General features: G+C 52.6%; 2 protein-coding genes across 2 annotated transcripts; one reads left to right on the top strand and one right to left on the bottom strand.

Annotated features, from left to right (window-relative positions):
- Nucleotides 1–532: 532 nt before the first annotated feature.
- LOC309602664 (V-type proton ATPase subunit B, brain isoform) lies at nucleotides 533–10232 on the top strand. The gene is made up of 14 exons (XM_082336427.1): nucleotides 533–654; nucleotides 3350–3405; nucleotides 4156–4254; nucleotides 4900–4993; nucleotides 5094–5171; nucleotides 5682–5821; nucleotides 5960–6061; nucleotides 6451–6548; nucleotides 6801–6924; nucleotides 7363–7513; nucleotides 7893–7975; nucleotides 8067–8171; nucleotides 8399–8528; nucleotides 8651–10232. Exons 1-14 carry the CDS (start codon nucleotides 546–548, stop codon nucleotides 8791–8793), a joined length of 1512 nt encoding a protein of 503 aa, XP_082192553.1. The 5' UTR covers nucleotides 533–545; the 3' UTR covers nucleotides 8794–10232.
- Nucleotides 10233–17923: 7691 nt separating this feature from the next.
- Nucleotides 17924–21456, bottom strand: LOC309602125 (leucine zipper putative tumor suppressor 1-like; the record flags this gene model as incomplete). The annotated part of the gene is made up of 3 exons (XM_082335451.1): nucleotides 17924–18589; nucleotides 19933–20754; nucleotides 21106–21456. The coding sequence occupies 3 exons, from the start codon at nucleotides 21454–21456 to the stop codon at nucleotides 17924–17926; spliced, it is 1839 nt and encodes a 612-aa protein (XP_082191577.1).
- Nucleotides 21457–60948: the final 39492 nt, after the last annotated feature.

Below are 60948 nucleotides of genomic sequence, written 5' to 3'. Positions count from 1 at the left end.
CTCTTCTTCCCTTTTCCTTCTCCTTCTCCTTCTCCTTCTCCTTTTTTCCTTTTCCTTTTCCTTTTCCTTTTCCCTTTCCGTTTCCTTTTCTCCCTTATTTCCTTTCCCTTCTTCCTTTTCCCTTTTCTCTTCCCTTTTCCCTTTTCCCCTTTTCCCCTTTTCCCCTTGTCCCCTTGTCCCCTTCTTCCTCTTCTTCCCTTTTCCTTCTCCTTCTCCTTCTCCTTCTCCTTCTCCTTCTCCTTCTCCTTTTATCCTTTTCCTTTTCCTTTTCCGTTTCCTTTTCTCCCTTATTTCCTTTTCCTTCTTCCTTTTCCCTTTTCCTTCCCCTTTTCCCTTTCTTTTCCCCTTTTCCTTCCCCTTTCCCCTTTCCCCCTTTCCCCCTCCCTGCCCCGTGCCCCCGGCCCGCCGCCCCCCCCAGCACCGCGGCCAGCTCCCGGCGCCCCCCCGCCCCTCCCCGGGGCGCTGCCGGCGGGCGGGGCCGGCGCGGCGGCGCGCTCTATATCAGCGCATGCGCGGCGGGGCGCGGGGCCGCGGCGGCGGAGAAGATGGCGGCGGTGCGGGCGGTGCGCGGGCTGGTGAACGGCGCCGGGCCCGGCGGGCCGCGGGAGCAGGTGGCGGCCCTCACCCGCGACTACATCTCCCAGCCGCGCCTCAGTGAGTGCGGGGCCCGGCGGGGCGGCGGGCGGGCTCCCCGGGAGGCGCTGCGGGGGCTGGGCCCGGCTCGGGCTGGGCCGCACGCAGGCCGGGCCGTCCCGGAGCCGGGCGGGCCGCAGCTCGGGGCGGCGAGGCCGGCAGCCTGGGCCGCTCCTGGCGGCAGAGCCGGCCGAGTCCCGGCGCTCCGGGCACAGGCCCGGGGGTGCGCGGGGGTGTCTGGGGGGGCTGCGGGCCGGCGTCCCCCTCGGGCCGGGGTTTTGACTGCACCGGGTGCCGCAGGGGCGCTCGTCAGGGCCCGGTCCTGCCCGGGCACTGAAATCGGCCACCCGCTGGAACCACGAGCCTCTTCCCCGCCGGGTAACGTAGGCCAGCGCCCTGTGTGAAAAACTTGGGTTTAGCAGGAACTGAAAATTACTGCAAAATTTGGGGGGTGGTGCGGCTTTTGTTCCTTTAAAATGAAGTTGAGAAATCTGATGGAAAAGGGGAAATACAGTAGCCTTGTAGAAAACCCTTTGCTGCAGTGTAGTAGGAGGAAGCCAAAGTTGTTTGAAGGTGCACTTTTTCTGGCCTTATTTTTGATCTAGGTAGTAATTACACGAGTGACTCTACCTGCACACCTAAATAGCGTGAGTACTTACGAGGGGGTGGCCAGGGAGCTTCTCTGTGATGGTTTGTTTGCAAATGTCAGTCTGGTTTGAAAGCCAGATCGATCCCTGCCATTCCTGCTCCCCCAAGCCTATGGCTCTGCTTTACTCTGGAGGGGAGGCTTCTGTCAAGGTTGGAGCCAAGGTGACTCTGTAGTCAATTCATGGTTTTTCTATGTAGGTTTTGGCTTTTGCCCAAACTGACATTGCTTGCAAGCTGGATATGAAAAACATGGCAGTTGCTTTTGGCTTGTCATAGGACTGGTTGTTCTTATTGGAAACGGGAGTTTTGAGTCAGTGGCGAGCTGCTTTCAAGGGGAATTGATGCTGATTGATGTCAAGGAAATATTTTCTTGTGGACAAAGCAAGGAGTGTAAGCCCTGTCCCGTTGACTGAGGAGGAAGTGCGCATGAGACAGTCATGAGATGAAATGCTTTGCTCAAGATAACATTTTCCATTTCTTGCAGGCTGCAGGCACTTGCAGGCTAAGCAGAGTCCTCTTCCTAGCATAATATTGGTGGTGTTCTTGCTCAGGTGAAAGGAGCCGGCCACTCTGTGCTTCTGATTAGGACTGATCCAGGGACACATGTTGTGTCTTAGGGTGCTTAGCAGGATTTTGACAGGAGTAAAACTGACAAATGGGAGCTCCAGCTGTAGACCATCTTACACACCCAGTGACCCTCAAACCTTATCTAGTGCAGTTTTGATTCTTGCTGTTTAAGCGATTACATTGCAACAGTTTAAACTGTTTGCTTAAGTGTAAATACCGCATTGTTGACAGTTTAGACACCACCCGTAAGTGTGCCAATCCTGGGCAGACTGAAGTGTCTAAGCCAGATGATTCCTTGTGGCCTGGTGCTGGTGGAATTTGTGATCTTTCCGAGTACCATGAGTGCCTGTTTCCTCTGCTGTTTCCTTGTAGCGTGACCAAGAACGGGTGCTGGCGTCTCCCCTGTTCGGCAAATGGCTCCATTTGCTCATTTTTCCCTCCCAGGGATAAGTGATTAACAGTCACTCTCTTGGTCACTGCTCCTTGTGACCCTGATAAAGCTTTGACTCAATGTTGTTTTTATCTGTGGATCAAATGATGCTGGGATATCAGTGTGTCCTCAGACCAATGCAGGAGGACCATTTACTACATTTTCACAGCTTTTCCACTGGGCTGATCGCAGAGTGATGAATTCTGGGCACACGGTACCTTGGCAAGTTGTATGTAGTGCTAATACTTGAGCTGCTGATGTTTAAGACATGAGCCTTCTGATGAGCTGGCTAGCTGGGGCCTTCTATCAGGTGTCAGTCCTTAAGTTAAACCAGGATAGCCCAGGAGTAGGAGGAGTTTGGCTAAAGTGAAATTCAGCCTTTTACAGTATAGTGCATTGACCTTTTCTCAGGAGACAGGAAAGGAATTATAAGGTTTCTTCTGAGCAGTGTGCCAAAAACCACAACTTACTGTAGAAGCTCTGCTGATCAGCTTTTGAGCACGGGATCTGCTTGCTTTGCTAAGTCCAGGCTTTCACGTGGGCTGTTTCAGTGTCACGGGGCAGGACACTTCTGTGGTTAAAAAAAAAAAAGCCAAGAAGTTGAGTATTGATATTAAGGTCTTCTCACCATTTGTTGGACATAAATTGCAGTGGCACCTTCTTTAACATCAATTACAGATGTTGTTATCCCTGCTTTTAAAGATCTTGCAACTGTATATTTTTCTTCACTTAAAATGTCAACTCTACGTTGTATTGGTGTTTCTGGTGGCGTTCAGATTATCCCCGGATATAGATGTGCAGTGAATTTCTGTGATGGACAAGAAAATGGCAGTGTCGTATAATCTCAATGTTACCTCGGGTAACTTTGCAAGTAGCAGCAAAAAATGCTGGCCGCACAATTCAGTACCTAATCCTTCTTGGAGAGTTCATAATAAACATAGAAGTGGTACAGAGCGGGGCCCAAAAGCTGCAAGCCTGAGACCGGCGATAGGAATGAAACTTTGAAAACTGTATGTAGGATATTTCTGATGTTCTGAGGAAGTACCTGACTTGTGGCTTGCTTTCTTTCAGCTTATAAAACTGTATCGGGTGTGAATGGTCCCCTGGTCATCTTGGATCAAGTTAAGGTAAAGTTTCAGATTCTTAATGAATGAAGCTTTTTGAGGGAGAGTTTACAAGAAAAGCTGTGACAGGTTAAATCCAGATTGTTGTGAAATTCATGAGCGATTTTAATACAAGATATGTTATATGAGATAATGAGAATACACAAATTGCTGTAAAGCTAAGGAGAGTTGTCTGTGTCCTGGAAGAAAGGGAGAGTTGTTGAGTGTTGGGGGAAAGAAAGGAAACAGTGTTTCAGTTTTACCAAAATCCCCCAAATGTTGTCTAAACTTGAATGCAGAAACATACCTATTCACTTTGTTCTTGACCTTTTTGTTACCAAAGCATAAGTGCTCTGTAAAAGGGGACTGTAAACAGTTTTGGCTTGGTTTCACATTACTGCCAAGTTACTGCTGAAGGCAAGCAACTGATGCTATGTACAGGCAAAAGCTAGGTTTTTTTTTTCTTGTTATTGTCAGACACTGCATCGTGGCTTTCTGTTAGTATGTCAGGGCTACTAGGGGTTTTAGAATGGGTTCTGTCAGGTCTCTCTGCAGCCTGCAACTCTGAGCAGGTGTTGTACGGTCCCTGTAAAAATGGCTTTAGCCTGAGAAATTTTAATTGTCTTAGAATGAGATTTGTTCTGATGATAAAATTCTTTTTAAAAATAATTGAGTAGTTGCTAAGCTTAAGCTTGCTTGAAACTCGTAACGTTAGTTTCACGACCGTTCTTCTGGATTTTAATGCTTTCGACCATCTTTCTTGCTCATCTTCAGTTTCCTAGGTACGCAGAGATTGTCCACTTGACTCTTCCCGATGGCACGAGAAGAAGCGGGCAGGTTCTGGAAGTCAGTGGCTCCAAAGCTGTGGTTCAGGTATGACTAGGGACAGGAGTGTTTCTTGTTGCAACAGAAAAATATTTTATTAATCAGCATGTGTCTGAGCCAGGTCAAATCTATCTTGTGATACGTTGTTTTGGTACTGTAAATTAAAAAACAAAACTACTTATTCTGAGAGCAAGTAGCGTGAATAATTTTAGAAGACTGAAAACTGGAGTACAGTGACTTTTTTTATTTGCATTCCCCCCCTAGATTTCTTTGCTGCTAGATTAAAGGAATCATACTGTAATTGTACAGTATTAGATTCAAGATCAATTCCTGTCCTATGTGGATGCAGGTATTTCTTCTAAGCAGCTGTTTTCTTGTTAATATTAATTCTTCTTATCTGAAGAACTTTACCCTGTTGGCAAAGAGAAAGACTTGAGATCAAAGGAATGGCACTGGGTTTGTTGGTTGCTGCTGATACACTTCATGAATTTTGTTTAAAGCAGGTTTTTATGTGATGTTTTGTATTAGTGAGCTGCTCTTGAAATCCTTTGCTTGCAGAGGGCTGCCTTGCCTTTCTGCCCTGTGGCTGATCAAGTTCTCAAGCTGTGAAGCGGTATTCTAGTGTGTTATTTTGTAAAGCACCATGCTTACTCCTTGTTCCTGTGTTTTTTTTTTCTTCTGGTATATTTACAGGTATTTGAAGGAACTTCAGGTATTGATGCTAAGAAAACATCTTGTGAGTTTACCGGGGATATTCTTCGAACCCCTGTCTCTGAGGATATGCTTGGTAAGTACTTGCATGTTGCTTTGCAGAATGAACAGACTTATCACACGCTAACTTATTTTCACAGTAACTTGCATTTTGATTTCATTGCTGGTTTTTGTAGGCAGAGTATTTAATGGATCAGGAAAACCTATAGACAGAGGCCCCATTGTTTTGGCTGAAGATTTCCTTGACATAATGGGTATGTTCTTTATCTGTTTCTGGTATGGAGTTAAAGACAAATCTGGTGTTTCTGACTTCAGAATGTTGCCATAGGTTTGGTTTTGGATATAGGATCTACCTGTTAGGGGGAGTTTAATCTTAAGTATGTGTGTGGCATCAAACTCAAATTTACGCAAGTGCAGGATGATGAGGTAGCAGAAAATAACTGTTTCCCATAATGCTTGGAAGCTGTTCTTTGAAGTGTTTGTAGACTATCTTAATTTTACAGCCTCCAAAGATAAAAAGCTAATAACCTGACAGGCTTTTCATGAAGGCAGTCTTACCCTTTACATGACTACAGAATGACGGAGTCTTGGGATCTACAAAAGGCTCAGCTTTGACCAGGCATATCTAAAGATTTGTAGGCCTAGCAGTGGGGTTTGCACCTTTTGATGTGAGCCTTAGATCAGCGCTCAAGGTCAGTGGTAGTTTGATCAAGCTTCAGACATGTACATGGAATAACATGTGTTCTCTTAAAAAACCATAACAGGTCAGCCAATCAATCCCCAGTGTCGTATCTATCCAGAAGAAATGATTCAGACTGGCATTTCTGCTATAGATGGTATGAACAGTATTGCCAGGGGGCAGAAAATCCCCATATTCTCAGCTGCTGGCTTGCCCCACAATGAGGTGAGTACTCAAAGCTGCTCTCTAAACAGTTAGTGGCTTGCATTTCACTGGGGTTAAAAAGTAAACTAAGTTAAATTCTGGTCTGTGTAATAGCATCAAATGTACAGATGGACTGAAACATTTTTTTTTTCCCCCTAGATTGCAGCTCAGATATGTCGCCAAGCTGGCTTGGTGAAGAAATCCAAAGATGTGATGGACTACAGTGAAGAAAACTTTGCCATCGTGTTTGCTGCTATGGGTGTAAGTCAATATTATTGGAGGAAAATGATGCTTGAGTAATAAGCAAGCTGATGCTGAGAGTAGCTGAACATTACTTTTTTTGAAAGTATTCTAAGTAGATCTTAAGTATATAACTAAACAGTGCTAAATTGGCTGGATGAATGGCTGAAAATCCTAAATGGCCAGGAGTACTGTAACAAAGTGTGTCTGATCGGGATAAAGTATTGTAAACTCAAATCTCTAGCCTGGAATTCTAGAAATAACTCATTCTGTTGGGAACGTAGGGGAGTCTTCATGATACAGAGAGCTTTGCTTATGGATTATTAATGGGGTGTTTAGACCTTAATATGATGCAAAATGTAGTAACCTAAAATCTGGTCTGGAACTGATGGCTTAATATTGTGATTTAGGTGAACATGGAAACTGCTCGGTTCTTCAAATCAGACTTTGAGGAAAATGGGTCCATGGACAATGTGTGTCTGTTCCTGAATTTGGCCAATGATCCAACGTAAGTAGTTTAACTATGTTGGTTGGGAAAGGGCTGAGACGAACAAGTAAACTGGAAGCTGAAGCCTCACTGGTGTCCTGCCAGATGTCACTGACGTTGACGTTTCGCAGCAAAGTTGAATATGAAAGGCTGGTACTTCAGTTGGTGCGTGTACCAGATTTTCAGAGAGCTTTAAAGTATTTTTAACTTCAAACTGTTACCTTGCGGCCTGAAAGCACTTGTCATAAATAATGCCATACTGTTCTATTTCAGCATTGAACGCATTATCACACCTCGTCTAGCTCTAACAACAGCAGAGTTCTTGGCATATCAGTGTGAGAAGCATGTGTTGGTCATTCTGACGGATATGAGCTCCTATGCTGAAGCTCTGCGAGAGGTACGCGTTTATTAACTCGCATGCTGGGCGTTGGCAGAAAGGGTTCATAGTATAAAGTGAGAATATAAACTTCTGCTCAAGCTGTTACAATTAGTCTTCATTACAATGTTCTCAAATAGCTAGTGTGGCTTTTAGTTATTCATTGATTGTCTGGGATTATGTTCAGCAGTCAAACAGCTATTGCTTCTGTGATAGCTGAACTTATTTGACTAGTGGCAATCAGCAGTTTGATATTATAGCTTCCGATTTGCCTTGGCATCTTGTCTCATCATACATGGTTGTGGTGACTTATTTCTCTTGAGAGAGGTTTGTGGGGCTGTATTTTGGTATCACCTGCAGGAAGAGGTACTTTAAGTCACGGTGTAGCTTAATTAGGGGAGACAGCAGGTCTGTGTGAGTGATCTGATTTCTTGGAAACGTTTTTCTGGCTTGCCTCAGGTTTCGGCAGCTAGAGAGGAAGTGCCTGGCCGCCGTGGTTTCCCGGGTTACATGTACACCGACTTGGCTACTATATATGAGCGTGCTGGGCGTGTGGAAGGCAGAAATGGTTCCATTACTCAGATTCCCATTCTTACCATGCCCAATGATGGTGAGTTGTTTTCAAGTGTAATTAATAAATAGCACTTTAAAGGACTCCTTTAGAGCAGCCTGCCTTGTTTTGGACACACGGCAAGGTAGGAGGTCCTGTGGCCTTTAGTTTTCCATTTGAATATTGCAGTTCTTGGCTGCCTTCTCTGTCTGTATTGCTAATAGAAACGCTTTGCCCGCTTCAGACTTCAGGACCATTCTCCAGCCCACTATCAGGAGTGCTTAAGCTCTAATTGTTGCGTAAGAGCACTTAGTGATATGTGGGGATACTAATTGATGGCATTTTACTTTAGAAGTCATTTAACTGCAAAGAGCTGCTGCATCAGTGCTAGAATGGATATAAAAGGTCTGAAAACTGTCAAACCGTTTTTTTTCCACAGATATTACTCATCCTATCCCTGACTTGACTGGATACATCACTGAGGGACAAATCTATGTGGATAGGCAGCTGCATAACAGACAGGTGTGTAGCACACCGGTTAGAACATATTTAAGATTACTCTGTACTTTCTGAAGTATTAATGTCAAAATTCTTGGATGTCTCTTTCCTCCAGATTTACCCACCTATTAATGTCTTGCCCTCCTTGTCTCGACTGATGAAGTCAGCTATTGGAGAGGGTATGACCAGGAAGGATCACGCAGATGTATCCAACCAACTGGTGCGTAAAAACCTCTGCAGAGGAGCAGAGGCATATTTCCAATACACCTCTCGCTAACAGCCTGTAAAGGGCGTGCCAAACGGTTGCAATCCAGAACACTCCTGAGGTGGATTTAAAAGCATTGACTGAGCGCTCAGTGTAGTCAAGTGAGACGACCCTTTGGGTTTGAACAGAAATCGGTACATGGATGATCGAGGTAAAAGCGCTTCTGTTTCTGTCCCTTCTAGTATGCCTGCTATGCTATCGGAAAGGATGTACAGGCTATGAAGGCTGTAGTTGGTGAGGAAGCTCTTACCTCAGATGATCTTCTTTATCTGGAGTTTCTGCAGAAGTTTGAGAAGAACTTCATTGCTCAGGGTAAGTGTCTGTTTCAAGAACATCACAGCATGCATTAACACCTAGGAGGTCTTGTTCTCAGATCTCCCTGGTGGTGAGACACTTTCCTGCCCCGTATTTCAGTCTGTGGCTGCTTTCTGCAGGTCCTTATGAAAATCGCACTGTTTACGAGACCTTGGACATTGGATGGCAGCTTTTGCGAATCTTCCCCAAGGAGATGTTGAAGAGAATTCCTCAGACAACACTGGCCGAATTCTATCCTCGAGATTCGACTGCAAAACACTAGCCACAGCTTCATCTCTTAACTCCTTGCTCTGTGAAATGCTGTTTGTTTTCTTTTTTCATGTGTTGGTGTTTACTTGTCGCCCTTACAATTAAAACCAAGACTAGGTGACATTTGTGCCAGTGTTCCAATGTACACTGATACCAGTTTTTAAAATATCCCTTCTTCCAAAGCCTGGATCTTCAGGAAAATATTTAGGCCAGCTCTTACAAATGTGCAATAGCGATCACGAAGCTTGTTTTTTTTTTTTTGAACTGGACCTTTTGTAGACATTTCAAGGGAATGTCTGAGGATTACCAGAAATTGCAAATCCTTATTTTCAAACCAGGAGCACATGGTTTAGAAAACACGAAAGAGCAAATGTGACTTCTTTTGTCCAAAGCATCTGCTCAATCTGATCCTACGCAGTTGCCATGCTGCTGGTAGAACAGATGGCGCTCTGCTGTCCTGCTGCTGTGCCTGAAGACCAGGCTAATGTGTGGAAAGCGTGGTGCATGACAACATACCTTTCTGAAAAATGCAAGTCACTGATTTTTCCACTATGGCTTAAGATTCTTAAAGGTATGCATGAACCGTGAGGGCACTGTAGGCACGCTAGGTGCTTTTCCACTAGGAAAGGATCTTTTCAGAGGTCACGGGCCAGTGGGTTGCTACCTGAAGGTAGCATGATAAGGCTTAGTTACTGAATTAAAGGCTTTAAATTGAAGTTTGCAGAGTAAGTTTCCTACTTACCCTTTTTTTTTTTCTTTGGATTCTGGAAATGCCAGAGACACAAAACAGCAGCTAAAGCATTCCGAGATCAGTAGTGTCCCAGTGGGCAAAACTGTAGGTAATTCAAGGTTTTGTGCTGCTACTGAAGGGGATTATGCGAGATGTGAAAAAACTCTTATACCTGACACAGTTGTACTGGTGGGAGGTCAGCTTTTCAAGTATGTCTTATACTAAAGGATGCCACAGGAGAAAGCAACTTAATGTGTGAATGGATATTTTGAATTCTGTTATAAAGCATGCTCTAGGTGGCACTGGGTCCTGAGTCGTGTTTGAAACTGTTGTGGTTTGCACTCCAGGCACAGATTTGGCTAGCCAGGAGAGCTCAGCATTCCCAAATACTGCAAACTTGGCTAGTCAATTCAGTGTTGTTTTTTTAAATTGGTTCAGATGAGGCTCTGAGCCCAGTGCTGGCAGGCTTTCTTGCTTTTTTCCAGGCTTAATGTAGTCTAAGCTCTGGTCTAGCTAACCAAAGCATGTTGCACCTCTCTAAACGCCTTCGGTGCTTGTCTAGGAAGGTGCTAACATGACTGGAATGATAGCGTGCTAATTCCAGCTTTCCCTGACGTCTCCTCTGTGCAGTTCTTTCTATAGTTTGTTCAGTGTTCTCTGTAACTTGGACGCAATAGCAACTTTATTCCGGTGCATTCCACCTTAAAGCTGTGTCAAGTCTATTTTTCTTGAGGTAGGGATGGGAGGTTGGAAGTGTTGGCATGAGAATACTTTAATGTAGAGAATATCTAAATAAATTAAATATGGAAGGTGTTGAACAAAATGGAAGCTTTTGTGATTCTGTGGTTGAAAACAACTTCAGGTCTTTCAGCAGCGGCTAAGCTGTCCTTTGCCGCTGGGGATCCTGTTTACGTGAACGAAACTACTTCATCATGTGCTGAAAACGCTTTTTACTTCCCTTTCTGTGTGCACGGCGAGGGCCACTTGAGCCACCCCCGCGTGATTACTAGAGCTGGTTGCTTTTGTTGATCAGGATTTGGCCTTCACCTTCAGGACGAAGGCTTTGTGCCGGTGGAGCGGGTGGGTGGTGGAGTCACGGGTAAAGGCTTTGCCAGGAATGTTGGAGGGTAAGGCGATACCGCTGTTTCCACATGCGTCTCAAGGGGTAGTTAGCACTAGAGGAGGCTAGGAATCCTTAAAAGGCTTCTTGAAAATGAGCTTAGGCATATATTGACCTTTAAATTTTCTGTGTGAACGGTACTACTAAGGGTGAGGGGGGCCTGGGTAGGTTTATTCAGGTATTCTGTGCAGGCGGCCTGGGGCATGGCTCCGCTTACATCCCCGGTGTCAGTCCGTGAATTAACTGCGAGGTTTCCCTGCTGGGGGCTGCAGCAGGGCTGGTGAAGGTGAGAGGCCGGGAACTGTGAAACGGGGGGACCTGGGCTTCTTCCTGATGCCCTCCAGAGAGCGGAGGTAAACCCAAACAAACCTTCCCTTGCTGAACAATGTGCGCATCAAAACCAGTCACTTAATGAGGGAAGAAAGCAGCTTTCTTTTCTGCTGATTTTGCTATTCACCTTTAAAGAGTTGTGCCCCGATGTGCCGAGCTGCGCTGACAGTGTCTCTGTAAACCAGGGTTTGTTCCGACTGATAAAAGCCTGAGGCTGTCTCAGCTCTTCCCCTGTTAAATGTTGTACTATGCCATAATTCGAGCTGTTTCTTGTACAGAAGTACAAGTCCTTGAGGCAGATAAAGGCATTAGCTCATTTTTTTTGAAACCTCATTTAAATGTCCAAGTGGGTTCCTGCAGTATGGTTTTTCACCAGGAGAGATGCTAAGTTACAAATCCCATACCCTCAGTATCAATAATGGCTTTGATTGTCCCACAGAGCTTGAAAGGCTGTTCATTTAATGCGGAGGATCTAGTATGCTAAAAACATGTCTGATGGCTTTAAAAGTGTTTGGTCCACCTTTTTTTTTTTTGACTTTTTCCACCCATTTACCCCCTCGGTTACAGTCACTTTGTCTTGAGGGAGAGCCTGTGGCTAGGGCACGAGAATAACCTCAGGAAGAGATGGCAGCCGTTGGTGCTCAGTAACGCAGGTTTTGAAAACACGAGTAAGAGAAGAAATTCCAAAGTCCGGTGAATTCCTGAAATCCTTCAGCAGGTGACAGGTTTTGGGGACGAAGGTTGAACAAGCATTCGCCGGGGTGGGTGCGTGCTGCGGAGCGAGGCAGCTGCCTCTCACGAGATACCTGCCAGCGTCTGCACGTGGATAAGGTGGCTCCTGATATGTTACAGAGCAAAGCAAAGGGAATTCTGCAATTATAAGAATATTCATGGCAATTAAGCTCTACCAATTTGCAGCTGATGGGAGCAAAGGGGAAAGAAAGAGAGGTATTCTGTGGCTCGGGGCAGGTTGGTGAGCGGCTCTGACGCACCGGCAAGCCATTAATTGATAGCGTGGCTCATCTGGGCCAGACAAAGGTTTGGGATGAATATAAATAGTAAGAGTGGCTTTGTGCCGGGGATAAAATAGCTGTTGCCTGCAGCGCACAGGAGCTGCGTGCTCAGCCTGCGTCGCGGGGAGAGGCCGCCTGGCCTGCGGCGAGCGCGGCGCTGGAAGGAGCGCGGCAGCCACGCAGCGGCACTGCGCGCCCGGCAAGGAGCGAGCTGCCTCACGTCGGCTCCCCAATCGGTCGTATTGCTGCAGTCCAGAAGGACAAGGCTGTTTCAGGTCCTGTATCACCTGGAAATAATATTTTTTCAATTAAATATTTAGATAGCAGTGCAAGAACCACTTCAGAAGTTATCAGACCCACTGGAAGCGGCAGCGCACGCAGCGATGCTGCTTAGCTTGCTTGGATGCCGCTGACTGCAAATGCACTGACTTTTTGACCGGTGCTTGTGGGGACCAGGGGTAGGGCTGGTTCTGGTTTGCTTGGCTTTGTAAAGTCAAGGTTGTGCTTATAGGCACAAAACCAGCCTGCTGAGGCTATTCAGCTCTTATCTGGGGGAGCTAATTCAGGCTTACTTGCTGTTTAAACCTCTAGGACCTCTGGTTTAATGAGGTATACATATCTGGCAGAGGTTTGGCAGCCACAGCCAGCTCTGACCCCGTTCCCTCTGCTCCCTGGACTCATGCACACGAGCGGCCCGGCTGCAACGGCTGCGCTGCCCGTGCCCCGCTGCTCCTCGCTGGCAGCGACTCCCGCCGGGATTGCAGGGCACGCCTGAGCCTGCTCTCCTCCTGCGCCGGAGACTCGCAGCAGGGCAGAAACCTCTGTCTTCCTCCTGGCTCGTGCTCCCCGGCTGCTGGAGGAAACGCATCTGCCAACACGGGCAGAGCATTGCTGTCACCCTGCGTGCAGACAGGTCCCTGGGTTGCAACAGCGCCTGTCCTACAGCCTGGAAGCTCCCAGGTAGCAAACAGCCGGAGCCTGGCACAGGGCCCTGTAAGGGAGGAATGACAAAAATAGCTTTAGCTCCCGTCAGCCGGAGGCCCTGGGAGCAGGCTGGGGCTTGCAGCACAGCTATTTTAGCACTGAGCTGAGAACGTAGCCCTTCGTTGGGAAAATGGGGTGGGAAAGAAAAGGGGCACTCAGGACCGGGAGGAAGGGGTGCCCCTCTGCGGGGCATCAGGCCGCGCTGTGAGCCGTCATCGGGCAGCTCCCGCCATGGCGCTTAGCCGGATGCTAAACAAACAGCGCAATATTTCATGGCGTGGAGACAGCAGGTACCACGCTAAATGGGACGTGCTGATCTCCCAGCTGCTGCCTCAGTGCATTTACACGCTGTTTTCTTTTTTCTTTATTTTTGGTAATGACTAATGAGGACTGCCTGGGGGTCTTATCCCCCTTCGCCAACTCGTGTCAGCCAGTCAGGTCCCTCCGAGAAGCACACGCCAGCTGTCAGCTCATTTAGGAGGGGAGGAGAGCAAACATTGGCCACGGTTCCCCCACCCTGCCCCTTGGGTTTTCGGTTGGGACTGGCAGATGTAAGGCAGGGGAGCAGGCTGGTGGGGAGGGCTGCTGCAGGTTATTTGCACATCAAAAGCAGCTTTGCCTCCGACCCTCTATCACCCTGCAAGCAAGAGGTGGCTCGATTTAATTGCTCTTTCAAAGGCAGCCCTGGTCTTGCCTCTGCTGAGATTTTAGGTCTGACTCTGCCCACCCCCCCCCATGGCCAGAAACTGGTGCACTGGCACTGGGGTGTTAAAAGAAGATGCAAATCAGCTTTTCTCTGTCTTGAAGCTTATTTGCATTTGCTGATTAGTTCAACAACTAATTCAAACTCCTTCTGTTTGAGGACGGTTGGCGCTCGGGCAGCTGGAGCAGAGCTAACCCAAAGCTAACACAAAGCAGGGAACCCCGGTGACTGGGGGGGAGATGCAGGAGCTGGGCTGCTTCTCCAGTTTTGCCCCCCAACGCCCGAGCCAGCCGTCCCCCTCATGCCCTGACGCTTCCTCAGCCCGGGAGCCATGGCACAGACTGATGCCATCCCGTTCATGTTCAACCTGCCACCGAGGAAGCTTCGGGTATCATGAGGGAACGGCTTTGCCCTGGTATTGTGCCTCCTCTTGGGCATGAAGCAGCGGGGTTGCAGCAGGGACCGGGCTGCCCTGGCCATGGCTGTCCTCCACTGCTCAGCTTTCCTTGTCATCCCACAGCATCCTAAGGCTGGAGCTGTGCTTCTGTTTGTGCAACAGCCCTGCAAGGGCCAGGCGGTGCCCGCTACCTGATTTCTGCCGCCTGAGGCAGAGGATGCTCTGAGCCCTACCTGCAGGGAGGACACAGCTTTTTCTCATCATTAGGGTTTTGGTGGAAAAGGGGTGGGACTCTCACCTGCTTTAATGGAAGAAGCAGCCTGGGGTCCCTAGGGCTGGGCAGTTGGCTTCCCAGTGTCCTGGGCATTGCCAAGAAGCTGTCCTTGCAGTCTGTGTGCCCTGAGGGATGCTGCGCTTGCTCCCGGACCTGCCCTGACTCCTGCTCAGCCCCGGTGAGTCTCTGCTTTGCTGCGCTGCAGCATCTGCAATTTGGTTGTGACCTCTGTGGGACAGGGATGTCCCCTGGGATAACCTGGGATAACAGCCGGCTCGGGGGTCTCCTCCTCGCTGCTCCCCTGACCCAGATACATGGACAAGCCTGGGAAGGACTCGGCCGAGCCGGCAGCACCCTGCAGCCAGGGCAGGCGATGGTCGAAGGTGATTTGTAACAGAAGGTGCCGCTCAGGAGAAAGAGAGCCCTTGCACGTGGTTTTCTATCTCCTTCCTCCTCAGCAGTTTTCAAAGGCTCTAAAAATAAACTTCCCTCATGCCTCGGGCAGCGTGAGCAAAGCCAAGGTTTCCCTGGAAAGCATCGGCGGGAGCTGGGTGCTGGTGCCAGGTGCCCTTTTGGGGGGCACAGAGCAGCTTGTGTGTGGCTTGGGCCCCCCACCCGCGCTGTGGTGGGCTGAGTGCCTCGTGGGAACAGCCAGATGAGTCAGGATTAATAGTGTTTTCTGCAATTTGAGTGTTTCCCCCCATTTTCTGCCCCCCCCTTTACCTCCCCCTGCGCTGTTTAAACCTGTGAAACCGCCAGATCCGTGCAGTGCAAATAGGCTCCGAGTCGATTGGGTTTGGAGGAAAACAGCTTAAATAGTCAAAACATGTCCTCGGTTTTGCTGAGGCGTTTCCACTGTATCTCTACCTCTGTAATTGTTTTCTCCGGCTCTGCCGGCCAGGAGGGTGGACCTGCCCGCTCCGGGGACGGTGGGTCGGGGACCGCCAGGGCTGGGGGCTTTGGGCTGCCTGGGGTCGGGATGAAAATCGTCCTCACCTGCAGAGCAGGAGGGCAAAGCCCGTCGGGTGCGGGCTGGGAGAGGGGCCAGGCAGATCATCTCCTCCTCTCCGATACCCCCGAGTTCGCCGGAGGCAGGTTGCCGGTTTTCCATGCATGGGTTATCCCAGCTGCACAGCGGAGATAACGCTGCTCGCCCACGCAGCAAAGCGCTCGCAGTGCTGGAAACAAACAGGGCCAGGTGGAAGGATGTCCCCAAAGGGGACCTTGGTGTGCCACGATAAATGGTTGGTGGCTTGCGGGGCTGACGTGAGGGGCACGGTGAAGCACTGTCCTGCATTGCTGCTCACTGGCAATGAAAACCCTCCGAACGCTGCCAAGCCAGACAGAGAAGCTAAATATGTTTTTAAAAATTTATTTATAAATAAAAACATAAAATTACCAGTAGTTTACATCAGTCACCAGAAATAACATCAAAAAAAACCTGCAGAAAAATAATTATATGTACAGGCTGAGGCCGGCCAGCCGCGGAGCGGGCAGGGCGGCCGTGGCTCACACCGGGAGCGACACACCTGCGATGCGGACGGTCACACACAGCGTTGTGCAAAGGCAGCACGTCGATGCCTCTGGGCAATCACATCATACAGCGCTGGCTGGGGAGGACACGGGGCTGGGGCGATGGGGACCTGGGCCGATGCCACCGAGGCCGGCAGGAGCAGGAACAGGGCTGGGCAGGCGGGCGTGGGCATTGCTGGGACGGGGGCTGCGGGATGGGGCAGCCGGGGAGGGCTCTGCTCCCCTCGGCACCCCGCGAGCGTTTGGCACTGGAAAGCTCCTGGTCGCCGTGCTCTGGCTCCGACGCGGGGTGCGGAGGGCGTGCAGAGCCCTCGGTGCAGGGCTATGGCTTGGATGATGCAGAAAATCCCTTCTGGCCTCGTGAGCCAGAGCAGAGCCGAGCGCCCTCCTTCGTCCCCTGGTCTTCTCTCCAACACATCCTTCAGCAGGTCTGGGCAAAGGCTGGCTGATCCCGTGTGGCCCTGACCTACAGCCACAGGGCTGGAACTGGGATTGGAAGTTGGCTTTTCTCCAGTGGATCACGGCTGAGGATCGGCTTGTGCTGTGTGCCGGTGCCGGGACCAGCTGGGATGCCGCGGGGCGGCACGTGGTGGGGGTGCTCGGGGGCAGGTGCAGAAGGCACAGACTGGTTTCCATGTGTTGCCTTTACAGGCTGGCTGGAGCGGGGTGAGGGATGCTAAATTTTGCTGCTTGCGCACAGCTTTGAGCCCTTGGCCGAATTTGCGGTGTGGGATCGTGCAAGACCCCCCCGCAACCCTGGGACGGGGCTGGTGCCCAGCTCGCTAATGGGTAAACAAACATATTGCAGTAAAAATACCATTGCACTAGCACAAAGTGGTCCCGGCTGGAGACCTCCACCCTGGCAAGCTGGATGCTGGCTGATTCCCTCCCAGCCCGTGCCAAGCCACGGGGGGACAGGAGAGTCACTGCTGGTGACGTGCAGTGGAGCCTTGTTATCCGCTTGCCGGCAGCAGGAGGAAATTTTAAGAGCGAGGGTAGAAAACAAAATAAAAGTGGTTGGTTTGGTTTTTTTTTTTTTTCCAACCAGCTACTGTTGATGGGATCCCGTGGACTTAAGGGCACGGGAGGAGATAAGGCAGCCAGGGTTCCCGGGAGGGACGGTCGCAGCGAGCAAGTGAGGGCGCGTGGGGTCGTGGGGCAAACACAACTGATTCCTCGATTCCTCGGGTCAGACTGTGGCTTGGAAACTTCTGTTAATTCTTAAATCCCGTGGCCTGTCGGGCAGCTGGAGAAAAGGGACGTCGAGCCCTTGTCTGTCGGAGCGGGGAACACTGGGCTCGCCACGGCTACGCAGGTCCAGGGAGGAGGGATGTGCCGGTGCGGCTGTGGCCAAGGGATGGGACGGGACGGGACGGGACGGGTGCGGGGTGGGCTGTGCTCGTTAGTGAAAGGTGATTTTGGTGGGGGTGTTGGCTGTAACGAGGTGGGGTGTGTGCAGGTAGGGTCCTTCCTGAGGCACTACAGCAGCCGAAGGACGGGAGAAGTGGATGTGCAGGAGGCGGCTCCTTGGTCCTACGGCACCCTGGAGATCAGCACCGACCGGAGGACGGTTAAGGAGGTGTGAGAGCAGCACGGAGCTGCTGCGGCCGATTCCTCTCAAAGGGCTGTGGTGTCGTGGGATCCCTCCGAGCCTGGAGCAGAGCATCCCTGGGAGTTTTGCATCATCTCATTACCCAACAGGAGATTATTTGCTGAAGTCCTGTTCCCTGACCGCCCCCATCACCGGCTTCTCAGTCCTACAAGGGGGCAGAAAGGATGCTGCTGAGGCAGCAGCCGGGGGCGAGGGGGAGCTGCTGGCACGTCACCATTGGCACGAGTTGCTTGTTCACCTCTGTAACACGACAGGCAGTGGAGGGCATCGCCACGGTGCGACGCGGGGAGGGGAGAAGGGCTGGTGAGCTGGCCAGGCCACCAGCTCTGCTAATAAATACATGGCTCATCTGAACTGTACAAGACGCGGGCTGAGCTGCGAGGCAGCGCTTCTTGCCTGGAAGAGACGCCCGGTCCCGAGCTGCAAGGAGGAGAAGGCAGACCTGGCTCAGATCTCGGTGGCGATGATGTCCTCGTAGGGGACGTCGGCGCCGGGTATGTCCAGCTCGATGGGCTCCTTGCCATCTTCCCCTGCGGCGAGCTGCTGGAGCATCTTCTCCAGGTTCTGGTTCCTCTTGTACATGTGCAGGTAGCTCTGCTGCAGCTGCTTCTGGTAGTGAATCACCTTCTCCTTCTCCTCCTTCCACGTCTGCCGCTCGTGCTGGAAGCCGGAGGTCATCTGCTCGTTGTTGTCCCGTTCAGCCTTCAGCTCTGCCCTCAGCCTCTCCACCTCTCCCTGCAGTGCTTGAGCATCATCCACCACGGCGCAGGGCCTGGCCACCTCCCGGGCTTCGCTCAGCTGCTCCCTGAGGACGGCAAGCTCCGTCCGCAGGTCCACGATCTCCTGCTCCAGCAGGTTCACCTTCTCTCTCAGCAGCTCAGACTCGTTCTTCTTGCGCTGGAGCTCATTCTCACACACCTCCAGCTCCATGGCTTTGGTGCGCAGGGAGCCCTCCAGGTCCTGGGTCTTCATCTCCAGCCCTTCCATCTTCACCCTTACCTCCTTCAGCTGGGCCTTCAGGCTGAGGATCTCGGTGGTCTTGGTGTTGAGCTCCGTCTGGGACTCCTTCAGCTGCTGCTTCAGGAGGGAGATCTCCCCTGACTTCTGGCACACCTGCGGGGATGGATGCAGCACCCGAGTTAGGGCTGTGCCTTGGAGAAAGCCCGCAGCGCCCGCGGTACCCCATGCAAGCCATGCTGGGCACAGCTGGCATTCGGCATGCAGAGACCCTGACCGTGAAACCCCATCCAGGGAGACGTCCCGGCACAGAAGGCGATGCCCCAGCTCTCAGGGGGGCTGGAGGGGCCCCCATGTTCCCCATGCACCAACACCCCAGCCGACACGGAGGGCTGCTTGTGAACATCCATGCGGATTTAAGGAGCTGAGACACCTCAGCTGAGGTGTGGAAAAGGATGGTGTCGAGAAGTGCTCAAGTCTCCACACCCCATCCAACATGTTTGCCGAAACCACCGCTGACGGCTCATGCGGTCAGTTAAACTTGCTGAGCTTGTTTCACAAGCAGACACCCAACTGCATCCTACACCCTGCAAAATCACAGCTGGGAGCAAAGCATGTAAATCCCACTGGAGCATCCCGCCGGAGCCTAAAGCATGGCTGGTACAGCTGCTCCTGGAGACAGCTTTTGGGGGTTCAGCATCCAGCTGCTCTTGCTGGGACCCTGCAGTGGGAATTTCCGTAGGGCTTGCGAACAGCCTGGAAAGGTTGCTTGAAAATGCAAATAAACTAGAGATACTGAAAGTGGTATGAGAAATCCTTGCATGCGAGGGAGCGAAGGTGAGCACCACACCCCTCGAAGCACGCCGGGCAACACCTATGCTTCTCCCTGTACAGCCCCAGTGAAATGCTACCGGTGTAGGTTATTTAGGCGGGTGAGCAGGATCACTTCTGAATTTTCAGCAGTTTAACGGTCTGCGTTCAGCGATACCCAATCAGTGAGAAAATTAAGCTTAAGCAGAGAGTAGAAGGTTTTACTGCTCTCTAATAAATGACCATGGCAAGTCCCAGCAGTTCCTATTTACACGTGGGAAGGCAGCTTTACTGCTCCTTTGGGGCAGGCAGCCTGAAAAACCCTGCGCTGGAGGTTGGAAATGCGAAGTTATTTTAATGACTGTTTTTTTTATGCAGTAGTTGTTTCCTTACATGATGTGAAGTGCTGAGGGGTTAAGAGGGGCAGTGAGTCACTCAATAATAACTTGCACAGCCTCTACGTGACAGACTAGGGCTCTCCTCGGCTTTAATATCTATCTCCTACAGCCTGGGCTTAGTGCGTGCACCATCTGCTCTGCTCAAACCCTCTGTGGTGCTGCTGGATGCAGGTATAGAAATGAAGAGGTACACGGTTTATTGCTGGTGCTGGAGCTATCACCTTCCATGCACATGCTTTGCTTTCAGCATTGGCAGCTCGAGATACCGCTCGGTGCTCCAGTGCCACTTACCTCCCACTGGGTCTCCTCCAGCGCTGGGGCGAAGCTGGTCTTCTCCTTCTCGTAGGACCTCAGCTTGGTCTCCAGCAGGTTTTGCTCTTTCATGAGGTTCTCCAGCTCCTCCCGGAGCTGCTTCTTCTCCTGCTGCAGCTGGAACACCTGGAGGTGAAGGACCTGCTGCGTCCGCTGGGTTTTCTGCGAGGTTTGCTTGAGTTTGCTGTTGCACTTCTGCTTGAGGCCCTCCAGCTCTTCCTTGCAGCGCCGCTGCTTCTCTTCATAAGCCTGGCAGGAGCTGACTTCCTTCTCCTCGAAGCTTGACTGAAGCTCCTGCAGCTCCCCCTCCCTCTCTAGCAGCTTCTGCTCCAGCTCCTGGATGGTGGACTCATCCGTGGAGATGGGCGAACGGATGCAAGTGGTCTTCTCGGCGGCATGGTGGTGGGGGGCTTTGCCAGGGTTGAGGATCTTGTTACCCCCGTCAGAGAAGGACATGGCCTTGAGGCTCATCATGTTGCTGTCCTGGATGATGGCGCACTGCAAGATGTTGTGGGCTGAGCCCCCGAAGCGGCTGATGGGTCCCATGGGCGTGACGAGGGGGTCGAGCTGGTAGCTGCTGCTGGTGCTGTGGGTGGGGAGGCTGGACATGGAGTTCCTGCCGGAGTCGGACAGACCCCCGGAGCACAGCACCGGCTTCAGCTCCTGCTCCTTGGCTTTGTCCGGGGGGTGCAGCTGCTGGGAGAGGTGACCCGCATTCTCCGGGGAGGAGTGGAGGATGGTGCTGGACCGAGGCAGCACAGGTTTGAAGGCAGTCGGTCGCACAGCCGGCTTCTCCGTGCCCTGGGGAGAAGAGCAGAGCCCGTCAGCACAGACTGACACCATCTCTTTTCCCCCATCCCTTTTGCCCCCAAGCATGAGACCCCCACGGCAGGGACGACGAGGATGCTGATGGCTAAAACTGCCTCTGCTGGGAGGCAAACGGCATGTTTGGAAATGAAAGGATACAGATCATATTGCTGATCCAAATTCCCAAAAGCAGAGGGTGGCAGGGTGCCCTCAGCACCTCCCCACTGCCCCTTTCCTGGACCAGGACCAGGACAACCCTGCGGTGCGACCTGCACCCACTTCAAGGGCAGATGCAGTCTGGTGGGACACCCCCCCACTCCTGGGGCCACCGCGTCCCCTACTAACCGCTTCCAGCTGACTGGGGAAGGGCATCAGCTTCTGCGGCGTGGGCGTCCCGAAGTCCATGCTGCTTGTCCCGGCTTGGCTGCCCAGCTCCCCGCCAGCAAGCGAGGTATAGTCCGCTCGGTGGGAGCCGTGTGCTTTCTGGCTGACCTTGATGTAAAAGAAGTCCTCATTCTTGCTGCTTTTGGAGCTGGACTTGTGGCTGGAGTCCTGGGAGAAGCCAAAGCGGAGCAGCCCGTCCGAGTACCTGTTGAGCTTTTTCAGGTGGGATGACTTGCGGAGCTTGTACTGGGAGGCTCGGCAGTGCTTGCTGTGGAAGCTGTGGCCGGAGATGAGGCTACTGACGCTGCCCATGCTGCTCCCGGGCGGGGGGCATGCAGCGGGGGGAGCGGAGCCTGGCTGAACGGTGCGGCGCGGGGTCTGGGCAGCGGGTAGAGATGGCCGCTGCTGCAATCATAGCAAAGACCTCACTGCGCCCAGGAGCTGCGAGCCTGGGGGAGGCAAAGAGAGCGGGGTGAGGAAAAGCGGTTTGGGAGGCAGGTGCAATGCTGCGCTCGTGGTCTGGGCATCGGCAGGAGTGGGGTGGTTTCTGACGACGTGAGTGCGTAAACACAGGCCTTGCAGGCACATTTGGATACAAGCTGGCGTTGGCATGTGAAAGGGCTTGTGCAAAGTGGGGGTGTGCACCTTGGCGTGCACGTTTCCCCGTGTGTGTGTCGAGGGATGGGTCAGTGTGTGTCAGGCTGAGGGTGCGTGTGCAGATGAGCCGGTCGGTCCTTGGGTGCGTGCAAAGGGAGAGGGATGCTTGCCGAGGCTGGTACCCTGCTGCCAGCCCAGGGCTGCTCCTCCCCGTCCCTCCGCAGAAGCCCCATGTGAAGGACGGTGGCAGATGAGGAAGGCAGGGAGGTGCAGGGCTTTTTCCTGCGCTTGGGGATGGCTCCAGGAGCCTCCCATGACTGGGAGCCACCCTGCGTCCCCCAGGCTGGCTGGCACCGGCCGCGGCACGGCTCCCGGCCAGCGGGGCACATCCTGCCCCACGCCTGGGGGCCAGTCGGGAGCTGCTGGGTACGGTGCACCCAGATGCGGCCAGGAGCATTATGAAACACAGGAGTCCCTAAAAATAAGGAGAGGAGGAAAAGGGATTTGTAGAGATTTTTAGGTGCCTAATAGGCATGAATTTCAACAGGCGCCCGTGCCTCCTGCTTGTGCCATGCAGCGTGGATCCCATCTCCTGACAGCCGCGCTCCATGCTGTGAGATGCAGTCACAACCTCTCCTGCATCAGCCTGTCGCTCCCTGATTTCTCTCCCATTTTCAGTGCTCCTCTTAACCTACCTGAAAAGGGATGCTGTGAGGCTTAATTACGCTTAATGTCTGTGCAGCACTTAAGAAGACAAGAGGCGTTATGTGTGTGCTAAGTATTGTGATTATGGTTCAGAGGTATGCGGGGCTGTGCATTAATTCTCTTTGCTATGGGGAGGAAAAAAAAAAAAAAAGAAAAAAATCCTGGCTCCTGGTGGCCTCTGCAATGCTTGGCTCCCAGTGTCAGGGCTATAATGGAGATGCACCTTCCATCTAGATAATTAAAGGGTGAGGTGGGGAGAAGGGGGAAGAAGTTAGGCAGAAGTTAGTGCATCATCAAAATGAGCTAAATCCCGGTTGCAAGGGATGATGAGCTCGGAAATGTTTCTGCTCTCCGCTGCGCGTGGAACAGCTCAAAGCTTCCATGTTCGGCAGCACCGGTGCTGCATGGTCCAGCTCTCCTCCACAGCTGCCCCGCGCTGGGCTCCCATTCCCAAGCAGGCATCCTGGGGCTTGAAACATCATCCGCCAGCGGGAGAGCACTGGGGGTCTGCCGGGAGAGGGTCAAGTGATGGAGGGTGCAGGCACGGTGTGCCAGGGCATCCTCGCTGCCTCATCCTCAAGGCCTAGAGAGCGGCTCCTATGTTCTTCCCCTTCTTCATTATGTCCTGCTTTACGCCTGCTCTGGTGCAGGCCCCTCTGCATCCTGAACAGGGTACCACAAACCTGCGCTCATCCCTCGGTTTTATTTGTTTTCTTTTTCTCTGTGCCCTGAGGACCCAGATTGATTCAGTGTCAAAGAAAAGTCCCAGAAAGACAGAATATCCGCTTTAATCCCAAATCCATTTTTGAGAGATTAAGAGAAGTAAGTAAGAACCAAGGTCTGAACTGCTGCCTGGATGCTGATATGCTAAAAGTGATCGATGACTTCGGCTTCATTCATTTTTACAGGGTAAGAGGCATAATGCGCACGGAGGGGGAGGAATCGCTGCAGGGAACAGGATAATTGGCACAGGAGGCTGACACCACGCTTGTGTGTATGTGCCTGCAGAAGAGAAAAGGCAGTGTCACAGCAGCAAAGCTGCCAACTATAGTGACAGCATCCCAGAGACAGCGTTCAACATGTGCGAGCGAGAGGGGGGGAAGCAGCTGGTGTATTTATATGCGCCTATGGCAAAGGTGTCAGGGAGGTTTGATATCTTAAAACACACAGCGGTGCAGGGTGCACGGACCTGGTGCTCCGGGGAGGCCAGGTTCGCTGTCCCCGTGGCCGGAGCACCTCACTGGGGAGCAACGAGGCCCCTTGGGTAGACGAACCCTTGGGTTTTTTGGGTGCCTGCAGAAGACAGAAGGGTGGGGAGGGGGAGCTGGGACTTTCCAGCCTCTTGGCAGGAGGCGTTTCCATCAATCCCAGCCCTCCTACACATGCCTGAGAGGGTTGGGCATGTCTTTTTCTTCTTCTTCCCTCTTTCGATTTTAAAAATGAACACTTTGAAAGCCGTGGAGGAGTTGGCATTCATGCACAGCGCTAGCAGAAAGAGAAAGGCTCTGGAGACAGCACAGCTGGGAGCGCACCAGGCAAGCAGAGGGCACAGCCTTGTGCCCCACCGCTGGGGCACCTCCAAAAAGGGGGGACCAGCCTTGGCCCCCATCCTTGTTCAGCCTCTGTGGTACATGCTTGCATCTTTCCCTGCATCAAATCGAGTGACCGTGTGACTCTACAGGGAGCCACATCGGTCTGCTGAGCCAAACAAAAACTAGTCATTATGTACATACATATATATTTAGATGCATGTGTATATATGTATATTTTAAGGGCTCTTGCATGCTTGGCAGCAGCCACAGTTAGGTTAGGTGTATTGCAAAGTGTAAAAAGGGGCTGGGGAGGGGGAAATGTAAGTGATATTGTGAGTGCAGGGTCTGAAAATGTCCCAGCAGTGGTGGGCGCCCCGGTCCATGCAGCCGTGGGAGGGGTGTTGGAGACGGGGTGCGTGCCTGGGTCGGCAGGGGTGCGGGCACCATGGCTGTAGGCACAAGCCGGGAGCTCACACCATGGCGAGCGGTGCAGGCAGCCTGGTTAAGCGTGTAGGTGTATGAGGGCTGGATGTTTGTGGGGTGCACGTTGTCCAGTGTGGGTCTGTGTGTGCCCGCCAGTGTGTGATGGCAATGCCACTGTACCAGCCCATCTCTGCCCCTGAAGACGACTGCTGCAGCCCCCCACCCGCTCAGCTCCCAACCTCGCCTGGCTCTCGGTGCTAAATGTGATTACTCTGAAATGTGATTTGCCCTGTCACTCACCAATTAACGAGGACAGAAAGCCAGAAAAGACACAAGCCTTTCCCTCTCGCTCTGCCGCCTCCGGCGAATGAGCCCCTCAAAGCTCTTTTGTCGCCGTGGCGGGGAGGGGGCCGGGACGATGGCACGAGCCTCACGTCGGTCAGACCCCCGGGGTGACGCTGTGCCGAGGGTGCCTGTGTTCAAGTGTGGCCCCATGACCCTTCGCGGGGTATCAAGGGGCTGTTAACAAAACCCATTGAGGTGGAGTGGTGAGCCAGGAGGTGCGGGGGTCTGGTGGTGATCGCCCATGGGATGAACCCCCAGTAAACACCCAGGCAGTGTGGGCTAAACCCGCGGGATCAGGGGCGGAACGCACGGAGGCACCCACTCTTGATTTTTGCAGAAACAGAGGGGAAAAAATGAATGGCATCCCACATTCATTGCAGTCATGCCTACCCTGCAAGCGCACGTGGGAGAGCGACTCTCCCCATTGCCTCCTTTCTGAATGGGCTGCAGGAATTTAGTCTTATCTCCTCACAGCACAGTTTCTTTGAAGCCTTTCCCTCTTCCTTGCAGAGTTTTCACAGGCGGTTGCTTTCTCTCTGCTTTCCCCAGACAGGTCAGCTTAGTAAGAGCCTTCGTTTCCTTCCAGGCTTCGCAGTGTTACTCTCTCCCTGCTGATCCTGTTCTTCTCCCCTCGGTATGCGAAAGCTTCCTTCTCCCCTTCGCTCTCTCGCCTACTCTTTTTCCCTCTTGAATTATTATTCGTCATTTCTGTGCAGATGCACCCACACATTTGGGTGTTTGTTGGGAGATGCAGAGATAATACAAAAGCAGCAGCAGCTGCCAAGAGCCTTGGATCCAGGAGCAGCCTCCTTCCTCTTTCCCTCGATCGCTGCCAGGTGATGTGCCCCTGTTTTGCTCGGTGATTTGGGTCTTTAGGACACCAGGAATGTGGCCCCAGGGGAAAATGTGGGCATTTCCATGGTAAAAAGCCTTGCATGTGCTACCTGGAGCATCTGACTTATGTTTTAATGAAGAGAATGGCTTAATCCAAAACTTGGAGTGCAGCAATCCCACTGAGCTGGATTTGAGATCTGCAATCAAAACCGGGTTCTGATTTCAGGCCCCCCAAACGCTAACGAACACCAGGCCGATGAGACAGACCCACCCCAGGCTGCCTGAGCATCTGCCTGTCTCTGCTCGGACTTAGGAGCTCAGCCCACTCTCCCCATGCCCAGCTGGAGCCAGGCTCTCCGTAAACCTGCTCATTTTGGTCTCCAAAGAAATGGCAGCAAGAGGGCTTGGAGAGCCCCATCAGCGGAGCCGACCTTGCCCCCACCCTGTAATCTTCACCCTAATCACGCTAATGGGGATGAATTCAAACACCGCCCAGGCAGACGCCATCCTTGTGGTGTTCAATTGTGGCTCGGTGCGGGCGAAGGGCCCCATTACAAGGCTTTCATTCACTCTAATTCATTGTCCCCCGCTCATTCATTGACATTCATTGGGATCATTTTGATCGGAGGCAGGGAGTGAATTGAGGCCGGGATTCACAAAGCGCGCACCATGTGTTCTGCCCTGATTTGCCATTAGTGAAGGGGGACACTCCAGATGAAGAATAACCAGCCTCAATTACATGTTACATCCACTCTAATAGCCCAGGAGTCCATCACACTTAATGTTATTTCAATGAACACTAAGAGAATTCACACCCACTGGCTGGTGCTTGTTAGAGGAGCCAGCAGTGGCTTTGGCAGGGATTTGGGTGGGCTTCACGCCAGCGAAGCAGTAGTAGACTGTGCCGTGTCCCTGCCAGTGTCCCCTGGCAGCTGGGCTCTTACGCCACGACCGGTGATCCTGCTGCGGGCCCTGGAGGTGAAAGTGCAATTGCTCGACGGGGAAAAAAAGCAACAAAAGGGATTCTCCATCCATTTTGAAGTCCATCAGCAGCACCGAGCGCTGCCTCTTTGCACCCAGCTCCTGCAGAAGAGTGGCTCAGGTCAAGGTCACTTATGCCCCCTTTCCTCCTGCCAGCCCTGCTGGAAAAGCCAAAAAATCAACGCTGAATTCAGCATCAGCTTTGGAAAGAGCTTGAAGGAGCAACGTACACCTCTCTTCCATCCATCGAGCAATCGAGGCACCAATCCTGACCGGGGATGAGTCAACAAGCGGCTTTAATGGGAGAGCAAGGCAAAACTGTCCGTGTGATGATGGAGGTGGCACTGAGGCGACTGGCTTGAGCTATGTTTGGGGAAGCCAGTACTAGAATAAGAGGAATTTCTCAAATTAACAATGAATCATATTGGCAGAGCGAGCTTCAGAGGATATTGGCTCAACACCTGCTCTGCTATGCCTAATTCTATATTGTCTGGTTCCTCTGCGGGGAGCTGGCAGCGTTTCCCTGTGCGGGGAGCCCTGGCTGAGCGGGGAGAGGCTCCTGTCCCTGTCCGGGGACGATTGCTCAACCCACAGAAAATTGGTGTAAGTCAGCAAAGTCCCGTGACTTTCAACGTCTGCATTTCTGCAGAGCCTCGTGCTTTCTCTCCAGCAAATGCTTACTGGACAGTTAGCCTAGGCACAAACTAATAGCACCAGCAAATATGTGGGCTAGAAAAAGTGATGTATTATTCTTTCTGTCTCCCTAGCCCAAGAGAGACTTAAAAGTGAGACAAACCAGGATCGCTTGGCGCTGATGGCCAAAAGGCTGTAACCTCAACTGGCAGGCATTTATTCCCAGGAAAAGCTGGTGTTTGCCCTGGCAGCCTGTGGGGAGTTACAGCCCACAGGAAAGTCAGGAGAGGAGCAAAGAGACCTGTTGGGAGAGGGCTGGGCTGGGGCAGCGTAAACCCATCCTCGGGCTCGGCAGGTCACCGAACGATGCAGCGATGGGGCACAAAACATCACCTGCTTAACCTGCTCCCACCGGCCAGCGGTCAGCGAGGGCACGGTATCATTAAAAGAAGGCTGTGCCGGGAAGCTGATGCTCCCTGGGCAGCCTGTGAGCACCACTCGTGCCGACCCAGGTGAGATGGGGCTGTTTACAGAGCCAGCCCGTGTTTCTGTGCACAGAGCGACGAGGGATTTCTGGTGCTGAAACGCCCCGGCTCTCCCCCGCACAGCTGCAGTTTGTATGAAACAGCTTCATATGCAAGCAAATCCAAACAGCGTTATCAGGAGCTGGGCTTGAGACAGTCCCGGCCTCCCTCCTACTGTCCCTGTACCCCCGTCCGACCTCGGGGAGGGGTTGTTCCCAAGAGGAGCTGGCCCCATACAATGCCCTGCCCTCGCTGGATGCAAGCACAGCGACAGCAGGCCATCGTGGGAATATCCCGGCACTGCTCTGGGAGCCTGATCCTCCATGTTATTACCAGCTTGGCTTGGCCTATAGCTCTTCTTTATGCTCGTGATGCCATATATTTCTGCGACTAACCCTCAGTCTTACCCATGATGTCCCCAGCTCTCCGCTCAGACCAGAGCCCAAATGCTTTCTCACTCTGTTTTAGGTTAAATGCAACTCCAGGACCCTCCAGCTCCCAACCTTCGCTCGACCACATGCGAAGACAGCCCACCTGTGCCACCCAGAAATACCCAGACCTCCTCGCAGCTTCGTCCCCGCTCCTGCCAGCAGCCTCACGTCACACGGGTTTGGGAGCTCGGCAGTGATTCAACAGCCGAGCACAGCACCCACACAAGTCATATCAGTCATGCTCCCGGTACAAAGGAAATGCTTGTATGAGACATAGTTAAATATTCCTGGGGTGGAGAGAAAGATCTTTTCAGCTTACTTAATTCCTAAGAGCATCTGGCTTTTCCCACTAATGAGCAACTAATACTGCAATTAAAGCTCTGCTAATTGGAAACTCAGAAATGCTCTGGTCCTTGCTTTTGTCTTTCTCAGGTCTGGGGACTCACCGGGGCTGTGGCAGGCACACCTGAACGGCGACGCCGGCGCTGGGGAACGGCCACCACCTCCGGACTGGTGAATTCACACCCTTCCCGTGACAGGCACCATCGCTCCACGGGAAACGGCTGGGTCAGCACCGACACCCTGCCGTGCCATGGCACCCGGGCCACCAGCACCCGCTCAGTCGCCGCCGGCTGCTCGCAGGACCCCTCTGTTAACGGGGCAAGTTTTGGGAAGGGGTTTTTGCAGCCCAGGGATGCTGTCGGGGAGAGGCTCCCATTCCCAGGGAGGACCTTGCAGAAGGTACCATCCATGGCAGCCCGTCCCCATGAGGCTGGCAGGTGTAAAACGACCGCTCCTTCCCTCGGAGGAGGGCGAGGGGGCCCTCGCACCCCCGCCACGGGTTAGTTATTTTGGGAACCGTCTGGGGCTGGCAGCTGGTGCCGGGGTGGGTGACAGCTGAGCACGGCTTTCACTTGGGATCTGCGAGGCCCCTTCTCGCGCATCTATTTCCGACCCTGTAAAACACAATCTGCCAGGGTGTGAAAATGGGGGGGGGGGGGGGCATTCAAAAAAGCTGGTTACGAGGGACTGGCTTGCCCGAGGCACAAGGCAGCTCAGGGTCTCCGTACATCTTGCAGGTGCCTCCGAGCGTGGTGGGGAAGTTGCAGAGATGCTGTCCCTTAATTCCTGCCTGTGCAGCACCGACGCAGCGAGGTCTGTGCCTGGTGCTAATCGGCATAGCTGCAGCCCCTGTCAGCAGCCCGACCGGTGAGGTTTGGTGTCCTACACGTCTCCCACACGCTTTCTCTGGGGTCTAATTGATGGAAAAGGTTTGCCTGTCCAGCTAAAAATAGCAAGAACTTCATGTAACTTGAGATGAGCCCTAAGTACTTTTCCTCCCAGCTTTCCGCTTCCACAGGCTTTGCACGTGTCTTCCTCTGTCCCCCTAATTATGGATAAAACAGTAATGAGGGACAGCAAGCCCATTTCCCCCGGGTTATGACAAGATGGCAGCACCAAGGGTTTCTTCCACAAGCCAGTCTCTCACCAAACCCCAGGAAATACCTGGACTAAGGCTCTTTCTGCTGCAAAACTCCCCCAAGAGCATAGAGGGGAGAAGCATCCTCTTCATGTACAGGGAAAATTTAGAAGTGGAGCTGCAGGCTGCCATGGAGACAGGGCTCTGTTTGCAATCTTCTTGCCTTTTATTGTCTCTCCTCCTCTCCCAAACGACTGAAAAGCAGCCAGGAGCATGGCCCGCATTGCCTCCCATGCTCCTGCTGGCCACGGCTGCCCAGCCCACCTTCCCTGGCTGCCATGTCAGTGCTTAAGAGGCCCAGCTGGGTCTCTTCTCTGGTCCTTCACCTCCTCTAGCCTTTTGGCACCTCCTTGGTGTACCTGGGGATCATAAAGCAAATCTGCGCTGCTTCTCTCTCAGCCATGTTGGGTTCACGTGCGACATGAGCACTGCCAGGGTGCACGGGCCCACCGTCTGCTCTCCCTTGCTCTTTTCTCACTGGTGATGGGCAGGTAGCTGAGGCCATGAGCAGCCAGAGGCCGAGATTGGGCTGCTTCTCTTGGGATATACTCCTAAAGTCACAGGCTGGGAACTGCCTGCTGCAGTGGGAAGCTTCGGAGGGAAAATAACTGACCGTGGCAGCAGCTGAAAACCCTCAATCTCTGTCCTTCGCAGTAAGGCTGTGAGTATCGGAGGAAGAATTTCTCTGAGGTAGGACCTAAAGATCCTCCAGCAAAGTAAACTTCTCCATGTCAAGTCTATGCTTGGCTTCACAGCACCTGAGCCCCAAAACTAAGCTTTGCGTTATTTCTGTCCTGTCCTGCCTTGTTTGTCATACCAGCTATGCTGTGGTTTGTCTAAGTGCTGGGTATTTTTGTACCCTGCATGATGCTCAGCCAAGTGGGAGCTGAGAAAAGGCAACTTCTGCATGTTGATGAAGAGCCAGTCTCGGTCCTTGCTGTGAAAAGCATCTGCTGCGCTGCCGCTGTCTTCTCATCCTTCAACTCCCTCTCCTGCTTTCCAGCGTGTTACATGTCCCCATCCCTGCTCTGCTCAACCAGGCTTCAATGCAGCAACCGCAGAAGGGAAAAAAAGGCAAATTCAGTTCTCGTTTCCTATTTTCCTCCTCCTCTTTTTTCAAACTTGGCCCGTTGTGAAAACCACCCCTTTAATGCCTGGCTGCCAAATAGAGCAATTCTTTCAAAAGAGAAATGTACATCAAAGTTGCAAGGAATATTCAATTAACCTTTAAAGGAGATCATCCATAACTGGCTTACAGAGACGTCATTTAACTGTTTAAAGAAAATAAACCCAGGCACTTGCATTTCAGAGGAGCATCGCTGTTCAGACAGTTCTGGCTTTTGCTGCTGTTACCAGTGATGTCTTGCTAAAAGGCAATTAAATATCTAAATATTCCTTCCAACTTGCATTCTGAGCTAGAACCTCTGACATAGTTATCTTTGCTTAGGCAATATGGCAAGTGGCCAAATTCATCCCTTCTGCATCTAGGAAACCTCGATAAACTTCTCTTAGAAAATGCCGTTGCCGGCAAATAGCCCTGTGTCATTGCACGACGGCAAGTTAAGATGGACCTTTTGGAGGCTTTTTCTCTTCCAGCAAGAGGGAGGCTCTCAGACCAATGCCCTGTGGGGGAAAGATGCTCAATTCTCCAAAAGTCAGAGGCTCGGGAGATAAGGCTCTTTAATAAATGATTAAAAATCCTCTTATTCTGAGGAGGAGAGCGTGCACATGCATTGCTACCCTCTGCTGGAAGGAGCTGGCTTTCGCAGAGGCCCTACGCTGCTAAGGAGATAAACGGAGATCTCCTTTTAGCTCAGGAGGAAAACTTCTGTGTGTGAGGAAGAGGAAGGTCTGAACTGGAGCGCTGCTGTTGAGAGGACCCGGTTGCAAAGCAATGCAGGCTCGGCGGTCGCTCCTGCAGCGCTGGAGTAATCCCGGCACTGCTTGTGCAACGGGGTGTCCCCCTTCCCCCAGATTTCACTCTCCAAAACCAGGCAATAGCCACATGTGCATGCATTCAGGGCTTCCCAGAAACAATTTGTTGAGCCTTCCTACTCAAGGGGGGGGTCTTTTCTTAATGTCAGCAAGCATAAAAACCCAATAGTAGCAAACAATCTGTGTAGGAAAGACTTTATGACCCACGTGCCAAATCTTTGTACATTCCCTGCTATTTTTAACTAATCCCTAATGGCAACCGTCCACTTAGGTCCTGCCCACTCCCGGCCGCACGCCTTCACTGCTGCTCTCCCGACCCGGGGACCGCAGGCTCCACATCTCCTGCCTGCATCCTGCCTCCCGCTGCTGCTCGCGGTCCCTGTCTGCAGAGGGGCTTTCTGCAGCCTTACACCTACAGCTCTCCTGGGAAAAAACATGACAGCAAACCCAAGGGCAGGCAGTAAACATATAACATCAAATAAATTAGGCAGGGGGGGACACTTTTAAGACCTCCCAAGAGAAAGAAATATTTATAAACACATGCAAGTCAGTGGTTAGGTGGACTAGGAAAAAAAGCCTCCAAGTTTCCCGTCAGCGCTAAGCTTTTTCTAAGCTCTGGAGGATTAAGGTCCCACGCCTCGGGGTGCAGGGCATGGGCAGCACTGCCCAAGGAAAGCCCGTGTAGCTCCGTTATCGAGCAGTACGTGGCCACGGTCCTGTCTCTGCCAGTCTGTGCTGCTTTGAGGAGCGATTATAGCACCCGTTTCCTGCAATGGCTGCAGTGATACTATCTTTTCACACTTGTCCACGCAGCACTTTGCACCACAGGCTCTGAGCTCTGCTGAGGTATCTGCGGGTGACTGAGTGTCCCGGGGAGCGAGCCTGCAGCTCAGCTCTCGCTGTCGGAGATGGGGATGGCTTTCTGAATGGTCTCAAGAAAAGCCGGTATGCAATCCAGCCCTCGACCGGGTTTTGCTCCCTGCTGCACTGAGAGCGGCTGCTCCGTGGCTGCCCACCTCTCTGCATGCCGCAGATGCTTCACCTGAGCATGACTGTACCTGCCCGAAGCAAAATAGAGGCTCTCAAAGAGAGGAAAAATAGTGATTTAGGGCTAAGGATATCATCAGAGCAAGGGCTGCGGGAGGCATGGGACGGGAGAGCAGCAGCAGCTCACTGGGGCAGCATCCCTATCTCTGCCTGGCCCCGCTCTGCAGCGGAGCATCCGCAAGGGCTGGGCTTTGCCCCTGGCTCCAGCACCATGGCCCCTCTGCCCAAGCCTGGGGTGGGGGTCTGCCCCGCGCACCCTCGGCACGGGAAGCCTACCCTGGAAGTCCCTACGCCCGCTGCAGGGGCTCGCAGGGGAGCTGGCTTTTCTTGAAATCTCATTTTCCTGTCTGAGTTTCACATTCATTTGCCTCCCACCGCTCCGCAGCGCTGCCTGCCAGGGAAGAGTGACTAAGGGGTGGGTGGAAAAGAACGACTCAAGACCAATTTAGCAGCCTGCGGTGTCAAGAGGAGGGGGGTCACCTGGGGAGCAGGAGGGGCACCGGCACAGCTGGGGGCTCCGAGGGCAAGGGAGCTGCCACGGCGGCGAGCGCAGCCCCTGGAGCGTGTGCGTGCCGCGGGGCTGCGGCTGGAGGCCTGGCAGGGAGCTGAGAGCATCCCCCGTAGCGTGCAATTGTGCTCCTGAGTGCACTTCTGCAGCTGCCATTAATTGCCCCCACCGCTGATTGCACCGATGATTTTGCACTTACAATTCTTTGTCCCACTGATTAATGGCCCTGGTGGTTAATTGCATGGGTGATACCGCAGAACGGCTAACGGAGGGCTCTGCAGGCCCTCGCAAAAACCTGGCTGCAGCCGTAGGTGTGAGCCGGGCAGGTCGCCACGGCGCGACACGGAGGGGCTTGGGGAGACGGTGTGCGACGGTGCATGGCCATGACCGGAGGCTGGTGTGGGAGGCTGGGGCCAGGCGAGGAGCAGCCGGGCAGGCTCTGCCCTGGCAATGATTTCAAAGGGAGGTTAATCAGTGTCTGGAGCGATGGTATCAGGAGGACAGATAGTGGAGACTCGCGAGGACTTTTTTCCTGCTCATATTCCACTTGCCGCAGCCTTCAGTGAGGAAAACAAGCTCTTGGGAGGAATTTGGACAGCCACGGTAACTACTGTGGGAACGCAAGCCTGCTCGGGAGAATGGGTCGGGTGCTGGTCGCTCTGCGGTGAGCACACAGATGACATATGCAAGGACTTTACAGGTCTCAGCTCTCTTATTAACACAGGAGAGAGAAAGAAACCCCCCAGCGCTGCTCTGCTGGGGCAGCCTCAGCTGAGGGGCCCGGCACCGCTGGAAGGGGCTGACACCGGGGCCAGGGGAGTGCGGGCAGAAGGGGACAGCGGGAAAGCAAATGCAAACTCCCCGGGGAGAAAGGGGGTCCTAGCAGGGATGCGATCGTACCGCTGCTGCAGCTGGGATCGAGGTGTGTGGGCACAGCCGTGCGGGAGAATCAGGGCTGGGGGGGCCTGGATGGGAGCTGCCAGGGCTCCCCCACAATCCTGGGCCAACTTCTGTGTGCGGGACCCTCCTGCCACACCACTGGGAACCTGTACCTGGGGCCAAACATGGCTGAAGCGTGAGAAAAAGCGAGGTACTCTCTGCAGAGCCTGAGCAGGCATCTAGCCCCTTCGGAGATGGCAAGGTGCAAACTCCTCAAGCCAGCTGAGCAAAGAAGGGAGCACTGTGTGCCGAGCCCGGGCCCCGGCTCCCTGCTTGTTCCCAGATCCGCAAAGCATCAGCGGGGTGAGAAGTGACAGCCCGGAGCGGACTTCTGCCACAGCCATGGCAACGCTTGAGCACTGCTTTTAAAGGTAGAGGTTAATCCCTGGCTTCCCAGGACCTGGGCAGGCACACCGAGAGCCGCGCGCCCTGCGGTCAGCAATGCCCTCCCCGCCATGCATTTACCTGTGCGCACAACCAGGCACCGATCCCGCAGCCTGCACGGTGCGCGCACACGGCGAGGCCAGCATCCACAGACCTGCCTGCCCGAGGAAAGGCTGAAACACTTCCAGCGATACCTGGCTGCACGCTCGCACGCAACGATACCCGCGTCCAGCTACAATTAGTATTTGCACACAGAGGTACCCGATGCCCACGCAAGCCTCCGTGCTTGCTAATCCTCTCCCACCCACGCTGCCCACCCGCTCGCTGCCCGTCCAACCCCACGCAGACAGGCACGACCGGCAAATAATTTCTAGCACGGGCAGGCAGCCCCTTTCCCGAGGATGGCTCAACGCTGATGACAACAAACCAAAGGCATCTGCTCCTTTCTTTCTCTTCCCGGAGAGTTTGGGGACGGTGTAACCAGAAGCAGCCTGAACCAAGGTGCTGAACATGCAGAATTTTCTCGTTGCCTTGAAAAGAAGTTTTCCAGACTTGAGAGGGAAGTGAAAAGACGGAGCTGAGCCCTGTGGGAGCCGCTGGCGGCTCCGACCTGGCAGAGCTCGCAGAGGGATGTGCAGCCGGGGCCGCGCTGTATTTAAGCCGCTCCCCCGGGCAGCCCGGGCTGGGGCAGCGGCTCCGACGCTTCGTGCCCCAGCCCCGCGCCTCGTCACCCGGGGTCGGGCGGGGAAGGGTGCTGTGCTGTGCTGTGCTGTGCTGTGCTGGGCATCCCGGGAGCCCAGCCGGAGGCACGGTGCCCACCGCAAAGAGACGCGCTCCGCTCGCAGCCCCCTCGCCGCGCCAGGCGGGGAGCCCCGGCCGCGCAGCTCAGCCCCCGGCCCCCGATCCCCCGGCCCCATCCCTGCCCCTCTGCCCGGAGGACGGAGCGCCCCGGGCAGCTGCACCCCGCTGGCCTCCGCAGCGCTCCCCCCCCCCATTCCTCCTCCTCGCCTCCCCTCCGTCCCCAACCGCGGGGTTTCGCCCACCTCGGGTGGCCGCTGCCTCCTCCGGGCGGCGGCGCGGCGCTCCGCGGGGCTCCCGGTGCCCGCCCGGCGGCAGCATCCCCGGCGCGGCGGGAGCGGCGGCGGCGGAGGAGGAGCCTGGAGCCCCGCGCCCGCGCATCGGCCCGCCCCGGTGCAGCCCCCGGCCTTTGTGTCCCGGCCCGCGGGGTGTCCGGCCCCCCCCGCCCCGGCCCCGCTCCGGCTTGGGGTTGGGGAAGGGGTGGGGGGTTCCTTTGCTGGCCCTGGGGCCGGGGCAGATGCTGAAGGAGAGGAAGAGGAGAGAGATGCTTTGGGTAAACGCGGCCGGGTTTGGACCCTCGGTGCGGCCGGTCCTGCCCGGCACTGGGATTCAGTCTGGCGCCTTGGAAGGCTCTTCGGGAAAAGAGCCGAGAGCCAAGGGAAAGCAGCCAGCAGCGAGGGAGCTCGCCCGGCCGGGAAAGGTCTGGGCTGAAGTTCCTGTTTTGCTCGATTCGGAGCAGGGACTTGAAGCGGAGTCTCCAACATCCCCCGTTTGGGATGAGCAGCGGGCTGGGCCCGGGTGTGTCTCGCTCATGCCACAACTAGTCCTCACGGCAGAAATAAGGACACGTTCCCCAGGCCTCTGACCATGGGGAACCGAATTGGTGGGGCTGTGGCCAGAGCCGTCCTAGGTGCAGATGGGGAAACTGAGGCACGGTGCCTGCAGACCTACTCCATCTACAATGGTGCAGAGCCAGCTGCACTGTCAGGTGCCTGCAGAGGAGCCTCACCTTGCTCAGGCTGATGCTCAAAGTGGCTTTGGCTTCACAAACAAGCCACCCCCTTGGCTGCTCCGCTGCGAGTGCCTGTGTGCATAGGTTTATCGAGCAGAAAGGCAAATAAATGCAGGGTAAGAGGGAGCTGGGCCACAGCAGCGTGTGCAGGGCTGGCTGCTCCTGTCCTGGCTCCAGCGCTGTCAAGCCTGGCAGGAGTTTACTCTGTGCGCAGCCCTACCTTCAGGTACCAAAAACATCCCAAAAGCAACAGGCTGAGGTCGGCGTGGGCTGAGGTCCTCCTGTGGGGCTGGGAATTGCTGTGCCAAGGTGCAGATGGGGGGACCAGCCTCCTGACCGCTCCTGGCCTTGCCTTTAGTGCTGAACAGTGGGGAGGGATGCTCTAAAGAAAAAATCCTGAGCACCTCCGCTAAATCACCTTCCTGAAGTGATACAGGCTGGGGCCCTGGTATGGATTTCTGTAGCCCAAGCAGGCTGTGCTTGTCCACAGGTATGGCCCATCCTGCTTGTGTGGATGTGATTTTTCAATATTGGGAGGAAGCCCAGCGTGTACCCCCACACACTGTGGCTTTCCAAGCACTGAGCAGCGTTCGGTGCCTCCCGCTGCTCCCCAGCAGGCTGGAGCCGGGTTGGAGGTGCAGTTATGTTCCCACATCCCTTCCTTCCCTGTACGTCTGCCCCTGGGGAAATCTGTTTGCCTCCGTCTTCCTCGCCTAGTCGTTAATCTCTTCCTACACGGAGGCAGGTTTCCTGCCTGCGTGCACTGAGCAGGCCTGTTTGCCATCGAGAGCTGACGCAGCGCTCAGGAATTCGCTGGGTGGCTGGCAGCACATCTGGACTTGCCCCGTGCGCGGTGCTGCGTGGCTGTGTCCCGGTCAGGTATGCAGCGAGGGAGGCTCCCCCCGCTCCGGCACACACCTGCGCCGTGCCGGGGAGCGGCCGGCGGCTCCCCCGAGCCCCGCGTCGGCTCCTGCCCTTCTCAGTGCTGAGATGGAGCGGGGTCGGGGCAGATGGGAGCCCCAGCGTGAGCTGGCACGTCATAGCGTGTCTGGCTGTACGGCAGGAGAGCCGCAGCCGTTCCCTTCCCAAAGTCGGTGTGGGAAACCACCCCCGGTACAGCATTGGTGTGCACATCCCTGTGCACGCACACAGAGCCCCAGCAGCAGCGCAGGGAGAGGCAGGTGGGCCCAGCAGGACCCCCAGGAACAAGAGGACTGCAGGTCCTCAGGGACAGGGACTAAACCAGTCTCAAACTGGTCCGTGCACCCATCAGCTGGCAGGGTCCCCATGGGACCGGGCTCGTGTCCCGTGGACGGTCACGCCGCGGTTGCCAGCCTTTGGCATGTCTCAAGGAGAGCGGCTGGGGCTCGGCGCCGGGGTTTGCTTTGCTCCCACTGTGGGAGCCTGGCCGGCGCCATGTGAACAGGCAGGCGGTGCGAACCGGAGCAGCGAGGTCTGCTGCAGCCCTGCCTTCCGCCGGCGTGCGCCCGAATCCCAGCCCTCGGCTCTCACTATCAGGGCATTTGACACCGAGCAAAAATAGTTAGGCCGGGGTGGAGCACGGGAGAAGCGAGGTTTTAGCTCTGCACAAACCGCAGGGCTTTGATTTATGGAGCTGGCGCTCGGCAGACGAGATCCACCCCCCTGCTTTTTTTAATATTGTTTCCTGGCAGCTTAGTTGGTTTCTCTGCTGATTTGAGCAACGCTCCCACAATCCTGCGGGTGCCTCGTTGCCTTGAAAGCAGTCAGCTGGAATTTGCTATTTTAGGACCTAAAAATTGAAGAGAGGAAGAGGAAGAAGAAGAAGGAGAAGAAGAAGAAGAAGGAGAAGGAGGAGGAGGAGAAGAAGAAGAACAGAAGAAGAAGAAGAACTAGAAGAAGAAGAAGAAGAAGAAGAAAGTGTATTCATGTGAGTGCAGGGGAATGGTTTAGCAGGATTTCACTCAAGGGGAAAAGGCACAAAAAAAAATTATGATTCATTTTCAGTCAAGCGGAGCTTCGTGTTTCTATAGCAAGTCATAACAAAACAAGGCGGCAAAGCCAAGAAGTTATTTGTACCAGATGGGCCAGCGGTTGTATCTGCAGCTTTTCAGGAATCGTCCTGATTTGGGCAGATTTCACAGCCAGGAGCTCAGGAGTTCAACCCTCATAGGGGGGACAGGGTGGCAGGGGGCCACAGCCCCGCCGTGTCCCTTGGCTGTCCCCGGCTGGCTGGGGGGGCTGCTGTCCCCCCGCCCACATCGCCGCCCCATCGGCCTTGTGCTGGAGCGGCTCCTCCTGGGCTCAAACTCGTCCTCCCCGGCTCATCCATCCCATTCATGTCAGCACTCGCCCCGTCTGCCCTGTCCTCGCCCCCGCAGACGAGTCTGACTACGTGGTGTTGCCTCACCTCCTCAAGTCACCTGGAAGCTTTCCCAGGGCAAGGGAGCCCCGGAGAGTAACAGTAAAGGGTCCTCATGGAGATTTGGGTTATTAAGGAGTGCGGGGAGAACACCCAGCCCCTGCCTGTCCGTGGGGTGCTCAGGCAGATGCCTGCCTGCGTGCCGGGGGGGGCTGTCCTGCCAGCGTGGCGTGGAGCTTGGATTTCCCCGATGCTGGGAGCTGAGCCCTGGTGAAAGACCTCCCTGCAAATATGCCCCTGTCTCCCGCCTTCATTAACGGAGAGATTAAAAATTCCTCCAAACAAATCCGACTGAAAACCATTTAAAATAATCCACTTTTTGCACCTTCGCTGCAAACAGGCAATGAAATAGCAGCAACTTGTTTCCTTGGGGTAAATTAGGGCAGAGAGTGGATGCGATGCTCAGCCGCCTCGCTCGAGTCTGGCACCTCCGGCTGCTGCTGGCAGTGCCAGGACCGGCGCGGGTAGTGGGTGAGTGAGTCACTCCCTGATCCCTTCCACTTGATACTAGTCTTTCTTAATCACTTAGCGTAGTCATCCTGGATGCAGCCCTAAGTGGATTTGCATGGGTAGATTGAATAAGAGTCCCTTCTCCCTTATATTTTAGGATAAAGGATAAGCAGAAATGACAAAGACAGGATTTTTTCCTCTTTTTTTTTACTAACAACTTATTTACAAATCCATTGAAATTGGATATAACTTAGTTCATACTAATTTACTGCTCTGTAAGGGTATTTCAAGATAATAAGATCAGTGATAAAAGCAAGAACTAGGTGTGTTTAATTACTTCTTCCCCTACAGAGCTATGAAGCAATATTGGAAGAGTGAGGCAAGCCTGGGAAAAGGAAATGAACCTGCAAAATGATCTGGAGGGTTGGAGGGCTCAGATGGTACCCGGAGGAACAGGGTGAGGATGCTGGTAGAATAAATAGTACCTTTATTTTTGCACATGAATTTTAAATAGCGATACAGGCACCAGACATGAAGCCAAGCCGGGATGTGCCGGTGGCACAGGGAAGGGGCATCCCTAGTGCCGGGGCCGGCAGCCGGGCAGGGTGGGCCAGGCTGTGCCCCAGCACAGGGGGGTGTCACGGCCAGCCCGGTGCGGGGGACAGAGGTGCCCTGCCTGCACATGCCCTGCTTTGCTTCCCAAAACCGCACGGCCGGGTATTTGCCTTCCAAGTGGGGAGAAAGCGGCAGCAGGTAGAGCCAGCTGTGGTTCAGCTTGCGTCTGAGAGCGCTGCTGGGGGGCTGCCCAAACTCCGAGCCTTTCTATAGGTGACAGAGCAGGAACTCGGGGCTTCAGGGCTGGGCTATGCCCTTGGGATTGCTGAGTGCTTGGGAGCATCAGCCCTCATCCCTCCGGAAAACCAGCTCCTTACCAAACCATAAGCTGAAAATGCATCCCCGCAGTGGGTTCACCCTCCCTGGAAGCGCGCACGGTCCGCTGCGGGAAAGTGCTGTGCTTGGCTGTGCCCGGGGATTTGGAGACGAAATGCAGCAGAGAAGAATGAGTGTTTGGTGTTTGATCATTTCGGCTGGGCAGGTGGATTACAAATGACAATTAGCCTGTGAACCTGCTCGGCATAATTGCGGCGGAGCTGCAGGGACATGTGCGTGCTCACACGGGCTATCTTGCAGAATAGAAAAGAAGCCGGCTTAGCCATCCTGTCGGTGGGTAAATACTACGGTAGCGATCTGCAAGATAGCGAGCGAGGAGCTTATGTATGCGGCCAAGGAGGATCTGGGCTGGTGCTGGTGGTGGCTACTTATGTGTCATGCGGGCTTTGCTTTAAGCTTTGCAAGGCTGTTGTGCAGGGGGTGGTGCATATTAATCAGCTCAGCCCCGCTGTGGCCAAGCCACCAGCTGATATCCCTGACGTGCCCATGATATTGTCCTCATTGTGCTGCACAAAGGGATTTCCAGCCAGGGCTGGGGATATTTCTTGGTTTGGTTGAGGTGGAGGGGAGAATCCATCCGGCTAATCCCCTCCGACCATACCCTTCCCGATGAGGTTTGAGGACAAAGCAAAGCAACGTGGCACCGACGTGAGACCTGTCAGCACTCCTCTGCGCTCCCTCCTTGCATGCTCTGTAATTTTAGGTAAAATAAAGCCAGTCAAAGCTGGAATGAAAAGTAAACTCCATGTGGCTTTCCCAGCCTAGCAGCAGATTTTCACTTGGTGAGTTCAAGCCTACTTAGACCAGACTTTGCTCTCGGCTCCCTTTCCTGGAGCCCTGAGAAGCGGCCAGCAGCCCTGATTTCAATCCCAGACAGTTTAGAAGCAAAAAAACCCAAAAGGTCATGAGAAAATCATATCACATCTGAGCTTATAAAGGCAGATTGAAATTTCCTCTTCCACTTCTGGGATTCATCTGCTCCTTTCCCATTAAAATTAATGATAAGAGCACATCTCAGCTCCTTGGTAGCTCTTTAGCCTCTCCTTTGCTTGATGCTAAAATAGAGACAAGCCCAGACTACGTCCCCAGAGCCTCAGAGCAAAGTTTGCTTTCGCAGTTAAACAAAGCAGCTTCCTCTGCCTGGCGGAGTTGCAAAACAGCGATAAGGTGCTGTGTGGTTCTCGGTATTGATCTGCGATGCTAATCTGGGTATCTGTTAGCTGGACATCCCGGTCACACCGCAAAGTCTTGCTTGCCTAGTCCAGATCCCATGCAGCAACCGGGAATTCTTCTAAAGCATCATCCTGGCGTCATTTCATTACAGGAGCTCTGATAGCAAACAAAGTTTCTAGTCCTCAGGGCCAGAAAGAGAAGCTGCACAATTTGGCTCCTCGGGGCATTCAAGACAAAAGGCAGATGTACACAGACCCTCAGATATATTATCTTTCAGAGCATCGCGTGCTCCAAACCCTGCTTATGATTTGCGGAGGGAGCTGATGGATGGTATCTCAGTGGGTGAAGGTGGGTGATCCCAAGCTGCAGGCAGGAGCTGGAGCCGGGCATTACATTTGGGGTCAGCAAGAGAAACCAGCTGCAAAGCTGCAATCTCCCAAGCCCCTGTGCCATCCCGACCCCGGAGCTCAGGCGGGGTTTCTCACCGGGTAGAGAGGAGCAGAGGTTTTCCCTCTTGCAGCCTTTTCCTCCTGCTCCTCCCCTCCTCCTCGGCGTTACTCACTGGGTTATGCAATGCTTATCTCCCAGCCCTGCACACACGCCAGTAACCAGTTGGGCAGCAAAAATATTCTGCTGGAAAAAGCAGTTTGTCTGACTCGTCTGCCTGCCTCGCTCCCAGGAGTCACCCCGAATATCGTACAGGCTGCTTTGCTACCGCTTACCAGGGGAAAAAGGAGAGGAAATAGGGGCTGGCTTTCTCTTGGGACTATTCAATGTGCTGCTCAGCTCAGTTTGCTTCTGCTTCATGGGTCTACAAATCCAAATCCCCTTAAATAATTCAGCAGAGCTGCTGCACTACAGATCTAAATAATTCATCCTGGATATTTGAGGAGGGAAATGTGGTTACATCACCCTTCAGAGCAAAGCTTTTGGGGCCCTTCCACTCCCTTCCAGAGCCAAGTTTCCCTCTGATCAGGCCAAGATGCTCCTGTTGTCAGGGCTGTCGGGAAAGGCTGCCGTGCTAAGGGCTTTGAAGGGAGCTGGATCCCACGCAGCCACCAAGGGCTGGGGTCTCTTGTGTCTCCGTTTGCCATGGGCACCCGAAGGTGGAGGTGTTCAGGGCAAAGCCTGGCCTCAGCCAGGGCTTCCCAGGAGAGGGGAGGGAAGGGGTGGCACGAGGGGCTATTCCCAGGGGCACCGGAGCCGGGGAGCGGGCTGTGCCACGGGGGGCTGCACCCATGGGTGACGGCATCGCACTCGGCGCTGGGACAGCAGAGACTCCGGCTTCTCCTCTTCTCCCTTTGGATGTTTGGTTGGGATCTTGCTGTGCAGGGAGGGAGGTGGCTGAGACACCTCGGGCTGTGCAAGGGGAGGACATTGGGGAGGACAAGGGAAGGGGGGGCCGAAGCTGTCAAGCAGCCGCATGTGAAACACCCGTGTTGTTTTTTCAAATCCCTTTCGCCGGAGATGACTCTCCCACAGGGAATCGTTGAGCAACTCATGTCAGCAGCCGGCTGATTTCTCCAGGAGCAGACATATGTGCCTGCTTTTCCAAGGGGCTGTTTAAATTAAAAATTCCCCATCGGTGGCTGGGGCAAAGTGATGATCATTCACCCAGCTGGGGACAGACCGGCTGCAGAGGGCATCTGTGAACATGGTACACACACACGGAGTCATCCCTATATATTTCAGTTTCGGTGCTCGGTGTAAGTAGCACACACTGTACATGTAGCACGCTGAAAGCATTTTGCTTAAATATTTATGAAATCCTTCCAGGCCTGAAGCGCAGCCAGCTCCGGAGGTGTGCAGAGCTCTGCAACCGGCATGAGATGGGGGCTGGCGGGGCCGGCTCGGGGAGCTTTTGGGGATGACGCTGTGCCACGTCAGGCTATGGAGAGCTGGATGGTTTTGTGACTTAGAAACGGTAGAAAGAAGCAGGATGCTGACAGTGCTTTTCCCTGCTCTGCCAATGCAGCCCCAGCCTGTGTCCTGGACCCCAAACCCACCCTGGGCTGCACCCCGGACCCTAAATGTGCCCTGGCTCGGAGGGGAAGGAGGAATGCGGCCTGAGGTTCAGACTGGGACGAGGGCGACAGCATTTCTCTTGGAGGAAATGGGGTGAAAGAGGTTGAGCAAAGGCAAGGAAAAAACAGATTATGCCCTCAGGTCAGGCCCTCTTCATTTTCCTGACCAGCAATGCCCTGCTCTGCAGGCTGCAAAAAATCACCTAAATCCCCAACTGGTCTCCTTACATTTCCCATCCCTTTCTCCTCTGCATCCCTGTGATAAAAAGCTGCTGTATGGCTCCTTTCCCCCTATACCCTTCCTCCCTGGTGTGGGGCTGGGCCGTGGCCTTATCTCTGCACAGAGTAATTTGATTTTCATGGTGGTGGAAGCACTGGCAATTAACACAATAAAAGATGAGATTTGCAGCCAAGCGGGTGAGAGTGGCGGCTGGGCCGACACCACCATCACCCTCTGCTGTAGCTCAGGGGTTACCCAGCCTCCTGGGCATGTGTGAACCGTGCATCGGGGAATATCCCCCCCAAAAAAGACAGGGAAGTGTCTCCTCTTCTCCTCCTCCTGCTCCTTTGCTCTGCACACGGGACAGCTGTGGGACATACTGCTCTCACGGTGCCCTGGGGATTGGGGCTGAGCTGGGGTTGCAGGAGGGGGATGCTGCTGCCCTGCAGCCCCTTGGCCCCACGCTGTGGCGTGACATCTGCAGCAGCAAAGGGGCTTGGACAAGATCCCCATTTTTGGGCTCGCCCGGCATCATTTGCTCCTCATCCCGATGGTGACGTGATGCCCCGCATCCCGATAGTGACGTGATGCCCCTCGTGCTGCCGCCTGGCCCGGCCGCTCTTTCCCAGGCACGCTGCCGCTCGTGTTTATGGCGCCCATAAAACCCAAATGCGCTTTGCAGTTTAGCTTCATATATTATAAACCGTAATCCAAACCCCATAAAGGACCGAGTCCTTTGCATAATGATCACATACGTCTCTTTATGTGCTTTTATAGCGTGCCAGGGCTGTGGTTACAGCAGCTCTTCACCTCGCAGATATGCAATTAGAGCAGCAGGAGCGGCCAGTCGGGGCTCGGTGGACCCGTCCCCTGCGGAGGCGTCGGTCCCTTGGTGGGAAGATGAGCAAAGCCGGGGGGCACCCAGCAGCCTGGGGGGGTCTGCCCTGGGGGGATCCAGCTGGGTTGGGAGGTGGGAGCCGCACTGCCACAGGGAGAGGGGCTGTGCCGGACACGGCTGCTACGGGGACACCTTCCCGAAAATGATGCTCTGATGTGGCCTGGGCTGAGTTTTGAGTCAGGACTGGAGGATGTGGGGTTATTTTGCCACGTGCTGGAGGGAATCACGGCGTGTTTGTGCAGGGCAGGAGGCTGCGAAAGGATGCCAGGAAGTATTTTTAGGGAAGTGTTGTTTTTTTTAAATCGTGATTCAGCCCTTGTCTCTGCTCCAGTACAGTCACAGGTCAGGAGTCCTCAGACCTGAGCAGAGATGAGGCAATAACAGTCATCATTCAAGGGGAAACGGTGATCTGTTAATTTGGTGCATGCAAAACCCCCTTGCACTTACCCTTGCCTGCACCCACAACCGGGCTGGGGTCCCGCAATCCTGCCTTTGCTGAGGCTCCTGGGGGGCTCACGGCACTTTTTGGGCATCGGTTAACCCCAGCTCTCTGTGCAGGATGAAATATTCATGCTGTGTACGCTGCAGCTAGATAGAAAACAGCCCCGTGGGACAGGGAGCATCCACTGCTGAGCTGAAAGGAGAGCTTTCGTAATGAGGTTTTATCCCAACTCAAATACGGGATGTTTAAACTGGGTTAAAAGGCCCCACGGGGACAGTTTGGGGGATGCAGCGCAGCTCGGCGTGGGAGCCTCCCGTGCTTCATTTGGGGAGCAGCAGGAGTCAGTGCGTGTGAAATCAGTTTTAGTGGGGTCTAATAGCTCTTCTCCATGATTTGTTTATTTATTTCGCCCCATGTGAAATACCAATTTGGCTACACTGTTGCAAATTCGAATCCCTTAAATCAACTTAAGTCACTTAAAAATGCAAGCAGTAATCCAGGGATTTATTGAAGTGGGGTCTGCATAAACACAGATATAAACTGGTTTCACTAAGTCAGAGCAAAACCTGAAGCAACTATTCTTCTCTGCTTTTTCTCCAGGGTAGTTTAAACCAGTTTCAAGTTGATTTAAGCTAAGCCTGGTCGGGGGAGGCAGGAGACGGACCCTTTCCCCATCCTCGCTGGGGCAGCCAGGAGAGCTGCCTCTGCTGCAGACAGCCCAGTGCCCCGTCGGCAGCTCTGCAGGCTCCGTCTCAGCTCCGTCCCACCACACACCTCCTGGATGTGCACATCTATCGAAGATACCCCTGCCCAGAGACCAGTCTCGAGGCCCAAGAGCTTGTAAGGAAATGCCATTTATTTCCCCAAGAGCCCCCCCCAGCAGTCATAGCAGCAACGGGCCTCTAAACGCAGGGCAGGAGGCTCGGATGTGTAAGAGCTGGTTTTTGGGAGACAGGGGATGCCGACAAAAGCAGAGCCATGAGTGTGCAGGTACCCCACAGCAGAACTGAAAGGGTTAATTGGGAGCAGAGGGCAATTAGGGAATTCCTGGCACCTGGGGAGTACCCAAGGGTGGTGCAAGCAGGTGGGATGAAGCCCATAAAAGGGCTCCTGGGGCAGATCAAGGGTTTGGCTGCAGGTGGAAAAGCTGGAAGTTTAGGAGGGGTGGCAGAGCCTGCTGACCCAGGTAAGTGTGCGTGTGCCCGGGTGCTCTGTGCTGTTGCTCTCGTTGTTACCTGGCCGGGTTAAGGCAGGTGTGGGTAGGACTGTGTGCTTTCCAGTTGTTCCTCCTGTGGCAGGACAGAGTGGTCCCCAGACACAAAGCCACCTGAGCATGTGAGTGTTGTTCTCTAGTTAGGAATTAACAGCCCAGAGGAAAAAATAAAGCAGAAACAGAGATGGAAACGCTTTTTCTGGCTGCTGTCCGCATCCTCTCCAAAGTGTGGGGAAGGGAGATGTGGCACAGCCGTGTTGCAGGTGGTGGTCTGCAATCTGGCCTGTAGCCTGCTATTCTCCACCTTTTGGAGGTGTGGGAGAACTTGCAATACAAAAATGCTTCCTGCAAAAAGGGGTCTGCTGTTTTCCCTGCTCAGGGGACTGTTTGTTTCTGAAAAGCACCAGGAGCTGTGATGTTTCTGGAGCAAGATGGGTGGTTTGCCCTGTTTGCTTGCACTTGGCAGCTCCATGCAGCCAGCTGGTTAATGGAGAGAAAACCCTGGGAGGAGGCAGAGCTCAGATTTTTTGCTAGAAACCCAGTAAAAGGCTGGTACCTTATGTAAGGAGGGGCTGACGGGGGGGTTGCAGGGGGGACGGGTGCCATGCTGGTGCTGCCCTAGGCTGGCTGCAGCCGGCTCCACGGTGCACCCTGGCAGAGCTACTTTGGGATGGGTGTCCCCTCGGCTCCAGTCATCTCTGGCCTTTCCATAAAACCTCTAATTATTGCTTACCCTGCGGCAAAGATTTTTATCCTCTTGGGAAGGTCCATCTTACTTAAAAAGCTGCATTAGGAAGCTGAAAAGATGATTATGTCAGGTTGTAGAGGTGGGGACAGACAGGATTTTAGTGGGGAGGGAGGGGAATTTAACAATTTTGTGCTTACGGTGAGCTGAGAGGATTATTCTGCTGGCTCTGGCACAATTTGTGGGTTTGGATGGTCTTGGGCAAAATATTTTCCCCCTTCTTGTCTACTTAGTCCTTACTGTACTTGTGGGCTGTCTTCTCTATCTATATGGTGTTTATCAAGTGGCAGCAGGCTAAAGACAGTGTTCTAAGTAAACCTCAGGTTAGCCTGGAGCAAGCTGACTGGTATCTGGTTTGAGTCGTCCTACTGCGAGATAAAATCATGGTTGTGCTGTGCCTGAGTGGGAGACACTGGAGGAGAAAACAGGATTGCTGACAAGATAACGTCTGGCTTATCTATGCAGAGTGGGACTTGAAGTCAGCACTCAGCCTAGACAGTGCAATAGGTAGAGAAAGCTGATTTAATCGCTTAGTCACAAGGTGATTTTGTCAGGTAGAAGCCCTTCTAATGTAATGTCTTTTACATGTAATTCCTGGTTAGTTCTGCTAGATCTGTGCACTGAGCAGAGGCATAATGTCGTCAGGGGTGGGGAATTTGGTCTTAAAAGGTTTATTGAGGCAAGGCTGCAGAGGCGAGCATGGACTGCTAGCATCCTGCCTGTGGATAGGTGTTTTGTTTTATTTTTAGATCTTGGAGGGAGAGTCGAGGGCCTGGTTGTGCTGCATTTCCTTACCCAAGGGAGCAAGGAGACAACCTGCCCAAGCACCTGCAGCCCGGGGCCCGAGGTTCTGGTGCTCACAGCTGTAGGACTCGCCTTGCCCACAAGAGGCTGCTGGTGCTGTTTGCAAGTGTCCCTAATGCCAGCTTTCCCCTTTTTTTTTATAAAAAACCTCACTCTAACAGAACAACAACAATAAAACAAGACCAGAAGAGCAAGGAAGAAGTTTTCTCTCAGATGGGTGAGGGACTGGGTGCTTTCCAGACGTGCTGGGGGTCACCCCTGGAAAAGGGTGCTGGGACAGGGCAGGACAGCCCTGCAGCGGTTTTCCCCGCGGACAGCCAAGGGGGAGAACACCTTGAGCCCTGAAGAATAGGGCAAAAGTGGCCCTGTGCAGAGGATGAAGGCATTGGCTGTGTGGTGGGTGAACAGGAATCGGGCTGGTGCTGAGGTCCTGTATGGCTGTGCCAGCTGCGCCTTTGCACTTTATCGGTGGTTTTTGTAGGGTTTTGAGGATCTGCGACCTGTGTTCCCGTGGGAATGTCCCGCTGTAGGGGAGGGAAGAGCAGTCCCATTTTGAACCGCTCAGCAGTTGTGAGTGGTTCTGCTTAAGCCGGGGAAAGGGAGGACCTTGTTGTCCGCAGCCTGTCAAGGGGAGAGCAGGTACCTGGGAAGAGGCAGAGATGAGTGGTTGAGTATCTGCTGGCGAGGCTACGGGAGGAGGCCTGGCCAGCCTCCTTCTTCTGTCCTGGCCTTGTTCTTGAGTGGTTTTGGTCCTACTGCTCATGCATACTAAAATGTGTTAACAGTGTTTGTTATTTCACATCAACAAACCTCGTTCCATGCCAAGGGGACCTGCTGAGAGCCACCTGAGAATGGCACTGCTAATAGATGGAGCTCATGCATTTTGCATGGGAATAGTTTGGACTGGATGATTATAAAGCAGCAACACCCTGTGCTGGGCTTTGCTGTCTGGTTTTCTCCTGCCTGTTGGTAGCAAGCAGCTCCTTGGATCTCATCCTCCACATTAGCTGAGAAGTGATGGCACAGAAAGGGGGAGCATCAATCCCAAAACCAGAGTGCAATTAAAACCACTTCATCTTTTTATTCCTGTAATCTGCTCTGGACATTGGTCTTTGTGCTCTCCCAGTGCTGGGCCAGGAACTGCTGGTCCTAAAACCTGTGTCCTCCTGTAATCAGCAATTGGACTGCCCCTCGGTGTCTTTTCTGTCCTGCTCTATCTCATTTCATCCATGAAACTTGGCATGGTTGGTCTGTGAAATCCCTGTGGATGTTTATCTTTTAAATCGTTGTGGATGTGCCTGCGCATTCAAGCAAAGAGGGAACGGAGACAAACAGAATGAGCATTCAAGGTTCAGCCTACCTTTTATGTGGTTATAAACGAAACACAAAGGCGATGCTGCAGACACAGTAATCCTTGGATGGTTTTAGAAAAGGCTAGCTGCTATTGAGAGGCTTTTTTCAAAAAAGCTTAGATGGCCCTTCAATTAAAAAAGGCTGAGCTGCTGCACCAGAGCAGGTCGCTCCCTGGAGCTTGCTGTGAAGCCCAGGACCCCCTCACCCTGCCGCTGCATGGCCAACGATGCCCTTGGCACGTCTCGTATGCTGGGTCCCCAGAGCCGTGACTCCCCGAAACCCCCCAAAGAGGAAAAACTCTCATGGTCTCCCAGGAGATTCCAGCATGCAACAGGTAATTTAATTACTTTAATAAGAACAATCTAGGAAATTGATTCATAACTAGACTTAAATTTCGCAAACATCAAATGTCATTTTCTTTTTTTAATACTGATGCATATTAAAGTAATTAGGTTATTAGCAAAAAAACCTTGCTATTCCTGGGAACACAAGCCTGACTAGGATGAAACATCTCTGACACCAGGGCAGGTTTTGCCTTCTGACCTTGGCCAAGCCGGTGGGCTGGCAGTCACTGTGGGCAGCCTCTGCTCACCGGACAGCCTGTGTCCTGCTGTGGGTTCCTTGTGTGACCTTGGCAATGTCATCTGACTGCCTTTTCCTCCATTTTCCAGCCTCAATCTTTGTTGGCCATGTTTGCCATGTCTGTGCTGTTGGCTCATTGGCTAGAGACAGTGCCTTGCTCCCCATTAGGAGATGCCCCTTGTTTTTCCATGGAGATGCACCCCTCAACCTCTTCCGGGGACCCTCTTCAGTGCACAGGGCTGGGAGGTGGCTCTGGTGGTCAGAACACCAGTTGGTTTCTTCTGGCTGCATCACTTTCTTCATTGAGGAGAAGCCAGGAACGGAGTTCAAACCATCTGCCCAAGCGCAGAGCTTCCAACCTGTAGGCGCAGCATGGAGGGGAGTTTAAAGCCAGCCAGGTCCCCCAACTCCTCCCCAGCAGTGATGACTGAAAGCCCCTCTAATTTCCTTGCATCTCATTGTGTATTGATGGCCAGGGATGTCGGGTAACTATGGCAACTCATTGATTAGCATCCAGCCCCTGTGAAATGAAGAACATGCAGCCATAAGAATTACAAATGATGCTGTATTGTCTGCTGCCAATAGGCTGATTACTGCCATTTTCTGCCAGGTAGACCAGCTTTTACAGGCAACCCAGTGGTGTGTAATTACCATGCTGTGATTGATGCATTGCTATAGTTACTATCTGCTGTGTTCCCTGACTAATAGTTTCTAAATTCCTCTTCAGATGGAAATGCATTGCCTGTAAATGTGAGAGGCAGAGGTCTACAGAGCCAGGAGATTCATCCTGAGAGGAGCTAGTTTGGGCGTGGAAAAGTGTCTTGTAATATAAAATGTGGTGGTCAAGTGTGTGAGTCACTTGGATCAAACCACTGATGAGGTTGGATGAATGGGGGGGATAAACCAGGCTGTGAGTTGAGGGGGAAGATGTGATGGCACAGGCAGCTGAAATGTTTCTCCAGGCCTAAAACATTTGTCACCTGTTGATACCACATGTTTGTCTTCAAAAAAAACCCCCAAACCAACAAAAAAATCTCCCTGGGATCTGAGTGGGAGCTGGTGTCCTGCAACCTGAAAGCCTCCCAAAGCAGGGAGCAGGGACACTTTTTACCACCGCCCAGATGCAGCCCATGGGGTGGGCATTGAAACCCAAGTCTCTAAATGTTGGTGCTTCTTACATCCATCATCCTGCAGCGGGCAGGAGGAGGGATGTGGGGTGTGCAAGGGCAGGGGTGGGTGGATGGTCTGCAGAAGTTGGTGTGTTCTCCTCGCAGATGTAGATGCGAAGCCGTCCCAGCTGCACGCAGTCGGTGCTGCTGGCAGTGCTGGCTGCTGATGAGTCAGTGACTGATGTTCAGACCTCAGTGCTTCAAGCCTGTCCTGGAAAGGGATCAGGTAGATCCTGGCTCAGATCTGGACTCACAGATGGCTCTGCCTCTCCTGAGGTGAGGATGCCAAGCGGTGCTGCAGACCTCTCCCCTCCTCCTCTCCCCCGTGCGTTGCTTCTGGTGTTTAGACATCCACATAATCTACACAAAGTTAAAAAAGGGGTTTGTTTCTTTTCAGACTGAGTGAAGCCAGGGTAATTTAGTAGAAAAACGTCACGCTAATGCAATTCAAAGTTCAAATGACCTTTCATTTTGAGGGAAAGGAGAATGTGTGTGCAGTCAGAATGTTAAAACCCACTACTTGCCCTGCAATTCAAATAGAAATATGAGCTTCGGGGGATACATAAGTCACATGAAGTACTGTGAGTGAAATACAAAATGAATAAAAATGTTCCGGAAGCCATTATTAGCATTGCTGGGGGGCAGATCCAGCTCAGAACAAGTGTAGTGGTAGTCAGGAGCAGTGATGGAAAGGAGAAGTTTGCATGAAATTACAATAACATGGAAATAATGAGAAAAAGTTATCAGTAAGACGTTTTTCATATTAACATCTAAATGTTGCAGCCCAGGTGCTCCTACCCCTCTCCTTTCCAATCCCCATCGACATTCAGGCGAGTACTTAGTTGAAGAGTGGCACATTGTAATGAAGCTCTGGTTCTTCTGCACGGGCTGTGTTCGGGAGCCGTGTCTGCGGTAGCGGCTACTACAGCCGTGCAAGGAGGAGCTCTGCTCGGTGGCTGGAGGATGCTTTGGGTTTGAACTCCTTGGGATGGCTTTCTGCACAGCGGTGGCCATCCCCTTGCATTTGTTAAACGTGCTGAAATCTGGAGGTGGAGGTCGCTGTTGTGGTTTGAGAGCCTTGTCCTCCCAAAGAGCATGGAAGGAAGCAAGCATCGGTGCCTGGCGCGGTTTGGGAAGCGTAACTGAAACCCAGGCGGAGCAGTTTCTGTAGGAAAAAGGAAGGGCTCCAGCAGGCAGTGGGAGTTAGCAGTGGGCAGCCGTACTCTGAAAGGGAGAAATCATCCAGGTTTGGTGAAAATCAGCAACCTGCCCTCTCCTGCTCTCTTTTGAAGCAGAGGAAGGGGGAAGTTATGTGACACTGAGGGAGCCTGTTTCTAAACAGAATTGTTCAAGCATCTGCAGGAGGCAACAGCAGTGCTTTTAATCCAGGAGAAACCAGCAGAGCCTCCACTGCCGCCTGTGAAGTTGACGGAGGAAACTCCCAGAGGCAGAAGTCCTCCTGTCTCTCCTGAAAATTGCAGGCGAGTTCCCTGCCAGCTACAGAAACCCAGCTCTCAAAGTTTCCATTGTCTTTATCTTCCCTTCAGAGTGTTGTCCTTTGGGTCTCCCCAGCTCTCCCCCACTCCTCCTCTCTGTAGTCACCCTCCCAATGGCAAATATTTCCAGCTCCACGGTTTTATTAGCACCGACAGAGGTTTAACACTCGCATAAAGCTTTCAAGACCCATGATTAAAAGTCAATAGTGGAAGCATTCACTAGCCTGCTTAGGAAAGGAGGAAAAAAAACCAGGGAAGATGGAAGGAAAAGCATCTCCCAAGAGGTGGCCAGGGGAAACACGGGGCTGGAGGTCACGTTTGCTGCAGCCGAGGCTCAGGTGCGGGCTCGGTGGGAGCTAAGTTGTGCCACTGAAGCAGAGGGGGATGGATGGGAATAAACTGAAGCGTGTCGTACAACAGCGAGGGATTCAGCCCACTGTTTCAATAAGTTTGATGCTAGTTAAAATAACGATCAGTAAAACCCTCCTACCTGGCAATGCAGGGAAATTCCATCTGGTGAGAAAACATTTAAGAGTTGTACTTAAAACGCACGTCACTGCCAAAATCCCTAAGCAGGATTGTCTTTACCTAATGTAATTTTAACTGTGTGTAATTTTAAAGCTTCTGAAACAGTTAAATGTGTGTGTGTCCAGAGAAAAGGTATTACTGAGGTAATTGGGCTATAAAATAGTACATGCACACAAAGGGTTTCTGTCTGGTGAAACCCTGGTAATCTGGAGAGCAAAATTTGATTTTTCTATAATCCTGGAATGTGTGTGTTGCTGAATTAAAAATTTTCTCTGTGGGATTGTACGTATCTGAAGGTAATGCAATATTTTAACAAGAATTTTTTTTATTACATTCCTGCATTTAGTATAACTCTTCCCTGAGTCCTCTGGATGATTGTTTGCAAGTAGCTGATTGTTAGAAAGAAAAGGTAATTGCTAAAAGAGAATGAGACTCAAGAAAACTATTTTGGAAGTTGAGCAGAATTGTGGCGTGAGCAGCAACGTGGCCGATTGCCTATAGTTGATGAAAATCGTTTGCATATTCCAATTTTTCTCACTGCATTTGACATTTGTCTGCCTCTTTCACCAGCGTGTGAAACCATCCCAGATGGTTTTTATGGCCTGAAACAGGAAAATTGACACCCTAGGGAATTTTAATCCCCGATGTTTTGTGTTCATGTATATGTATCTATAACTCTGCCATATGAGTTGGGCTCTTGGTGTAAAACACTGCATCATTAAAACAGATCCCTGTTTCCAGCAGCTGACAAACTCTCCCTTAATTGAATATCGCTGCTCCAGTGCAATTGCCACGGCTGTTCCCTTCCCTGCTATCTCCAAAATGTGCTCGGCTCTTCCCCGCCTCAGGGAGAGGTGGGATCCAGCTCGGAGCTCGGATGGTACTCACGGCCTGGTACCACAGAGCCTCGCACCACTTTGAGTTTGCCTTTACAGTGATCGGTCAGGGCAAGACTGTACGTAGCACAAGAAGACACAATTTCTGACCTAAAGAGCTTAGGATTAGCTTTAATAAAGGTATTTAAACAGCTGGTTCCTTCTGGAAGCAGTGGAGGAAGACTCCTTGCTTTGCACCATCTGGTTCTTACAGGTGAGCCAGACAAGGACTTTGTGGTTAGGGAGTAGATGAATGAAACCAATATATTATAATAATACTTGACAGCAGCCATGTAGATGGCTGCTGCAACCCACTGCTTGAGCCCGTATTTCTTGTGCTCTAAAACGCAGAGCTGTAACCATGCGTGTTGTGGGGGAGCTGGATGCAGTGGGGGGCTCTGGGAACCTCTTCTCGCAAAGCCTGTATTAGATTTTGTCACTTTTTGGGCTTGGCAAACTGCTTAAACACCTCTGGGACACGTGTGCTCTCTTTCTGAAGGAGGAAGATAATATTTACTGATCTATCCCATCGTTTATCTTATTGTGGCTGGTATGATAGTGCTGTCATAAACATAAGGAATATAAACTGAGCTAAGACAGGACGTTTTTCACCTGGTATTTCATAGTACTGTTTTCTCTTTTCATCATCACAGAGCTTGTTATTATTATATCATGGGTTTTAAGTATAATGTGGTCTTTTGGTTTTGATCTGTCTCAAAAAGAGACAGAAGGAGGCAGTTTTCTCCAGACTGTGGTGGCTCCCAGGGAGATCACAGCACACGGCAGGGCCGGTGATCCTGCTGTGTCCTGCAGCTCGTGGGGACAGCTTTTGTAGTGTGGGGATGATGCTTCTCAGGTGAAGCTGAAGGAAGGCATCTGGCTGAGGTTTGTAAAGAGCCTGCCGAGCCGTAGCTCGACTCCGCTGGAAATCTCTGCAAGGACCCAGCTGTGCATGCAGATGTTGAAAGGAGGGCAGTGTTTGAGAAACCAGGGCTGGAGCTTGGCTCAAATCACTGCTGATGCACTGGCTGGTTGGGAAAATATCCTGGCACCAAAGTAGAGGCATTTGCAGCCTCAGGGAGTCTGAATCCGGGGATGCTTAAATAAAATGGTGCTTCTTTCTGGTTAGCCATGAATTTGGGGAAAAAATGTGTTGTTGTACAGATCCAAACTGCTTCAGCCACTGGGCACATCTGTGCTGGAAGCGGAGCGGTGATTTTATGCATAATTATCAGTATGTTGGGGGTAAGCAGCCTGCAACCGAGGCTGACCCATGGAGGTGGATCCTGTCCTAAGGAGTCTGCAGCAAAACTATCCCCTCCCTGGAGAGGGAGAGCTGAATTAAAATGCTAAGTCTGGTTAAAGAGGGCACGCTGCTTTGGGGAACACTCCTGTGTGCCTGCCCACACGTGTGGGGAGGTGGGGGCAGATTTAGTCTGTTTAGCAGCACTCATCGCCAGGGATGTTTATTGGGTGTGAAACATGTTTGCTCCTTAGATAACACAAGCTGTTTAGTAGCAACTGACTTACGCCAGCAGCGCTGCCTATGCCATTAGTGCCCTCAGAGGATTAATTACAGCGATATATACCCCTCTCTTCAGATGTCTCCAGAGCAGGGTGTTTGTAAATCAAGTGTGTGTTTATTGTGGGCAAACTTCTCCAAAGGCTCTTTGCCAAAGGAAAGGGCGGAGAAAATGCAGCATCAAAAGGCAGGGGCTAATCTCTGCTCTGGGGGTGAGCGCAGGGCAGAGGGCACAACTTGCATGGGAGAGCAGGTCTGTGTCACCAAAGAGACTCAGGCCTGGAAATGATGGATATAAGCCAATGGGAAAAAAAATACTAATTTACTCCTTTTGCTAAAGCTCATTGAAAAGTAGAACTTGATAGCTTAACTGTGTTGGTAACAGATCCTAAAGCACTTTGAGCGCTGTGGATTCTGCTCTCATACTGCTATAAATCCCGACTGACTCCTCTGGATTGCTGATTAGATCACCAGCTGCAGTGACAAGGCTTGAAATGCTCTAACCAGAGTAGAAAAGTAGTTTGGCTGAAATAAAAGGCTTTGTGAAGATAACTCAGATGGATGATTTTCCAGTAAAAGTAATTGTTTATTGAAACGGTTTTGTTTCACTTGACGTTTTTGGCCAAAATTCTTGAATGTTTTATTGAAAAGATGACTTTGTAACACAATTAACTTCCTCAAAGGTTTTGTTTCATTTTGACATTTTTCGCCAAAAGTCTTAAACATTTGGAATGAGATGATAATTTCCAATAGCAAAATTATCTTGGGTACAGGACTTCAGCGATAAGACTGCATGCAGACTACAAATAAACCGTAGCTATGGGTAATACCTGGTGATACCCGAAGCCATTTGTCATTGCTGTGCAAGGTCATCCCTTCTTTCTGCTCCCCCCCGTTCTTCTTCCAGCCCTGATGGGAGCAATGCAAACCTGCATCCCTAAAGTGCCCTCCTGCTGCATGGGAAATATTTCCTGCCATGGCTGGAAATATCTCCTGCTTTCGATAGGCATTAATTTCTTTGTGGAAGGAGGAATGATTCGTGTTAATGGCACTGTTTCCCCCCTGCCTTTTCCTTCCTTCCTTCCCTCTCCATCCAGGTAGGCTACGTGTTGGTATCTCGCTTTTACTTAATGACTCTCATCTACGGAGGAAGTTCCCAGGCAGAATTCACAAGCAGTGGTATTATGAATTCCTCCTGCCTGGTGATAACTTTTTTTATGAGGTTTTTATTCTTTAGATAATATATTAAAACCATATTTTTTGCCAAGATTGCCTCTGCTCATTCCTTGCCCTTGAGTTCTCCCCCTTTCTCTCCCCCTTTTCACCTGAGTGGCATTTTCACTGGGGATGTTTAATACAGCTCTAATCCCCTGATTCCCTGAGGTACACGAAAGCAGCTTTACAAACCCATAAATCCAGAAAGATAAAGTGCATTTTTATTAGTCTTGTTGCCATGAAAGTACAAAAAAAGTATTCTAATATGAAACAGTCAATAACAAATTTGCCTAATAGTTCCGCTTATTATAGCGAAAGCACTTGGAGAAAAGCTCTGCCAGGGTGTCGGTGGTGGGGAGCGATGCTGGGATGGAGGCAAGCCGTGTTGAGGGCTGGAATTGTGACAGCTGGGGAGTTAGCGGGGTGCAGGGGGTGTGAGACCCCCTCAGCCCTGCAAGCACGGCTTGCCAGCACAAATCTCTTGGTCCTGGTGATGCACATCCAGCTGAATGACTGATGGATTTGCCTGGTTATGCAGAAAGGGATGGTGTGTGGGTTCGGGGTGAATGGGGAGAGCGGAGCTGCATGACTCAAAGCTGTGAACTGGGCCAGGGCTGTGGCCGTTCCTGCCTGCAACACGTGTGCGACCCCACCTGCAACGCCACGGCTGTGCCCGTGCGAGCGTGAGCTTGCAAAGGCACAAAGCAGCGGTGCTGGGTGGGAGTGTGGAGCAGCCGGGGGGGCTTTTCCCACTCCGTGTTTGTAACCCCTCTGGCCCCAGCCCCATGTAAGGGCTCTTAATTCCAAGGGCAGCAGGGCAGCCTGCCTGGGGCTGCTGGCGCCTGGCTTTCCTCTCGGCACGTGTGTGCGGCCCCTGCAGCAAACATGCTTGCCAGGAGGTCACCCAGACTGATTTTGCGGGTCGGTGTAGTCTCTGCCTTCGAGCTGTGCTGGCACTGAGGAAAAGCCACCAGAGAAGAGCCCTTGTTCTCCATCCCCCCCTTACAGCATTGCCGAGACCCTCTTCCTCTGACCTCTGCTCTCCCGTCTGACCTTTTTTGGGCTCCTTGTAGATTTTTTGCCCCAAAGCCCCAGCCTGTGTCATGACCCGTTGGAAAGAGCCGTTTCCCTGGGTCCCTGATGAGTTTTTGCACTTGACCTTCGGCCTCGCCGTGGGCTGCGCAGCCGGGGTTTGCGGGGATCCGGGGCTGCCGAGCAGCACTAGATGGCAGGAGTCAGTCATGCAAAAGGATGAGGGCTGTCTCCCTCTGAAAATACACTTGAAGCTGCCGAGGTGGAAATCTGCCAACTCACTCGGAGCTGCATGGACCAGGATGGGCTTAAGCGGCGAAAATCCCTTCTCCAGCCAGACTTTAGGACTCTGCCTTCCGTCTTTCCCACAATCCAGGAGGGCCCCGCTCGAGGATGGTGGGATTTGGCAAGGCTTTACAAACTAGGGTTATATTTGCCCAGTGAATTTGGCTCAGGTTTTGGACGTGCTCAGAGTGTTGGTTTGGACGTGGGATTGTTGTGTGGTTTGGATGTTTGTGATTTCTTTGGGGGATGTTTTTGTGGAAAGCTGTGGCCAGGTACCCCTGCTCCTGCCTCGCTGAGGGTGGTCCTGAGAGCCCAGCTGCAATAACAGCAGACTTTTACACACGCATCCCCATTCTCCATTTAGATGTCATCTTTAGCTGCCCAACAAACCTGCCCTTGCTTAGACTTTTGCAATTCTGCCCACTCAGCCCCTGCTTTCCAAAGCAGGGAGGAAAGCAAAGAGCCAGAGGAGCCGGGTATCTGCTTGAGGCACTTTGCTGTGTTTCCAGCCCGTGCCCATCCCTCCCGATATGGCACAGAGAGGCAGGACCAGCTCTGCGGTTCAGCCAAACAGCCATTTAAGTGAGAGGCACATGGAAATACTATATTGCTCTAAGTCTTGTTATAACTTTTATCTTGCTGTGACTTTGCTTTTAGAGATGCTCTTGGTGGCTGGCAGCAGCTGTAGGCAGCAGCTGTCACACATCCCACTCCCTAATGGTGTTTCCTATCGAGCCACGCGCCGGTGCTGCTGTAACCTTTCTGTAGTCTGTGCTGTGATATTATCGGGCCAGAAACCTGAGTGAGAGACAGATGATGCAAAATCAATCTCTGGAGCACCTGAAAGAGAGAAGATTGGTACCAAATGTTGTAGCAACAACAAAAGAAACAGTTCCTTCTTCAAATTCTTTGTCTTGGAAATTCCTCCTGGGATGGAGGTGAAGAGTTGCTTTACCTCTTCTAGGCTGAAGTAAACAGGGAGAGGAATAGCACCAGCCTGTGCCTCTGCATGCCAAAGTCTGGGGGCAGAGCAGCTACTGCAGAGTAAACACAACAAAGCTGGTCTGTGCTCCAGGGAGGCAAAGATCTGAGCAGAGCAGCCTGTCCCCTGCGGCTGGTGCAGAGGAGGCATCAGGCATTGATTACTCCTTTCATCATGGCACAATTAGAGAGGATTGCTAATCATCTAATTGTTCCTCTCATCCCAGCCCTAAGAACTGAGAGGAGATAACCCATTGGTACTAATCTGGGCTTCAAAGACTTGCTCTGCCAAGTTATCCCCTCTTAATACTGTCTAATCTTTGTCAACCGGTGATGGTAAAACAAGATGTTCCCAGGGCCCATGCTGGGAGCACAGCCCAGAGCAGGAGAGCATCCACCAGCCGAGATGGTGTGAACTTCACATGGCTCCAAACTCTTCTGAAGTCCCAGGGTTTTTACCAGGGCATGAGCCATCACCTGGTACCTGATCCAGCCCGTTGCTTCGAGCCTGCAGCCTCCCCAAAACCTCCTCAGTGCTGATGTACCCACTGAAAAGCAAAGGCAGAGCTGCATGGCAGTTTGCAGACACCGTCTGTGATGACGAGGAGGCACACGTGGAGGGTACGTGGTAAGCCTGAAGGATAAGATTAAAGCTGATAGGAATCACATTGCAGAATACAGGCTTATATCTGCTGCTGATGGGGATGTTTATTTTCAGCGAGGCACATGTTTCCTCCGGGAAGGAATTAGCCCCAGCAACAAGCTCTAAACCTGATGTTTCCCCATGAGATTGGAAGCTTTGCGTACTGCTCTGGTTACACGAGTGGTGGTTATACGCAGAGGGTACAGCCATGGCCATTACATTTTTTTACACAACCTTTCGTCTTGTAATAACCCACAGTTATTATAAAGGTCCTCCCTGATTAGAGGTTCCCAGACTTGAGGCTGAGTCCTGTGTAAGGTGAGTAAGAGGGTTCCCTGCAGGGATGTGGGATGCAGTTGCTGATGTGGGGGTGCACCAGGCAGCAAGGCGCAGTTGATCCTGGTTTTTGGGCTGGCCCTTTGCCAGAGAGGACTGGCAAACATCTGGGCAGAGGTAGCATGTGCAGACAGCTGCTTTCTGCCTGAACATCTGTCCGTGTCCCTAGAAAGCATCCCCTCAGATCCAGAGATGTGCAGGCACAAACACTACTTGTAGACAAGCTGAAGCTTTTCCTGCCTCTGACTCCAGCTGGTGCCTGGGGATGCATTGAAAGACCCTTAAATTGGGAAACATCGTCAGCGGGTCATTATCCAGCTGCGTTTTTCTCCATGCCCAGTGAGAGAGCAAGGTGGCAAAACAGCTTCTTTTATGAAAGAGGGACACAGCCTCGTTCCTCCAACCCCATCTCCTGTCAGCAGCTGGGTTCAGCAGCCTCCTGGCAGCCTTGCACAGTTTCGGCAGGGCTGGAGCTGACCTTTCCATACAGAGGAGAAAAAAACAAGAGGGGAAACGTCTCCATCTTGCACTCTCCATTCCTGAAGCAGGGGGAAAGTAGACGCCTCCACAGACCATCTCAGACTGAATGGGAGAGCCAAAGCCTGGGGTTAATCATCCAGGCTGGGCGTTGACAGAGCATCTCTATGCACGTAAGAGCTCTTCAGGAGAAGCGTAATTTCTCTGCATGTGCACTACTCACAAGAACAAAACAGCTCCCCGGAGCTGGTTGCAATAACAGAATTGTCTTCTGAAGAGAAATCAGAAAGCCAGAGGGCTTTGGAAAGGGCAGTGCAGAGGCTTTTAATGTTTTTCTTCCTTCTAAAATAAAGATGATGTTTACTACTTCCCTCCTTTTCCCTTGCCCATGCAAAACAGATGTTGCTGTGCAAAAGGCAACTACACTAAACTAATTATGCTTCTGTATGCAGTGAGACTGCTGGCTCTGGGAGGGGGGCACTGGGGAAGGGCAGCATCTCCAAGCAAAGGGGCACCAGCAGCTACCTCTGCAAAAAAGCATGGGTGGGCGCTGCTGGGCACAGCCTGCTGCGTTTGCAGAGACCGGGACTGTAACAGCACGTCTGTGGGATGGGGAAAGGTGGGAGGGTGGCAGCGGCTCTGCGTGGTTTGAGCGTGGTGCTGTGGGGGTGAGGATGCGAATGATGTTCATCACTCTGGATAATGCGCTGAGCTACTGCTGGGGTGAGCACTAGGGCGCCTGAATAGTGTGGAAATAGCAGGGCTGCGGGCAGGACCCCTGGCTCTTCCCACCCCTATCTATTGCTCCTGCTCACCAAAGGGGCTGGGGGGAGATGTTGGGGGGGTGCTATGTGGAGGAGATGAGGAAAGTGGGAACTAAG

The sequence above is a fragment of the Platalea leucorodia genome (genome assembly GCF_965183815.1).
Source record: "Platalea leucorodia genome assembly, chromosome: Z".
NCBI lineage: Eukaryota > Metazoa > Chordata > Aves > Pelecaniformes > Threskiornithidae > Platalea > Platalea leucorodia.
The sequence above is the reverse complement of the archived record's forward strand: the minus strand, read 5'-3'. Positions and strand labels throughout refer to the sequence as shown.

Excerpts from the sequence above, each read along its gene's own strand:
- LOC309602664 (XM_082336427.1), top strand. The coding sequence starts at position 546 with ATGGCGGCGGTGCGGGCGGTGCGCGGGCTGGTGAACGGCGCCGGGCCC. Across the intron at positions 3,406-4,155 it reads TCATCTTGGATCAAGTTAAG|TTTCCTAGGTACGCAGAGAT; the intron begins GTAAAGTTTCAG and ends GCTCATCTTCAG. Across the intron at positions 8,529-8,650 it reads GAAGAACTTCATTGCTCAGG|GTCCTTATGAAAATCGCACT; the intron begins GTAAGTGTCTGT and ends TGCTTTCTGCAG.